At 35.1% G+C, this 72,089-nt stretch overlaps 3 protein-coding genes and 1 long non-coding RNA gene across 5 annotated transcripts; 2 read left to right on the top strand and 2 right to left on the bottom strand.

The window, feature by feature from the left end:
• The first annotated feature begins 10,077 nt into the window (after window positions 1-10,077).
• Window positions 10,078-11,981, top strand: LOC114278336 (uncharacterized). The gene is made up of 4 exons (XM_082908837.1): window positions 10,078-10,886; window positions 10,984-11,076; window positions 11,170-11,277; window positions 11,371-11,981. The coding sequence occupies exons 1-4, from the start codon at window positions 10,869-10,871 to the stop codon at window positions 11,713-11,715; spliced, it is 564 nt and encodes a 187-aa protein (XP_082764963.1). The 5' UTR covers window positions 10,078-10,868; the 3' UTR covers window positions 11,716-11,981.
• Window positions 11,982-19,032: 7,051 nt separating this feature from the next.
• LOC114288507 (ATP-dependent Clp protease ATP-binding subunit ClpA homolog CD4B, chloroplastic) lies at window positions 19,033-29,953 on the top strand. Its single transcript, XM_028232027.2, has 10 exons — window positions 19,033-19,370; window positions 21,012-21,590; window positions 21,828-21,943; window positions 22,045-22,167; window positions 22,260-22,445; window positions 23,884-24,099; window positions 24,934-25,151; window positions 27,999-28,074; window positions 28,156-28,245; window positions 28,513-29,953. Exons 2-10 carry the CDS (start codon window positions 21,029-21,031, stop codon window positions 29,692-29,694), a joined length of 2,769 nt encoding a protein of 922 aa, XP_028087828.2. The 5' UTR covers window positions 19,033-19,370; window positions 21,012-21,028; the 3' UTR covers window positions 29,695-29,953.
• Window positions 23,904-27,303, bottom strand: LOC145812719 (uncharacterized). Its single transcript, XR_014356212.1, has 2 exons — window positions 26,758-27,303; window positions 23,904-25,721 (listed from the first exon to the last, which is right to left on the bottom strand). It is a non-coding gene; the product is annotated as an uncharacterized LOC145812719 (long non-coding RNA).
• A 398-nt stretch (window positions 29,954-30,351) lies between the features above and the next one.
• Window positions 30,352-43,658, bottom strand: LOC114288506 (dual specificity protein phosphatase PHS1). Of its 2 annotated transcripts, XM_028232025.2 has the most exons (11): window positions 43,331-43,658; window positions 43,148-43,225; window positions 42,258-42,412; window positions 39,157-39,361; window positions 37,889-38,065; window positions 37,635-37,795; window positions 34,256-35,351; window positions 33,412-33,558; window positions 33,047-33,274; window positions 31,629-31,786; window positions 30,352-30,964 (listed from the first exon to the last, which is right to left on the bottom strand). In XM_028232025.2, the coding sequence occupies exons 1-11, from the start codon at window positions 43,379-43,381 to the stop codon at window positions 30,634-30,636; spliced, it is 2,787 nt and encodes a 928-aa protein (XP_028087826.2). In that variant the 5' UTR covers window positions 43,382-43,658; the 3' UTR covers window positions 30,352-30,633. The 2 variants fall into 2 exon arrangements, with proteins under 2 accessions (XP_028087826.2, XP_082763905.1); XM_082907779.1 differs by lacking the exons at window positions 43,148-43,225; window positions 43,331-43,658 and having other exon boundaries at window positions 39,157-39,356; window positions 42,258-42,388.
• Window positions 43,659-72,089: the final 28,431 nt, after the last annotated feature.

Consider the following 72,089-nt stretch of genomic DNA (forward strand, 5'->3'; position numbering starts at 1 on the left):
GGCTGGAAGGCTGTGTGAAGCTCGTTTCGAGTTAGTGGAAAATCCCTGGGTTGGGGTAATGTATTGTGGATTCTTCGTTTTGCGAGTACATTATGCCTTGTGTGGGTGATGATTTATGGCAATGATTATGATGAAATGGAATTGCAAAATTAGGAATTTTCTTGTACTTTATTGTGTTGTTAGCACAATTGTTATTTTTATTAATTGTTATTATAGAAATGTTGCGTAAGTGGTTGTGTGGCATCACTATAAGAGTGATGGGTGTTGTTAGGTGACGGTACAGGTTCACCGGTTGTTATGTTAAAAAGGAATTGAAAAATGAATTTTTCCTGGTATTATGGCCTTGAATGGCTTTATCAAACGAGAATGTTATGGATTTAATTTAAATGGTAATGAGGAATTTCAATGAGTCATTCTTTGCAACGAAATTGTGGATGATTATATGTTATTAGTAGCACCTTGTTTTCGGAAAATGTTTACAAATTTTTTTAGCTTTGCATGAAAAGAAGAAAATGTATTTTGTTGTGGATGGTGTGAGTTTGGACACTTTTGAGAAATGTTTTAAATATAACGAAATGACTTTCAAAGAATTAAGAAAAATAGAAAATTTTCTTTTAACAAGAATCATGTTGTTAATTGTTTTACTTGGAATGGATGGGTTGTGTAACAACTTTGTTTAAACCGTTGGTCATGGTTTTGAGGCGTATTTTGGCGTTGTTGAGACTTATTATGCCAGGGTGTTGTCTTTTGACCGTGTTTTGTTATAAGTTCTTTCCTTCTATGCGAGTTGACCGAGAATTTTATTATGAGGCTTCCATATTCGAGTATTGAACTCTCGGCCCAACGAGTAGTGTGGGTCAATGAGACATCCATGATCTTTTCCTAGAGTTTTGTCGATCGGGTGTATAGCAATCCTGGTTTTGCCCCGATCTTCATTGTGCTCCGGACTCGGGTTCCGTAGTTGAATATTGTATCCATGTCTTGTTTTTCCCCTTTAACCCTTTGTATTTGAGTTTTAAAACTTGTTGGGCAAGTTTGGAGCGGGTTGGTTATTAGTTGGGTTAGATTGTTGTTGCCCAGATTTTTGCCTCTTCACTTGAGCGAGGCTTCTTGCGCTCAAGTGAGCTTTTTGTAATTTGCTCCTTCGCTCGAGAGAGGTTTCTTGAGCTCGAGCGAGAATTAGGAGTTCTCAGGTTTTCTTCCAAATGCAGCTTTTCTGGGAAAGATGAAGTTCTTCGCTCGAGCGAGGCTTCTTGCACTCAAGCGAGCGTGTGCGTCTATGGCAGACCTAAAGCTTTGCATTTTGCGCTCGAGCGGCAATTCTTGCGCTCAAGTGAGGTCACTTGTTGTGTCCAGTCGCTCAAGTAACAACTCCCCGCGTATATCAGTTCGCAGCAGAGATATTTTACTTCACTTTTTGATTTCTTTTCATCTCAAAACCCTAATTCGTCTCCTTCTCTCTCTAAAAGTCTACTTCTCTCTACAAATCTCCTAGAATCTAAGGGTTTCTACTCTACTCCCTTTGAGAAAAAGGTGGAGCGATTTGTGAGCTTCCATTTGATCCAAGAAAGTTTGAGTTTTGGGCATCTTCAAAGTTTCTCCTTCTTCCTCTTTGAGCTCTACATTTGAGGTAGGGATATTCTACACCTTAGTATGATTTTTAACCTAGGTATTTGTCATTTTGTATAAATGGTGGAATTTGGAGGCATTTGGGTGAAACTAGGGTTTGAGCTTAAGATTTGAAAGAGGATTTTTCTATTGTGGTCATGAAAATATATGTAGGGTATTGAAGATGGGATTATATAAAAATGATGAAATTTAGACTTGTAATTGATATTTGGGAAAAAGGAAAAAATTGCCCTAATTTGTGTTAAATAATTATTTTGTATAAATAATGAAATTGATATGGGAATTATGAAATTAGGGGAATGTGTAAATGAATAGTGTTGTTGGATTTGATAAATCATTCACCTATGGAAAATTGGACAAATTATTTGTTTGATAAATTTGTTTACCTATTTAGAAATATCTATTTTGGGCTATCGGTGGAGGATAGCTATAATTGTTGTAGACACTGCATGAGGATTAGGTAAATTGAAACTAATCATATGAATTATGTCATTGAATATGACAGTTTGATTAAATTGTTGAACGTGTGAATTTTGGTAGTCATTGTATATGGCACGCTTTTAAATACATTGTATATGTATCATTGTTTGGGAAGAGATAGGGAATGTACTCCATTGCTTGGAAGGAGATAGGGGATGGACTCCATTGAAAATTAAGTTGGCCGGAGTGTCCAGGGTGAAAGTCCCGAAATCTTATATATATATATATATATATGGGTGACGATTCCCTCCTATGAGAATTCCGTAAAATGCAAGAAAATTGAAGTGTTTGAATAATGGTTGCTATTGAAGTATTGAGAAATGAGTTGTAGCCTCGTTTGAGACTGTTTAGATAACAAGGGATTATATCTATGAGTTGATTTGAATAAATGAATGAAAATGGTTTGAGACATTGATGTCGTTATTATTTGGTCATGGAAAGAAGATGTCAGTTGGTTTTAAGTGTTGAACTTTTATCTAATGCTTATATCTTAGTTAAATCTCATCCATTGTGTTAGTATATCTCTACTGGGCTTTGGCTCACCATACTTGGGAAATCATTTTCAAGTACAGGTGACATGCCACCTCCAAGGGTATAGCTTGGGAGGACGAGGCTGAAGGCTCTATTTTTTTTGTTATCTTTATGTTTATATGTTTTCTTCTTAAGCCGAGGGCTTTAATTGTAAAGAGCTTATGACTCTCTTTTGTTGTAACCAAGTCATCTCTTGGAAAGATGTAAGCCCGTAGGGCATTTATTTTGTTGTTGTTAACTAGTGTTACATGCCATAGTTTCAGAATGAACATTTATGAAATGTATTGCATGTAATATCCTTTGTAATGTAGACTCTGATGAATGAAAACATAACATTTCTACTATGTTCGTAGATCTTATGAATGGTTGATTTATATCTTATTTTGAGGGCATTACAGGGTGTCTTTGGGGCCCCGAAGCGTTGAATCGGGATCCGGGAATTTATCCCAAGTATGGATCTAGTCTTGATTTGGGGGTTGTACTTCCAATCCAGTACTTTTATAGGTTTAAACTTTTGGGAGTTTGTATTCTGCGCTTGAGCAAAAGTTTCATCGCTCGAGCGGTCTTATGTCTCTGACACTCGAGTGCACTCGAGCGCAAGTTTCATCACTCGAGTGATCTGTTCAGGATCAGCACTTTAAAAAGTCACTTTTTCGTCAAATCTAGACCATTTCTCTCTCTCTCTCTCTCTTTCTCTTTCTCTCTCTCCTTCCTCCGTTTTCGAAAGTCCCAAGCTTTCAAGCTTGGATTTCATCTCCTTCTACTTAAAATCTCACCCTTGTTCCATAAACCAAAATGTAGAGCATGATGAGAGCTTTTAAGTAATCTGAGTGGATCGTGTTTTCGTCGAAGTTGGATTTTTGGGCTTTCTCCTCTTCTTGCTAGAGGTACGATTTTTGGGCTTTCTCCTCTTATTTTGGGCTTTCTCCTCTTCAATACTTCATCTATAGATAGATATGTAGTAGATTTTATTGCATAAAAATCATATTTATTATGGATTTTTCTAAAATCATGAAAGGGGATTTAGGGTTTAATATTTGCGGGTTGTAATTGTTAAATTGGTTGCTGTTTGGTTAATTGAAGAGTAGTTTATCATGTTTATGTTGAAAGGAGGGGGAAAAGCCCTAATTTAATGTTATTGGCTTAATAAATTGAAAAGGGGTAAAGTTGAATAATTATTATGTTTTGTTTAATATGGATTGTGTAAATGTGTTAATTGCTAAAAAAGAGTGTTAACCATGATATTGGGATTATTTTGGACTAATTATGTTGAGTTGAGTTGAGTTAGATTATGGTTTTAATATCCATGGATTTGGTTTTGTAAAATGAAGGGAATGGATTTTTGGATAAAGATTGGAGTATTGTAACTTGGAAATTAAGGAAATTGATTTTGGAAAGAAAATGTAATATAACTCTTTGTAAATTAAGAATGAACATGAGAATTGGATTATTGTATTACGTGTATTAAATACATATGTTTAGAGGTTTGTCTTTGGTCATCAGTGGAGGATGACACTGTTGTATTGAATAGATTATGTGTATGTATTACACTTGGGTTATATATGCTTTTTTTACATGTTGTGATGGTTGGTAATGTATATTGTGCTGAGAATGAAAGGTACCATTACCTTCCAGTTAGCGCCTGGAGAATTGGTTGCGCTTAGAATAAGAGGTACCAGTACCTTCCAACTAACACCTAGAGAACTTGGCAGAGGTACCATTACCAGTACCTTCCAACTAATGCCTAGAGAACTTGGCAGGGGTACCATTACCTTCCAACCAGTGTCTGGTAAATTGGTAGAGGTACCATTACCTTCCTGCTTGTGTCTAGTAAATTGGTGTTTCCTTGTGGAAAATGTGTATCCTTGGCTTACCGTACTTGAGGCAGGTACAACATGGGTTGGGGTTACAATATTGAACCAGTTTATTTGTGTATATTATATGTGGTAATGATTTGGTTAATAAGGTTGGGTTGTCTTATATGATATTGTAGTAGTCTTGGCACGTCAGTTATTTTATTTTCATGTTAAAGGTATTTTATATACATTTGTGTGCCGAACGACTTGCAGAAATGTTTCATTAACCTTTGGCCTAGGGCTTGGAAATGTGATTCATGTATTAATAATGGGTGTATGTGATGGGTTGGGAGTGTAAGGAATGATAGGTAATTGATTTTTGTGAACACGTTATCAAAACTACGTTGTTAATATATATTTTTTATGAAATGGATAACGTAAGAGAAGGAAGAGAGAGCATTATGTATTGTTGAGTAAATTGGACGGTTTTTGGAAAAAGTTTATATATATGTATACTTTGATTATAAACCGTCACATTATTTATATTGTATGATATGAAATATTCATGATCATAGCTATCTGTGTGTTTTTATTGTTTAGGATCATGTTGGGATTCTTACTGAGCTTTATGTTCATCCCATGTTGTTAATCCTTTACAAGTGATGTCGAGAAGTGGTTCAAGATCGAAGATTTTCTTTATGTGTTGGCCATGGAGCGTTTTACTTGTTGGCAAAATGTCGTTGTTGAAAAAGGGTTACTATAGCGACTTTGGTCTAGACCCGACCCGTTGATGTTTTGAATTTGGGTTTCATTGTCTTATATAGTTGTTTATGTCTTGTTTCTCCCTATTTCCCATTGAGTTTGGTTGTCGGTATGTCTTGATTGCATTTGGAACAAGTTGGTATCTTGTTTTTCAAAACTGTTGTTGCCCAGATTTTGGCTTCTACACTCCAGCAAAGCTTCTTGCGCTCAAGCGTCCCTTGCGAACTCTCAGTACTTTTGCAAGCCCGCAAAACTATTAGGAGTGTACATTCTTCGCTCGAGCAGTGTTTCTTGTGCTCGAGCGGTGGTCTGTTGTCTATAAAACTATTGGGACTTAGTATTCTTCGCTCGAGCGTTACTTCCTACGCTCAAGAGGTCACATTTTTTTGTGTCTGGACGCTCAAACGACACTTCCTGCGCTCGAGCGGTCTATACGTATATCAGTTTGTAAAGTCACTTTTCTGAATCACTTTTTCACCTCTCTCTCTCTCTAAACAAATCAAAACCCAATTTTCTCCCACTCTCTCTAAAACCCACCTATTTCACTCAAATACACCTAGATCCGCCGATCTTTTCACCCGTGTCCCTTTGTTAAAAAGGTAAAGCTCGACGGGGGTTTTGTTCTAATCGGAGCAAAGTTGATTTTTGACATCTTTGAGTTTTCTCCACTCTTTCTCTCGTCTTCTGAGCTCAAGGTAGGGATTCTCTACACTTTCTTATGATTCTTAACTTAGATATTTGCTATGTCTAAAACAGCCTTGTGATTTGGGGATTTTTGGACAAAACTAGGATTTTTGTTTAAAAATCAAAAGAGAGGTTTTCAAATGGATTCTTGAAAATGGTTGTGGGATTTGAAATAAAGTTGAATTGTGATGAAATTGTTGGTTTTGATACATGGAATTGATTTTGGAAGAAAATGGATTTTGCCCTAATTATCATAAATGTTGATTTTGTATAAAATATGGAATTGGGGTTTGAAATGTGAAGTTGGATAGATATTGATGAAGTTGGTGGAGTTGGGTATGTATTACCACTCACATCCTGGAAATCTAAAAAGTTTATTATGATCGAAAATTGTTTATCTATTTAGAAATATCTATTTTGGGCTATCAGTAGAGGATAGTCATAGTTGTTGTAGAAATTACATGAGGATTAGGTGAATTAAAACCAATTTCTCATTCATTTGCATTGAGCATTGAAATTGCATTGTTTTGAGAAAAATGGGTGAATCTGGGAAGTAAATGATTTTGTTGAAATAAGTTGGCCTGAGTGTCCATGGTGAAAGTCTTAAAAACCGCACGTATATATGGATGCCGATCCGACGAACGAAATTTTCGTGAAATGGCAATAGTAGTGCTTGTATAACCTACGTTACATGGGTTCCGGTTTACGGTTTCCTACGAACGAAATTTCCGGAAAAGGTTGTATTGTTTTGAAATTCTCTAAATATGATTCATTGCCCTGTTTTCTAATGTAATGGAAATGGTTACGGATTTGGTATAAACCTGGCATAGCATGATTTTGGAAAAGAGATATAAAATGTTTTGGATACGAGCATTGCATATGCATTCATCTTATATCTCTGTTAAACTTCATATACTGTGTTGGATTAGCTCATCCTATATGGGAAACCACTTTCAAGTGTTGATGATATGCTTCCATCAAGGTAATAGCTTGGGAGGACTTAGAGCAAAAGCTTCGTTATTTTGTTAAATTGTTGTATTTGTTGTAAACAAGCCTAGGGCTTAATTTGTATTGAGTTAAACTCATTTTGTTGTAACCAAGCATTGCCTTTGAAAGATGTAAGCCTTTGGGGCATTTTCTTATTTGTTTATCTTCCATTTCATATATTTCACTTGTATCACATACTATAGATTCAGGATTAGGACTTGTGAATGTATAATTGTATGTGTTACCCCTTTTGTACTACAAGATCATATGAAATGAATGGAAGTTATAATTCAAATTGCTATGTCATTTACTTAATGATCACAAATGGGTTACTGGTATTTAATTCGGGGCGTTACAGTTACACCCTTTCTCTTATATGTAATGATATAAGTCTGCAGGCGATTTATTTAATGGTGACTCATGTAGCATTCATTATGTATCCGAATGAGATAATCTTTATTTATTTACTCTTGTTAATGTACAGAATTTTCGCATGGTGTCTCTGAAATTGAATTATAATAAATGATTTGATAATGATATCCGAGTGATTAAAAGTGAGGCATTATATTATTTTATATAAAAATACTTTATTAATTTTTTCACATCCCGTGCATAGCGCGATTTTCACTAGTATCATCTCAAATACGAAATCCTTTTAATAGATTGCATATTTTGATATTTTGAATCATTTGATATAGGATTTTTGGACTACAAAGCTTACAAAAGCAAAGAAAATAAGCATAGACCAACTCCAACCTTACTCTTTATTTTTTACTCAATAAGACTAAGGAGTCTCTCCAATTCATCCAAAAATTTATCAACTGCCTTTAAGGGGAAAATAGTGTTCTAATTAATTAAGTTACCAATTTGTTATTACTATATAGAAACAAGTACAGAAAATAGGTATGCATTTTTATTTTATTTTTTTTGTCAAATGATACACAAAACTAAAAAATAAAATAAAATAAAGAGTTTAGTGGAGTGAAATATGATAATACTAACTATAATAGCTAATAAACCTCATTTAAAAAGTTCCTTGGAGATGCTCTATTTTGTCAAATTGTTATCTTTAGTATACTTCTCAGTTTTCCTTCACATTGAATTGAAGATTCAAAAAGAAAACTAAAAACGAAAAAAATTAATTAAAAATGTAACTTTCAAACTATAAAAAATAAATATCCACTACAAGAAATTAAGGTTTTAAAGACAAATTTTTAGGGACAAAAATAATTTGTCTGTAAAAATTATACTTTTAAGGACAAAATGAAAGAATTTAAAAAAAATATATATTTAATCATATTGTTACATTTTCTAGACAAATTTACTTGGTTGTAGAAAGATCAATCACTATTCCCTACAATTTTAATTGGTTGCTAATAAACCCAAATCATATATTATTGTATTTTATATATTAATTTTTGAACTTAATAATCGGGACTATCAAAAAACAAAAACAAAAAAGCCAGGTTCATCACTCACTCTCTCCCTCTCTCTCTCTCAAATCCCTAAATTCTTTTCATATATCAAGTTTCAAATCCCTAATTTCTTTTCATCACTCACTGTCTACGGATTCGATATTCTGATCTGTGGTTCATCATTGTCTCATAGCATCTCTCTCCGTTGCCGCCTCATCTCTCTCGATTCTCCGATTTCCCGGCGACTCTCCGGTAGCGATTCCGATCAGGTACCATTATATATGTATATACATACATGTATGTATCCGTATAATCGATTTGATATCTCAATTTTAGCCATGTATAGATTCATGTGTTTGTTCAATCAAATTTACCAAATTGAAATATGCAGATCTAAGTAATGATTTTCCATACTTCATCTTCTGGTAGGTAAGAATACCAGAAAGTAAGCGAGCAAAGAGGTTTACATTATTGTGGACTCAAAACTAAATCTACCTAAAAACATTTTCGTGTTTGATCTTTAACAGTAGCGTGCAGGACTAGTCTCAAGTTAAATTAGTTCTGTATTGGTGTTGAATAGATAACTCAGAGCTCCTTGTGTTCAGTGATTTGTAATCAAGTGTATTGGTTCAATGAATTGTGACATAATAAAGTGGAATATAGAAACTACCTGATTTTGCCGGATGAAATCATTTCATTCATTCTTGAAATCCTCTGAATTTGCTGGATGAAATCTTTTTGCACCCCCTCTGTCCTTTAAATTTGCTATATGATTTCATGTCATTGGTTTGGTTACCACAGATTTAAGCAAATTTTGAGGAAGGTTGAAACACAAATTTGTTACTAAGAAGAGTAGAGAATGAAAATTTCAGGAACTATATTCATTGTGTGGGTTGGGAAATCTCACATGTTTCCCCTTGATACACAGCTCTACACACCTAGTAATCCGCTAAAACTACATCTTTTAGGTGTAAGTCAGTTTCTGTTAACAGAGCAAGGGTACATATATAGGACTTGAGAGCATCATTAATGTGGGATCAAATATACTAGAGACTTGTTTAATATTACTTTTGTAAGCAACCTAAGTTTGATTCATAGTGTTTAGTCACATCTCTACCCACATCTAATTGATTTACTTTAGTGTTTGTTAAAGCTTTACAAAAACTGTATTGTTGACCAAATAATTTTGATTATGGAAAACAACAAAATTTTATCTATGAAGGAACACTATGTGTGTACTATAGTTCTATTATCTATACCCTAACACATGTTTTGATAAGTAATGATATAATTTCATTTACAAGAAGGCCGAAAACAAATTATACATCAAAACCTGATCCGATGTCTCCAAAAGCCAAAACTTTTAATTCTCTAAATAGGCTCTTCCTACAAATGAATGTTCTCTTATTCTGAGCGCCCCAGATTTTCCACGTCAAATCTGAGGCGGCAATACCAAACTCATTGTCATCTCTATAAATATATGTAGTTGGTTTGGTTATATAACCTGTGGATTCAATATTAATAATAATAATATAATTTTTTGCCTGATGGGTTAGAGTTGGGATACCATTTTCCCAAGAAAGAACTTAGTAAAATCATCAGTTAGTTATTTTGTTAAAAAAACAAAGTAAAGAGTTATTGAATAAATTATGCTTTATGTAAAAGTTGCATCTGTCACACTATTATTTTTTACGTTTCTTATACTATTATTATAGAAGTACATTTCGTGCCACAAGCATTTCAATTGATTTTTATAAGAATCATCGTTAGAAAAATATGCATATTTTTGAAAGACTACTTTACGCATTAAGAAAAATATGCATATTTTATTTTTGTGACTATATGATTTATTATGATTGGCATGCAAAAGTTTGATTGTTGATTTTTAACTTGTGAGAGAGAGAATTAGATTTTTGTATTTTTACTTATGTTGTACAACAAACCAAACTAGCTTCACTCATTAAACTTCAAGGCTCTATAAACTCAAAAAAAAAAAAAAAAAAAAAAAAAAAAAGTGCATACTTTGAGCATAGGTCCAAATATACAACTTGACTTTCTGTGCAGAGCTGAACTGAGTCTCAACCGACCAAAGTTCCCAACTACTAAGTTGCTAACCTGATGCATTATCTATTGAGGTCCATGTTTCACAAATCCAACTTTACATCTTACTTTTCCTCTTGCTTGATTTACACTAGATCTGTTTCAATCTACAGCAGACCTTTCCAGTGTTGGAATAACATGGCAGGATTTAAACTTGACATTTTCAACCTTTTCTTTAGCTGGAATTCTCAAACGTTAAATGGGTTTCTGAAATTTGTAACTAGACTAGTTGTTGAATGGAAAGGGAATGCAGTGTAAAAAAATTGTTGTTCCAATTGATATTGTGTGCTGTTGTTGATGGTGTGAGCATACCATAGGCCTACTGGGAATTATGCTGGGCACAAAGATGGCATAGGATCACCAAGGTTGGAGAGTAAGAGACCTAAGGCAACCATACTGGAGAGAGAGAGAGAGAGAGAGAGAGAGAGAGAGAGAGAGAGTAGCAGTGAGGGTAAAGCCTCGCATAGGGAGAATGACCTCTTAAATGAGATACACCAAACTGGTATGTGGTATATCTCCAATTCTATATTTCTTGTAGATGAGAAATGTTTAATAATAAAAGAAACACTTTGTACTCTGACTTATGCATTTAATAATAGGTGAGATGTGGCAAGAATAAGTTGAATCGGGAGAAGTTGAAAGTCCTCCACACTGCTGGCTCAAAGGCCTTCAGAAAAGTGCAATATGATGAGGTATTAATTATAGAATCTATAATTTATGTTTTGTAATTGTAATTGAGCAACATAATCTATATTGAGGTTTAATGTGTGCTATAAATGGCACAGCGAGACCGTGCCACTGGAGAGGAACTTGGACTTGTTGAGTTGTACAAAAAGACGCATTTCAGTGAGAAAAAAGAGGCATGGGTGCATGCTGATGCTGAGATTAGACATGTAAGACATCAATCTTTATGTACTTTCATTCCTTATATCCTTAATAAAATGTGGATGGATACTTAATTTTATCTCAACTAATGAATATTGTAGTACAAGCTTGAAAAGCGGCAAGAGAAAGCTATTGAAGAAGGATCTTGCCCGATATCTGATGAGCAACTTTCTATTGAGATATTTGGACAAAAAGTTGGCTACATACGCGGCTTAGGGCGTGGTCGAAAACCAAGTACAACATTATCTGGAAAACTTACCCGTGCCCAACTCGAGAGGGATAATGAGGCTGCTACAAGGGAGGCTGAAGAGCAACGAAGAATCAATGAGGAGCTGGTGGGAAGAATTCAAATCTTGGAGTCAGATCGCACGGAATACAATGCCAAAGTCGACTTCTTGATGCAGCAGATCAGTCAAAGAGTACCCTCTACTGATTCTTCTTCTTAGTAAGTCATCTTTTCAGAATGTTTGAGTAATTGATATTTGTTTCATTCAATAATATGATGAATCTTAGGATATTAATATGATTGGATTGCATGTATATGCTAGTACAGGTTATACATCACTGTGCTTTTAGTATCTTCTGAATTGTTTTCTTCAAGGCAGCAGCACCTGATCTGGGTCCCTTTTGATTGTTTGTGTTAAATCTTAGGATATTAATATGATTGGATTGTTTGTGTTAAATTTGGTTTTTAAGTTTTTGATGAGGTCAATGGAAATTATGCTGGAAATTAAGGTTTAGAAACTCTCTCTAAGCTGACTACATGGCAACAAGAAAAGCACTGATCAGATACTTTTCCTCTTATCACCTCCAGATCTAGGAACTAAAGAGGAAGTGGAGAACACACTTGAACAGTTTATAAAAACAATTGTCTACTTCTCGTTTTACTGTGCCCAACAGACACAGATAAGAGGAAAGGACTATACATTCACTTTTCTAGAAATTGAGAGTATTAACTTTCTAGAGTGATTTTATAAGATAAGATTACATTAATTTATGAGCAAGGGGGAGGACTAGTTTTGAGCTCTTTCTCTCTGAAGGAAATGGATTACATAATAATGAGTGGGCGAAGACAATTTCTGAGGATTAGTTTTGAACTCATCACAACTTGCTGCATGTATACCAGCTGTGGACCTGATTTATACCACCTTAGGGGTAAATTTAGGGACTATTTTTTAGAGGTCTCTTGCATTACTCTTTAGAATTTTTATAAGTAGACAGAATTTTTTTGAAGAACGTATCACATGAGAGACAAACAGTGGGGTGCATTTGTGTGAGGCCCACATGTATCTCATGTGGGAGTGTGGCAGGCGATTTAGAAAAATATTCTCCTTTTTGTCTATATATATATTTGCATAATTACACTTTTCATAGGAGTTATTCCTTTTACTTACTGTTCTACAAGGAATTGTTTTCACTGGAGTAATGTTTGTAATTGAACTTCAGATACTACAATCGGCACATTAAATTGCAATTTATTAAATTAATCTATTATTGGATAATTTTTAATTGGTAATCTATTTGAGAGTTTGGCCTATTCTATGCAGGTCCTGCAAGCTTGCGTTGATTTAAAGCTTGGGAGCTCTCTGCTAGATTTTGAATGTCATTTTAACGAAACCATTGAGAAGAAGATGCGATGAGTTGAGTTGAGTTGTTTTGTTATGTAGGTAGATATAATTCTAATAACAATCTGTTCATTGAACAGTTGAATGCTATAAACAATGCTTATAACACTAGCCTTATAAATTGGAAATGATACTTTTGAAATCTCTGTCATATATACAATCAAGATATTACGTACTAATGAATTAGAGCATGGTATTTGTTTGTTATTGAATGCGATGAGCATTTTTTTTTTTTTTTTTTTGTGTAGTTGAATTTTAATTTGGAGATGAGTGGATGGTTTGGTGATATATATTTTCTGTTTGGTTGTTGAGAAATCAAGAAAGGAATATAAGTTGATGTTCAAATTAGTATTTTTAGAATAATTGTTACAAAATCAAAAAAAAAAAAAAAATTTATCAAACTTTTAGAGACCAATTTTAGTTGTCTCAAAAAATATTTAATAAGCTTTTAGCCGCTACTTTTATTTGTCCCAAAAATTAAAACTTTTAACCACCATTTCCCTTTGTCTTAAAAAACTAAAACTTTTACGGACCACTACCATTTGTTCCAAAAAATTAAAATTTTTAGACACCAATTTGTGTTGTCGCAAAAATTAGTTTCTTTGTCTCCATAACTACAACCGTTGCCTTGGACTATAAATAGACTTTTAGAGACAAATTTTGGTTGTCTCAAAATCAAAACTTTTTGCAACCACCTATTTTTGTCTCTAAAAGTCTATTTATAGTGACAAATGCAAAATTTTGTCTCTAAAAGTCATTTTTTGACTTTTCCGGACGGGCCATTTGGGACAAACTTCGTGACGGAGGAAATTTGTTGGCTAAAGTTTTTTCCAACAAATATTACACTTTTAGGAACGAAATAAATTTGTCCCTAAAAAGCTGATTTCTTGTAGTGATCCTAACAAAATATTCTAGAGCCGCCATTGCATATAGAAGTTGCAAGCAATCTTGTAGAAGTGCTTGGCCCCCCCGTGAATCGTCGTTTATTGTAAAATTTGAAGACGAAATCCAACATTCACATTTTTGTAATTTTCACTCAACACTATATGTAATTCAGTTTTGAAAGCCCATAACTCAACCATGTTACTTAGGTTTTGCTAGTATTAGGTTGGTCTCTTATATGAAGCTATATCTAGAAGTATATATATTTGGGAAAATATATGTGAAAAGATATGTTGGCCATATGAACAAAACTAAGATTTCATTATTAGAGGAGTTAAAAGGCAAATAAATTTTTGGGAGCCTTACGTTTAGATCGTAATATGTGTACTTATTTTTTAATAAATTTTATGATAATTAATGATATTTTTTACTAAACACTATTAAAAAAACGTCACTAATTGTTAATTTTCAGTGGCAGTTTGAAAATTGTTACAAAAAATGTCACTAATTATAAGTTTTAACTACAGTTTTAGCTACAATTTGAAAAAATCGTCATAGAAAAGCGTCATTAATTGTAAGTTTAGCAACAATTTATAAAAATCGTAACAAAAAAGTCATTAATTGTTTATTTTTAGCGACATGCAAAAAATATCACAAAAAATTATTTTTGGCGATCATTTTATTAGGATTTATTTTCAATAGGACTTGATGAGAATTCAGTCCAATTAGTAGGATTTATTGATTGTTTATCCTAAATTTTTTTCACTATGTACACAAAACACATAAGTATATATAATATACTGTATATGCACATAAAAATAAATAAATAAAACACCATGAAAGTAATCTCTAATAGGATAAAGATTTTTTTTAAAATGTAAAATAAAAAGAGAATGCAAGATGAGAGAAGAATGAGATATATTTTTTTTATATTGGGGTCATTTTATGTATATATATTTTAAAGTATTATGATAAACAATATCTTTTACCGAAGAAGGGAGCCATAACTTCTTATAGTTTTCTCCTAATTTCATTCATAATTGACAATATTAGCACCAAAGTATAATTAATCTAAGGAATGGGCTCCTCTCCAGGTTGTTATTGGACTAGACAACATTTTCGGTCATTGTGGGCCCTGATTCAGGCCCATCTTAATGATCCAAACTATTTAATTTATAGAGTTCGTCGAGTACATCATCCCTATAAAAAATCATATTAATCGGATATCGATAGACATTTCACTAAATCTCATTTTCGCCAACGGCATGTATTATTTTTAAATAAATTGTGACAGAAATGTGATCTGATCAAGTGGTTATCGATATTCAATTGCTGTAATTTTTTGTAGAGATAATATATTCGACAGATTTTACATATTCAACGATTTAGATTATTGAGATGGACCCAAATTAAGATCCAAAATGAGCTAATAGTACCTTACAGGCCAATAAAAGACTAGAGAAGAGCTAATCCTTCGTATAAAACACAACGGTCATATTTGTTTGGACGAACTGGATTAGGCTGGAGTAGTATTCCCATGATTAATAGTCCTAGGACTACAAATCTCTTTAGATTGTGTATCTAATCCTATGTTTGGATTGAGTTAAGATAATAAGGAGGGACTAATAGTCTAGACTTTAGCTTAATCTTCCAATTTATATCTCACTCCCTCTGTGGGATTGAATAGTCCATCATATGTGGGATACCATATCCGGATGGATTGTTAGTCCGTACTTCAATTATTTAACCAAATATCATATTAATAATTTTATTGGACTATTAGTCCAATCCCAAGCTCATGTCCACTCAAACAAACATAGTCAAATAGTGTTGTCAAAGGAAACTTGAGTAGGGCTTCTACGTACAAATGGCATTATCCAAAACTATCTAGGTCATTGGGTAGCAGATTTTTGCAAAAAAAAAAAAAACAAAAAATAAAGAACAAATTACACTAACAGTCTCCATAATTTGAGACTTGTGTCACTTTGATCCTTGATTTTTTAATTGTAACACATTTGATCCTGAATTGTGAATCTTGTTCTAAATAAGGACAATTAAAAATATCATTACTCAATTTCAAGGGAAAAGTCGTCAATTTGATAAAATATAAACTAATTTGACAAAAACATGTCAAAAAATATTTTTAAATTTTTAAAAATAATTTCTACACACCAAAAATAAAATTATATAAAATTGATAAATCTTTTAGACATTTATTTATTTATTTATTTATTTGTTTTATCAAATTAATTTTTATTATGTATTTAGATGATGATCATGTAATGGGTGGTTGTTAAGCTTTTAATGTGTAATCAATATATTTAATATATGAAATGTTTTTAGTTTTGGATTTTTTGATTTAATAGATTGGTTTAATAATAATATCAAAATTGTCGTCATATTTGACTTTTGTAAAAATAGAAACTAATTTAATGAAAATAAAAATAAGTACCAATTACATGATCATTATCTAAACATATAATAAAAATTAATTTTGTAAAAAAAAATAAATGTCTAAAAAATTTATGAATTTTACATAATTTTATTTTTAGTGAGTAGAAATAATTTTTAAAAATTTAAAAATATTTTTTTTGACATTTCTTTTTATCAAATTAATTTATATTTTATTAAATTGATTATGTTGCCCTTGAAATTGAGCAATGATATCTTCAATTATCCTTATTTAGAACAAGATTTAAAATTTATGGTCAAATATGTCACAATTAAAAAATTAAGAATCAAAATGACACAAGATCCAAACTATAAGGACCATTACTTTAATTTTTCCAAAAATAAATAAATAAAAAATAGAACAACTAGTTGTGTATTGTGATGGGATTGTCGTAGGCTTTTAAGGGTGGTCTTAAATTGTCATCGAATATAACCCATATGGAAGAACCAAATGGATGTCATCCAAATTAAATCAAATTAGCCTTCGTTTTATAAGCGGTGATTTTAATTAAAAAGTTAAAAAGTTATTAAAAAAATTAAAAATTCAATAATTTAAATTAAAAAGTCAAAGATTCTATTTTTTTTTATTTTTTATACATCTTTTCATAAAAAATTAAAATATCACCCTAAACATACTAATTTTTTTAACTTCATATTTTAGTTAAAAAGTCAAAAAATTATTAAAATAGTCTGTTCCTAAACGAGACCTAAATTAAATTAAATCTTAAGTTCTATAAAATGGGATCAGTTGCATGTCATTATTTTGACAAAATAAATAAATAAATAAAGAATAGTGGATGTGATTAACTTAATAATTTGATTTTTTATTGCAGATATCTCATGGACCGATTAAGAGTGATGAATATTGAAAAATCTTAAAAACTCAAAAATTGATTTGTAATTATGTTTCAATTTTAAATAACGAATGACAATCCCAATCAAACAATCAAAGACAAATCGACACAACGATTTAATGTGAAAAAATCACAATTGGAGTGCCTCTAGTTGTGATAAAAAAATTATGAGTCAAAGTCACAAAACAATTCACTAAGAAGAAGATAAAAAAGAATTACACAAGTGTACTCTCAATTACCTAAAGAATCTACGTCCGAATTGAACTGATTCTAATGTGTCTCTTCCAACATCGTTTTCACCTCGGAATTGTCTTGTCCAACATTGATTCCACAATGCTAGTGTCGAATCTGCGATGATAAGTCACTTCGAAATCTACCAAGGCTTCAGGCTCCAATTCCTTAGAATCCATCGAAGAACAACTCTCTCTTTTGTGAATAAAGGAAAACAAACAAACTCTTGATGATGTTGATATGAAGTTCACGGATCTATTGATCACTCTTAAATCATTAAGGAAACACTCATAAAGCTCCCTCCAATATAAAACAGTTTGTGTCTTATTTCTCTCTCAAAATCTAGACGACTCAAAACCTAGAAGTAGAAAACTGTGCACTTTATAGTAAATTGAATCGCGAAGACTGCTCGAGCGCACATTTCACCGCTTGAGCGATGTGAGCAAAGACGGTGCAAAACATATAGGCTGACCGCTTAAGCGCAACTTTTACCGCTCGAGCAGTAAAATTTTCTTCTTAGAAATTCAAGCGCTTTACAAAAATACTAGATAATCTGTTTCTTTGCTCGAGTGCACGAATGACTACTCAAGCGATCAAATAACTTCAACAGCTCGATCCTCGTACATAGTCAGTGAAGTGACAAACAAAAAAGGGTTAAGATCACACACTCCTCTGCGAGGCACAATTCGGATTAAATTCGCATCTAAATACTTATAACCTCACTAAAATAAAAAATCGAATAAAATTACAACTGAAAAAAATTTTGTCAAACGAAATTACCAATAACAAAAACTTCATGCTATTCTGAAATAGGTCAAGCAGTAATGTATGCTAGATACGCTAAGTTAAAGGAACCGAGTTTGGTTCTACTCTTCAGACCTAGCCGAACAAAGGGACGACCTTGGGCTGAGCACGGATAAATGAACAAGTAAGCTTGGTACACTAGAGAAGCCACATCGTCTTAGTTCTATAAGAATGACATGGAGCACACCTTATAGACCTATACGCCTAGCAGACTCATTGTCCTTTTCCCTTACTTGGTGGATTGGACTGTTTTTTAAAAAAATGGACTATTTCAAAATTATGCTGTTTGTTGTTATTTTGGAAAATTTATCAGATTGTGTTTGGCAAGACTTTTCAATTAAAAAAAACACAAAAGACAAAATAGACTAAATAACTTAATAAAATAAAATATCACATTCAAATCATAATTATTTCACTTTTTTTCATGCAAAATTCAAAAAAATCAAACTAAATAAATTTTTAATTTCAAGTGAAAACAGTTAAAAAGGCAAAAAAAACCAACTAAAAAATCTAGCCAAAAGCTGGTATCGTTTACGGCTTTCGTTACAGTGACGTTTTCACATTCCGAGCTCTAACTGCTAGCATTTCTTCTTGGCCAATAAATAAATAAACAGCAATAATTCATATTACTAATTTTGATATTTTAATAGAACATTAAATAAATAAATAATAAACAGTAATAATTCATATTATTAATTTTGATATTTTAATGAAATATTAATAACATGATAAATATAAAAAAAAATCTGATCAGAATAGATAGGATCCACCGCCAACTGCTGAGTTTAAAACTTAAGAATTAGATTTTTCATAAATAAACTTCTAGCATTTCTTCATTCCAGCCAATCACAACCCACTGCTTAGGGTCAAAATAGGTACACAAAGTATCAAGCCAGCGATCAAGATCACCTACATCATGGCCAATTTTATCACACTAATGTATTGCAGATGATGCGGTTACAACTTAAAACTGCTTCTGAGCGGTTTGACTATTAAGGTTGTATGCAAATCTAACGTCAAGGTAGCGTCCGTGACGTTAAATAAAGAAAGGGCAGTAACGTTAGCTTGCAGTGAGATAATTTGGGTACCTGATATCGAGATAGTATTGGAACCGCCTATTATCGTCCACATCTACATCCTCTTCTCCATCAAAGCCGACCCATATAAGGTCTCTCTCACCCAAAGAAAGACCTTAGCTTCTCTCTCTCTCTCTCTCTCTTCTTGAATCAATCAAGCTCTGCTTGAGTTACTCAGGTACAGTATTTCAATCTAATCAATGTTCATATATGTGTTGATTACTCCTTTCTGTGTGGTATTGAACTTGGGTTTTGATTTAATTTGGGTTTGGAGTTATGTTTCAATCTAATTTTCAACTTTTCAATTTAGGGTTTTTGTTGATTGGTTTTCTCGAATTTCATCAATTTCTTGTGTTCTGATGATTTCCTGAGTAATTCTTCCTTTGTTGCTTATTGGAGAGGCTAAAAGTTGGAATTTTTTTTGTTGGTGGTGTTGGTTTTTGAGTGTATAGATGTAGGTGGAAATTTATGTTAATTTCAGTGATCTAATTATCTGTTTTGCAAATTAGTTTATGGGGATTTGTTGCAAATTGTGTGTTGTTTTGTGTAAATTGCCTTTTCTTGTTTTGCTGTTGACTCGAAGTATATTCTTTGCTTTTTGTAAATGCTTCAGTGGATAATGATTGTTCCTTTCCATTTTCATGTGCTTATCTGAGAATATGATTAAGGTCAACTACGTTTTAAAGTATGAAATATTCTTTCTGCCTTGTGGCTTGGGTTTTCTTCTGGAATTTGATTATGCTATTATCTGATTGATTAAATTGCCTTTTGTGAATGCAAGTTTTAGGGAGTTCATTAGTTAGAAGGTCTGTTTTTTTTTTTTTTTAGCCAAACATTCTGTTTCATATGTAGTTTTGATTAGCATATTAAATTTATCATCTTCACTAAGGAGTTTTTACATGTTTATGTCATATCATAGCCAACCCTTGTCAAGGTGTCAATTCACTTTTTCTAGGCAGTAAACTAGCAAGAGAAGTTCTTATGCATTTCAATTGAATTTGAATAAAAACTTTTAAATGCTTATTACATTATTTGGCTTGGACCCAAATGTGTTTCATTTCATTGTCTGACAAAATGAGCCAATATAGTAGTAGTTTTCATTAGTCTGGAAGCTGCAAGTTGACTTATTTTTATCACTTTTATTGTTCTTGTTATTGATTTTTAGATGTTATCCATTCTTTATCCATTGTTTGGGGTTATATGTTGTTAGGGTTACATATGTTGACATTCTTCCAGACGCACCCATGTATTTGAATACTGAAAGTCTGAAAACTACTTTGTTTCTGTGGATATAAGATTAGGTGTATCATCCAAAGACAAGTATTATAGGATCCATTGATTACGTGCTTTTGTATCCAGATAACCTTTTATAGATTCATCCCCTGATGTAATTTCTAATCTGTATTGGAAGGCGAGATAATAATGGCAATTTCTATCTACTGATGTCAGAGGTTGGCCTGCCTTAATAACATTGATGAATCAGACCTGTTTTGAAAATATGAAAGTATTCTCCGTTTGTGGAAGCATCTGCTGTGCATTTATCAGCCTGAATGCAAGCTTCTCATGTTACTAGTGAGAACCTGGAAGAGATTATACTTATTTGTACTTTTTCTTGATAATAAGTTGGTATTAATTATGTCCGTCTTTGTTGGTCCTTTTTAACTTTTGTACCATTAATGTGAACTTATAATTTCTGTTTTCCTGGTATATGAAAGGTTGATGCTTAGCTTTCATTCATGGAAATTAATGAGATATGTTTTTTGCACATTCTTCATGCTCATGATGTTGCTGTTTATTTCTTTACCATTACTGAATGCAGACGAGTTGGTGGAAATCATGGCTGGAGCTCTGGTTCAGTCGACTAATTTCCCTTCTTCAGTTGCTGGTGAAAGACACAGACAGCACAAGGGGTCTGGGAAAACGAAAAGGACTGTAAAAATGATGTGTAGTTCACAAGCACCTCCACTTAGGTTGAGAGGTTTTTCAGGACTGCGAGGATCTAATGCTCTAGATATGGTAAGATCAGGCCATGATTTCCATTCTAAGGTAGCAGCTGCAACCTCTGTCCGACGAGGAAGGGTTAGTCGAATGGTCCCAAAGGCTATGTTTGAACGTTTCACAGAAAAAGCTATAAAAGTCATTATGCTTGCGCAAGAGGAGGCAAGGCGGCTTGGTCACAATTTTGTTGGGACAGAGCAGATTTTGTTGGGTCTTATTGGTGAGGGCACCGGCATTGCTGCTAAGGTTCTGAAGTCTATGGGAATCAATTTGAAAGATGCCCGGGTAGAAGTGGAGAAGATCATTGGAAGGGGAAGTGGATTTGTTGCTGTGGAGATTCCATTTACTCCTCGTGCAAAGCGTGTTTTGGAACTCTCTCTAGAGGAAGCCCGCCAGCTTGGTAACCTGCTTCTTCTATTCTTGGTTTAGAAATTTAGAACCAAAAATGGGTCAACTTTAAAACTTCCACACAAAAAGCTTTAATTTTTTAAAATAAAAATTACAAGGAAGATCTTTCTTGCATTTGTGTTTGAATTATATTCTATGTGGTTTTGTGATAAACATTTGACTTGATAATATATTTTCTAAGAAATAATGAGAAGTGAAAATTGATTAATTGTATTCTTTAATATTTTAGGTCATAATTATATTGGGTCCGAGCATTTGTTGCTGGGATTGCTTCGCGAGGGTGAAGGTGTGGCAGCCCGTGTTCTTGAAAATTTAGGTGCTGATCCAGGTAACATCCGCACACAGGTATGTTTGCTCATAAAAGCCAATTATTTGTCTTTGAAAGTACATTGATTTGATTCCTAAATTCATATTAACTAAAGTAAAATCTTTGTTGGGGCAAGTAGGTCATCCGAATGGTTGGAGAAAGTACAGAAGCTGTTGGTGCTGGTGTTGGAGGGGGATCTAGTGGCAATAAGATGCCAACACTGGAGGAGTATGGCACTAATTTGACAAAAATGGCGGAAGAGGTAGTTTGAGATTAAATTTATATGTTATTCGTATGAATGAATTTGCCCTTATTCATGAGTAGCTTAGTTAGCCAATTCTCTTGCATTGTTAGGGTAAACTGGATCCAGTTGTTGGAAGGCAGCCGCAAATAGAACGTGTGACTCAAATTTTGGGTCGACGGACGAAAAATAACCCCTGCCTTATCGGAGAGCCTGGTGTGGGGAAAACTGCTATTGCAGAAGGCCTCGCACAACGAATTGCAAATGGTGATGTTCCAGAAACAATTGAGGGGAAGAAGGTGAGTGGGCGTTTATATTGATTTTAAGACAAAGAGATTGATATACTAATTTCTGTTATAAATGGTGTTACATGGGGTTCAAGTTTCATATGTGGGACATGATAGACACTATATATATAATATGTTTCATAGGCAACATTATAGACTCTATTGAAGTGATATGAAATCACTTCATTTCAGTCTGCAATGTTGGTATTTTGCTAATAGAAAGTCCCTCTAGCATTAATCTTTTAGGATAGCATTGATGTAGAAGCCCAACATATTCAACATAGATAATGTCCTCTTTTTTAATAAGTTCAGATTGATGTAAAGCATGGTGCATTGTTGCAGGCGTGTAGAACTTGGGAAATGTGATATGTATAATATTAAATCATCAATCATAACAGAATTTCTGAGGATATGGAAGGAGAAAATATGATTCATTTACTTCTGTTCATGCTTGGAGAGGGGATAGGATATAGGAGAAAATATGGAATCACGCATTTATTTTCATTTCAGTTTCATACTGTTTGGCATCCATCCATCTGTAAGGTTTTATGAATTCATTCTAACTAAATAATTTATTTGAAGATTGGAGCTAATCAGATTGTGTGCTAAATAGGCAACTATGCATTCTGCTGAACAATTCATATTCATGTATCTTCTTACATGCTTGCTTAGATTGCTCACTGATTGTGTCCATCTTGCTAATTACTTCATGTTCTCCATTGGCTTGTTGGTGATGCTTTTTTGAATTCTTTTTATGCAAAATATGAAACAAATAATAATAATTCTTAAATTCACTGAAACTGGATGCTTTCGTGTATCTTAAGTGTATTATTTTCCTTATGAATATGAAGGCTGAGATTCATTGCAGTGGATGAAAGTGAGAGGTGTTGAGAATGTGATCCCATCAGGGAATTCCTACCTGAGCTGCCAAATGTGATTAACCAGCCACACTTCTTGTTGCAATCTTATGTATAGACCCTTGTATATGCTCTATGTGTTTAAAATAACTCGCCTATTTTCCGAATATTTGAAAAAGTATGTAATGATGTGCCTGCAGTTTGTTGACCTGTCTTACATTATATATACAAAGATGTCCTTTGACTGTCCTTAGTCTTTACCCCTTGCAAATTGCTTTTTCCTTGGAGGCTCCAACCTCCGTTTGGTAATTTTTGCAGTGAGAAGTTGCTTGATGGTTGTGACATGTGTTTTTGTCTCAAATCATAGAATTCATTTTATTGCCTTTCCAGTGCCCTAAAATATGCTAGTATTTAATTGATTAATATCCGGGTATTTAGGACATTCTCTTCTAATATAGAATAATCACCCCTGCCTGCTACTAGGAAAGAAAAAAATGACATGCTCCCAGTGTTGTCAATTGGGTTGAACATTATTGTTCACTCTTCTCTTCCCCAATGCTGGAAGATAATTATGTGCTATCTGGTTAATTCAGGTTATAACTCTGGATATGGGTCTTCTTGTTGCTGGCACAAAATACCGTGGAGAGTTTGAGGAAAGACTAAAGAAGCTGATGGAGGAAATTAAACAAAGTGATGAAATAATATTATTTATTGACGAGGTGCACACATTAATTGGAGCTGGAGCAGCAGAGGGGGCAATTGATGCTGCGAACATCTTGAAACCAGCTCTTGCAAGAGGTGAATTGCAGGTAAAACCAACGCATGCATTACCATAAAGCTACAGCCTGTACTTGTTTTAAGTTATGGTTACGTAGCATCAATATGGATTTGATACAGAAAGTGCAGGTAACATAGAACTCAAACATGCAAAATGAACATTGATCATGTGGATTTTTACTTTCATTTTAAGCTCTGGATATTTAGCTTTTCTATCTAAGTGAACTTAGGCAGGTATATGGGTACACAATTACTTGAACTCATTCTCTTCCCCTTGTTTGAACTCAATTTTTTAATTTTATTTTTGTCTTTTATGAGAAACTGCTTTAGGTCTATGTATCAAAAGGAGAAAATTTAAGCAGTTTATAATTTTGGGATGAGTAATGCATATTTTTTCTTTAATAATTCTGCACTGCATTTTTTTTCTTTAATACTTTACTTGAAAAGAGTTGCATCCCATTATGTCCTGAAGTGGTTGAGAAGTATTGACCACTTGTCCAAAATTTGAGATTTGTCGAATTTATGGACCCATGCAGGAAAATTGAGATTTGAAAGTCACAATACTGGTACTGTGTTCAGTCATGGTAGTGAAGTTTTATTAGAATTTTTATTTATGACTGAACTTGTCTTGGGAGTGGATGGTTTATAATTCTAGTGTTCTTGGTTTTGCGTTGATGTTGTTAACTTATATTACTATCAGATTTCTAAGTTTATCTGCTTGTGGAATTGATTATTTGCTGTACAGAAAAATTAATGTGATATTCTCCATTGCAAGTGTGTTTTGGTGTTCATAAATATTCTGTTGAAGGTAATTTGTATTCTAATTTACGTCAAAATAATTACACCCTTATTCCAACCAAATACAGTGTATTGGAGCCACCACACTCGATGAATACAGAAAGCACATTGAGAAAGACCCGGCCTTGGAGAGACGATTCCAGCCTGTTAAGGTGCCTGAACCTACTGTTGATGAAACTATTCAGATTTTGAAAGGGCTTCGAGAACGATATGAGATTCACCACAAGCTCCGTTACACAGATGAGGCATTAGTGTCTGCAGCACAACTGTCATACCAGTACATTAGGTATGTGGTTTCACTAATAATTTTCTTATCAGTTTGTCTTTATTTTCCTTTTCCATAGTTTTGCAGAGAGTCACGGACTCTGGTACATACATGGAACTCTGTCTAGGAAAATGTAAATGAACCTAGTATTGTATATCAGGAGATGCATTTATAGCAATGCAGTTTTTCTTCTTATTCTTCTTTTTACTTTTTTCTTTTTGGGTTGAGAAACGAAAGTTGAGAATTAGAATGGTGGACAATGAATAGTTTATAATAATAGTATTAGGATAGGAAATTTTGGAAATAGCACTCCTTATTGACTATATAGTGCACAGCAAAACTGGTACATATAGGCTTCGTAATAGACGAATTGCACATTCCATATTATTCCAAGCAGCCTCTAGTAGACTATTAAAAAATGTATACTTTTTTATCTGAGGGGTGTCACTTCCTGGTACAATCTGTTCCAAAGAAAATAAAAACAAAAGCAATTGCACTGGGAGTAATGTCCGTCTTGGGTCAATTGGACTGCAACTGAAGTTAGGATGCAGGATCTCTTATAGCTAGCATTTGCTAACTGGAGAATGAAACCTAGGAATGGCAACGGGGCGGGGCGGGGCGGGGCGGGGCTGGGGATCACCCTTCCCGTCCCTAATCCCCGATAGCCAAAACTTTCCCGTCTCCGGCCCCGATCCCCGACGGGGAACCAATCACAGTCCCCATCCCCGTCCCCAATGGGGATCGGGTTTCCCCGATCCCGAAATTCCCTGGTCCTCATCAACAGATCAAAAAACATCACCACCACCACCAGATCAAAAAATCAATAACAGATAAAAAAAAAAAAATAACAGATTTGTTTTGTTATGGTATTTCATACAAACCCTCTACACAAAAAAAATTCGTTCAAAAAAAATAAAAAGATTCACTTACAGATCTGTTACAAAGATCTGTATTCGTTCAAAAAAAAAAAAAATTGCATACACAACCAGATCTGTATTCGTTCAAAAAAAATTTAAAAAAAAAAAATTGTATACATACATACACATACAAACCCTATACACATATGTTAATGGTATTTCCAAACCCTCTACACAAAACCAAACCCTAGGGCATGAGGCTGAGGTTTGGTTTGGTTAATGGTATTTCATACAAACCCTCTACACAAAATCTGTTTCAAAACAAGATCTGTGTCGGTGGAGGACGATCGGGGGAGGAGGACGACGGATGAGGACGATCGGCGTCGGAGGAGGACGAACGGCGGAAGAGGACGACGGAGGAGGCGATCGGCGTCGTGGAGAGGTGCGAGAGTGAGAGTAGGAGAGAGAGAGAGAGGAAGATAAAAGGGAGGAGAAGAGGCTGTGGTTTGGTTCAACCAAACCCTATATATGTTATATATATATACAAGGGCAAAATAGTAATTTTATATCGGGGAAAACGGGGCGGGGGTCGGGGCGGGGCCGGGGCTGAAACATGTATCCCCGTCCCCGGCCCGTATATCATCGGGGATTTAATTTTTAATACCACCTCCGGCCCGTCGGGGGTATTTTTCGGGAAATCACCACTCAATTCAGGGTCGGGGGATCGGGTCCCCGTCGGGCCGGGTTCCGATCGCCATCTCTAATGAAACCACCTCATGCTACTTACTACTTATATGGCAACATATCAGTCTGGAAAGGCTCGTGTCATTAACTTTGAAGTAAAGTTTAGGCTAGTGGCAGTGGATTTGCTCTTCTAGTAATTTCCAGAAACCATATTAAACTTGACTCAACTCAGCTCAACTCAATTTAACAAGTCAATATCCCAAATACTTGGGGTTGGTTGCATGGATCCTCCTCCTCCGGTTGATTCTATCCGAAATCATATCTTCTCACTTTTGGGTCCCATTAGACTAGAAGACCCTAAAAATAAATAAAATACAAAAAAATTGAGAACAGTCCACAAAGGACAAATAACTTTGTCTTTATTCAAATATCTTTACTATTTAGATCCTTCTAGACTAAAAAGACGTGAACAGAAAAAAATAATGGACAAATTTTTTAAAAATTCATTAAAGACAAAAAAATGTTCAGAAAAAATGTGACTTTTTTAGCCTTTACCAAAGAAGGTTAATTTCCACAAACCTTCAAGACCCAAATAAATAAATAGAAACGAAAAACCAAAAGAGATGAAGAGCAGAGGACAAACCAGAAGTCCACAAATTTGTTTTGTCAAGTACTAAGTTTGTAGTTTGTACATTAGAACCTAACCATGGGTCTTGGTTGGGTATTTCCTGTCAAGTATGCTCCCCAGACATAGACCACATGCAGTGTAGTACTCTTGCAAAGATAATATATCACCGTGTGAATTTAACATTGTTACAAATGTAACTCCCGAGGTATCAACCTCTATTCTAATTAATTACAGTAAGCGAGAGAACTGTTATTCATTGGAACACATAAGTGCGGGGATTGTTCACCGGTGAGGAAATTGCAAAGGAATCCTGTCTTGGAGATCACCTTTTTTTTCTTCTTTTTCTTGATAGGTGTCTTGGATATCTCTCTTGAGATATGCTTGGATGCTTATCTACTGAAGTGAGGGAAATTAACCTAAAAAGGGGGAAAGAAAGGCAATATTTTAGGGATGTGTGCAATTAACAAACTTTTGAGCTTTTATATATATATGACTGATTAAGTGAACACACTTATTCAAATTAAAAGAGATTTTTCATATATCCATCATGAGAAATTTACTTCTAGCTTACTGGTCACCTTTTTAATTGTCTAGAATCTTGTTCCATATAGTTATGCTTTCACAATGTCCTACCTACTTCTTACCCAGCCGTATTCACTATTCAGTTCTGCATGTGATGGGTGTTTTTGTAAATTTTAGTGACCGCTTCCTACCTGATAAAGCAATTGACTTGGTTGATGAGGCTGGTTCTCGGGTTCGACTTCGTCATGCACAGGTATAGATATTTATTCTACTAACCCTTTTTTCCCTGTGACACTTTTTGAGTGGTCAAAGTCACGTTCTTTTCTTTTTGCAGCTCCCAGAGGAGGCCAGAGAGCTTGACAAAGAGCTGAGGCAGATTACAAAAGAGAAAAATGAAGCTGTTCGCAGCCAGGACTTTGAAAAGGTACTTAATTCTATGTTGTTTTCCCTTACCTGTTGGATTTTGGATTGCAATTTATAAGTGAGTCTTTCCAAAAAAATTTAAGGAGATTTTAAACCAAATTTGGGCTTCATAGAAGAAAATTGTGAGAAAGCTTTATCATATTTGGGCTTCCATCCCTTGTATATGTGATAAAATTTTTTTTTTTTTTTTTTTCTGTGCCCTTTAGGATGCTGAATGTATCTTTATCATCTCTAACTAGGAAGCTTATATTACTAAAATTTTGTATAGGCTGGGGAGTTGCGTGATAGAGAAATGGACCTTCGGGCTCAGATTACGGCTCTTGTAGACAAGGGCAAAGAGATGAGCAAAGCAGAGACTGAAGCAGGGGATGGAGGTCCTGTTGTGACAGAAGTGGACATCCAGCACATTGTCTCATCATGGACCGGCATTCCTGTTGAGAAAGTTTCAACTGATGAATCTGATCGCCTCCTCAAGATGGAAGAGACGCTCCACAAGCGAGTCGTTGGTCAGGATGAAGCTGTCAAAGCCATCAGCCGTGCTATTCGCCGTGCCCGTGTTGGACTCAAGAACCCGAATCGTCCTATTGCTAGTTTCATCTTCTCTGGTCCAACTGGTGTTGGTAAGTCAGAATTGGCAAAAGCATTAGCTGCCTACTACTTTGGCTCTGAAGAAGCCATGATCCGCCTCGATATGAGTGAGTTCATGGAGAGACACACGGTGTCCAAGCTCATTGGTTCTCCTCCCGGGTACGTTGGTTACACAGAAGGTGGTCAGCTAACTGAGGCTGTTCGGCGCCGTCCCTACACTGTTGTACTATTCGATGAGATTGAGAAGGCTCACCCTGATGTCTTTAACATGATGCTTCAGATTCTTGAGGATGGAAGGTTGACAGATAGCAAAGGCAGAACTGTGGATTTCAAGAATACCCTTTTGATTATGACTTCAAATGTTGGTAGTAGTGTGATTGAAAAGGGTGGTCGACGGATAGGTTTTGATCTGGATTATGATGAGAAGGATAGCAGTTACAACCGAATCAAGAGCTTGGTGACCGAGGAACTCAAACAATATTTCAGGCCAGAGTTCTTGAATAGGTTGGATGAGATGATTGTATTCCGGCAGCTCACCAAACTGGAGGTGAAGGAGATAGCTGATATAATGCTTAAAGAAGTATTTGACAGGCTCAAGACTAAGGATATAGAGCTTCAAGTCACAGAGAGATTTAGAGATAGGGTGGTTGACGAAGGATACAACCCAAGCTATGGTGCTAGGCCACTTAGAAGGGCCATAATGAGACTCTTGGAGGACAGCATGGCTGAGAAGATGCTGGCAAGAGAGATCAAAGAGGGCGATTCTGTGATTGTTGATGTTGATTCTGATGGTAATGTTACCGTTCTCAATGGTAGCAGCGGTGCACCTCCTGAATCATTACCAGAGCCAATCACTGTGTAACATCAAAGGCTTTAGTCTCTGTGTTGTTTGTAGTGCTGCTCTGCTTTCGAGCTGACTATTATTGAAAGTCTGTTTCATTGAAGGACTGATTTGCTGGTGGGTCGAAGCCATTCTATGAAACTGTGGTAGGTTTTTAAAGTTGTATCTACATATTACATTTACATTATGAAAATGCACTCATAGTTCAGTGAAACAGTAGGATGCTTTTACAGTTAGATTTGCAGAGATGTCTTATTAATGAAAGGACTTGTTAAATCAACCTAAAAGGGTTCAGTTGGTTTTACTTTTTATCTGATTAGTGAAGGATTACAATTTTAATATTGTTATTTATTTTTATTTTACTTATTTATTTTTCAGCAATATTCTGCTTGAGATGTGCAGTAAATTAATTGTAAGTGCAAGATGCTCAAGGTGTCCGGAAAACATGTCTTTTGTTTCTCCTACAACGTTGTGCCACTATTTTGGTTACCTATCCAAACCAAGTGCATCAGCTTCTTTTCCCATTTCACATGTTTGTATTTTATTTTAATTAATAATTTTACTGTATTTTCATGTCATTAAAAGTGGTGCATACCATTCTTCATAACCTAACTCAACCAAGTTTTGTACCAATTACTTGAGAATGGTTTGCAGAGACCTCTCATATTCTTCTTCCAAAACTTTATTGCAGTTCAAGGATTGAGAATCAAGATTCTTATGAATACACTGTTTGGAGACACTAGAACATACATGCCAAGGGAATAATCTATCTCACAATATCATCTTGTGTAACAATGTAAAAAGTGTACATACAGGTGTACATACAGTGGTCAACTACACAGATTTTAGTGGTCAACAAATGTACTATCTTCAGTGATGGATATTTACACGTATGATACGTATATCCAGTATATCCGATGAGTAGCTCCCTGGTTTCTAACTTCACAGACAAATGGAAGCTTACCATTGGCTTACACTTCCACCATGACTCATCTTGAGTGCAGTCAAAGCCTTCTGTATTTCCATCGTCATGGCACTGTCCACACTCCCTGGCGACAGCCTCTTGTGCTCTTTTTGCAAATGGAGCTTGAGTGAGCTACTGCTCAACCCAGCATTCTTCCCGCAGATTGGGCACACTTTCATCATTGGTTTCCTCTGTTGCCATTCCATGGAGACCTTCCCATGCTGCTTCTTATCCAGTTCCAGGAGAATCTTAGCAAACCCATCATTGGGATGCACTCGCCGGTGAACTTTTTTCAGTCTATTCCATGCTTCCAGAAGAGTCAAGTTCCTACATTATAAGGGAAAAACCATTAATTTCTTGACCAATAAACATTCATTTTGTATTTATTTCCCAAATAATAACTCCTCCTACGCATAATATATAGGGAAAATTTGTTACTTATACAGATTTCATCTTTTGATTCGTTTTAATCTCACTTTTTGTTAATATTTTGTTATGGAAAAGTGATATGTGAGCTGTACATGCCAATTTTATGATATATGCATGAGAGATATTTATATAACTTCTCATCTCATATAATGAAATGTAAGAGAAAATATATGCACATGCTAATTTTGACTGGTGAGGAAAAATAAATAATATATATACACTAGTTTTTTGTTCAGCATTTTAGTCATAAAATTGGCATGTACAACTCCCGTGTCACTTTTTCATCATCTTTTCATAACAAAATATTAACAAAAGGTTGAGAGAAACAAATCAAAAGATTAAGGAGGCAAAATGCAACAATTTTTAGTTGAGGGGAGAAAAGTGATAAACCCCCATAATTAAAGGGAGTAAAGTGTAATTTGCCCATATATATATATATATATAGGATAATGGTGTGAAAGATTCTATCAATAAGTGGGTTCCTTGCCAAATTAAAACTTCTATGAAGATAAAGTGTCGTTACAAATGCCACAAATGTACAAGGATGCAATTGTGTACTTACTTTCTGAGCATTAAGTAAGCCAGAATTACTGTTGCACTTCTACTTCTCCCTTCAAAGCAATGAACCAGAACCTTCCTGCCTGTTTGTTCAATATGATCAATAAAATCATGCGCTTCTTCAAAGATACTACTGATGTTTGCATCTTCCTCATCACATATCTGTTCATTCCAGTACGACATTACTATAAATCACTTGCAAAAAGGTCAAGTAGAAAGTTGATAACTAATACATATCTGAGATTTAGTTTATATTGAACCAACATAGTCAGGAGCTTCTTCTTCTTTTTCCCCCCCTTTTTTTTTTTTTTTTTTTTTTTGTTGGGTATGCGCAAGAAAATGAAGGTCAAGAAAAAGATAGAGAAAACAATACAGTGGGAGCATCAGGGGGAAAAAATAAAAAAAGAAAAACATTCACACGCATACACACTCTCTCTCCAAAGCTCATAGTTGTCATTATCCTCTACCAATCATGTTCGATCTGTTTAAAGTGACCTCCCTTGATGCCTTTTCTTATAAAATCTTTAGTTAATCCAAAAACAATCATGTTCAATATTTTTTGACATCATATTTAGTGAACAAATAGCATTCAGGTTCAAATCTAGGATTTCATAATCCTAAACCATGTTTGGTACTGTATTTTAGGAAACATAAATTTTGTTTCTAGTAGTTTGTATCATTTTTATCCGTCGATATCCATTTTGGTGAGCAATTAGCATTTAGGTTCGTCTCTACAATATTATAACCCTAAACCATGTTTGCTAATATTATTCTATTTCAGTTAACAAAAATTTCCTTTTATACAAACTTCTATTCATTTTTATCAATTACTCCTTCAGTGTTTAGTACTTCAAAGCTCACATCAATGCAATGCAGCTGTCAGTTGACCCACTTGGGTTGTGTAAATTATATAGGTAGATTCAAGTTAAGGTTAGCATGAGGAATGATATATGCAGTGCTGTATACTACAACAATCCAAAAAAGCAAAGACCTAGAACAAAGACCTGTTGTATACTGTACATATATTCAGTCAAAATGTTTTCTCGAAGGCTGCAAAAACATCTGTCTCAACTGTGTGAAGATCCAATTCTAGCAGCAAAAAGTTTCGTACTAAAAAGATATTCCTCAGAAAGGATTTGAAGATTGAGAATCATAAAAATTAATTGCAGAAAATTCAGGCAGAAACTGAGACACAAGAATGAAGAGAAACAAAGGGTCCCAAAGAAGAGGTTAAATATCAAGCCATTAATGAGTTTAGATTGCCTCAAAAGAAAAGCAGTCATCGCATAATATATGAAATGTACATACATACATCTATATCGAAATGTAAATTTAAGTCCAATAATAATAACAGTACAAATATTACCCTGCTGAAAAATAAACCAATTCCAGGAACAGAAAGTCAAGGAAGAAAGTACTCACAGCAAAATTTTTGTACTCAAATAAGTCAGGATACTGAGAATCTGACTGCCCAATTTCATTAGAGCACAAGCACAATATATGTGTGATTCCCAAATGCTGCAGTGTGTAAACAGATCTCGCAGCCAGGGCCCCACCAATGAAGAGGCTACATGAAATTGATGATGGTTTCTCTGTATTTGCAGCATCCGATACTAATGCTATCCTCTCAAGAGTGTGCCCAAGTCTGACCTGTAAAGGAATATGGACCAACAGATAAGTAGTCACCGCCAAGTAACAGATATTACCTTCAACTCATATGTCTGTCTAAAGGAATATGTCTGTCTAAAAAGACACAAGCCAAGAGAAAGAAAAGTAGCAGATATTACCTTCAACTCATATGCATCAACAACACTGTTATTATCACTGCCCTCAAAAAATCCAGTATTGAAATTGTTCTCCTGGCATAGTTTTAGAGCATCATTTCTAAGAATTTCATTCCATTGTTCCAATTCTTTGTTTAGTTCCACATCAACCTGAGAATGATGATGAACACCAAATTTACGATTAATACAATTATTGTTCAGAAAAAAGTTCTGCTGATTTAAGAAGCACAGAAGAATAGCTTGAGCTCTTGATACAACTATGATTTTAATACGAGTAGAGAACCCCTTCAGTGACATGCAGACAAAAAAATAAAAATCACTTCAATAGAACAAAAAAAATGCATGCCAAACTAATGTTCATTAGCAACATGCCTAAGCTCAAAGGAAATGTTATCCAAAATGAGTATCAATCAATCAATCAAATCCACCAGAAAGCAGATTTCCAAAAATTGCCAACTAAAAAGTAAAAACCACCAGACTGCACAATCAATCAGAGCCATAGGTATCAAGGTCAGTTCTTGGACTAAGCATTGATCAACTGTACACAATTCTAATCCTTATAATGAGAAGACAAAATTGACTAGCATGTGATTGATTATCCTGATATTATGGTCTATCAGCACGAAGACGCCATTCCTCTTTAAGAAAACTTTTCCAATAATTCTGGACATCATCTTCATAATGGTAACCCAAATAAACAACGATCATTGGCCTCAATTTAGAGAATCCAGATGCGAACTTGTGGGCATGAAACATCAAATCTTGTTTTAAGCAGTTATTTGTATCATGTCCAAAAATATGGTATAATTATCTAATGACATTGTAATCCTCTAAGAATATAACAAACCTTGGCAAATTTGTGGAAGTCACGGAGCTTTGATGTCATACGCAAGCTACGAAGTGGTTCCGCACTCCCTTTGTTGAACTTTCCATGCCAACCATCTCGTGAGATGGAAGAGATGGAAGAACCAGAGTCAGGGCTTTCTTTGCATCCTGAAGATGACAGCCTTGGAGCTGTCCTCAGCAACTCCGGATCATGTACATCAGAATGGTTGTCGTTAATAACCCGTTCCTTATTTGGTGGAGACGGACAATGAACACCTATCCCTGCAACATGTGGTGGTGACTCTGAAACCACTAAATCCTCTTTGTCATATTCCCCCAAGGAAGTTCTATTTACAGTATCCATAAATACTCGTAACAGGCTATCCAGTTTTTGGTGAAGTGTAAGTAGGAATATCTGAAATCCCTGCAAGTCCCTTAGAGCAGAACGGAATCCACGCCGAAATTCATGAACAACTGAAGTCATGTCAGTCAAATGCAAATCTGTCATTACATCAGCATCATCTGGTGGTGATCCTAATTTCCCTCTGGTTATCTCATATAACAGATTTGAGGAGTAGTCAGAACTGTTGATGAGGAGCTCAACCAGCTTAGGGTAATTTTCTTGGTCATTTACACGCTTGCCAGCAGGCGGTCGACGTGGAACACCAGAGTCAATGGCCACAACATTACAATCAGCCAATGTTGAAGCATTCGAAGATTGACTTTTTAGGCTTATATTGCTAGATTTTGGCGATTCTGCGACATCTGAAAGATCAGAGCTCTGAGATACCAATCCAGAGTTAAGATTCAATCTGCTATCAAATGAAGTCGATCTTCGTTCTTTCTGAAGAGCCTGAATTACTCTTGGTCTATATCTCTTGATTGCCGAATCAAAGCTTTCCTCCAATATATTCATATTTGTTGATGCCATTTTGTCAGCTAACAATAAATTTGCAGAATTTCCACGCCATCTGAGCTGATGACAAGGAAGCCTATCTTCATTTCTGATGATTAGATCCAATGTCAAGATCCTGCCAAGGGCTGCCGCTGTCTTCTCTGCAGCTTCTTGTGAATCAAATGCATTGGAGCTATCCAATAGAGGAGATCCATGTATGTAACTGCAGAAACAAAAACTTTTGGTCAGGAGAAACAAATCAAAATCTAATGATCACCTTAGTTTTTTCATGCTTCCTCCTCTGATTGCTGTCTATATTGCTAACTATGTTGATCAGTCCATTTTTGTGACCATGAAGGAGAGATCGGTCATGGACCAACTGGTCCAACCAGGGAAGTCACCTGCTCATTGCCCAACTTCATTATATTTACAATCCAAAGACTGTCTAGTAATGCTTTAAAAAGCTTGCTCCAATAGGTGCCAAGGCTACACACACAACCAATTGACCATTGTTTCTGTTAAGTCACCAATATTCCCAAAAGCTTAAACTAAAATGTATATCACGCTATTTAACCAATTACTCACATACAACCCCGTCTCGCATATGGAGATACAAACATCCATACATAAAAGAAGAAATAATGCAAGAACGCAAACAGGGCTGTTTGAGTGAGGGCATTTCAACCCAAGACCTCTCATAACTTGAGCTCTGATACCATATTAAGTCACCAATATTCCCATAACTTAAATTATTAGGAAATGAGCACAACAATGTATATCAAGCTATTCAACAGTTTCAACAAAAAATATTTGATGCCAAATTGCTTGGCCTGGTGTCACGGGCTGCCTTGCAAGGCTAACTCCGTGACGTTTCGCTCGCGGTGGTGTGGCCATTTGAGTGCTCAAGAGTGGCCGTTGGAAGTGCCTCAACGTGGCTTAACATTGGCCCCAAGTAGCCCAAGGCATGTAGGCCACTAATAGCCAGCAAACGGCAAAGCCGCAGCCCATGCTAATAGCCAAGCAGCGCTGCCAGCAGCAGCAGCCAGCAATGGCAGCCAACAGTGCAGAATTTTGGCGCATTGTTTGGGCATTCAAACGAAGGAGTTTCGGGTTGAAATTTTTACTGGAAAGAGGTCTTAGGGGAAGTGTTTTCCTGACCAAGTTTCGTGATTTTCTCAATTTGTGAAATTTATGAAAAATCATTATGACTCCTCGGACATATATGATGTTTCCTCCTGCCAGAGGGAAAATTGCTTAACAAGCATATATAAGGGGGCAAGGTGTGTGCTACTTACCTACCTCCCCGCCCAAACTGGGCTTCAAGTGAGCAACCTTGGGGCAACTCAAGGGCGGGCTTTAGGCATCCAGAGGGGTGTCTAGAGTCTCCACGTGGATTTGGGAGCCCCGTGGACGGTGCAATAATGTAAGCACTGCGCGTGTCCTCCCGAGGGGGAGGTTCACTACGTTGTTTCCATTATGCCACGCAATATGGCATCTTTGGGACTCGTTTTGGACCTAATGGGCTATCGAGGCACCACCGAAGGCCTCGTGTGCCAACTCAAGTGCTTGGTTTGGGCTCAACCTTGCATGAGGGGATCCCGTGGCTTAAGCTAAGCGGTTGGAAGGCAACACCGCATATGTGGGCTATCGAATGAAGGCATCAAGCTATGCATTGACTAAGTCCATTAAGGGACTACATTATGCTACAAGCAAGCTATGGATTGAGATGTTGCCTTACTCATGCTACACGTTGGTGCAACGCTAAGGTGCGCAATGGCCTTAGGCGGAATCTAACACACGTGTTGGCACAAGGACTACGCCGTGGGCAAGAGATTGACCCTCGGTGGCTTGTGGGCTTCGCATGACCAAGTGGCCATCCAATATGCATCTATTGAGGCATGCTTGACCCTACGACACTTCGGGATGCTTTTAAAGACCCAACATGCAATATTGGCTTGTCGGCTAAGTCGAGGGCCTTCGCTAACACATTGTTGTGTGGCTAGGCACCTTGGTGACATAAACCTAAGTTGGGCGAGCACCTTGCTTGGGGTAAGCTTGGCGCTATGAAGCGACTTATGCCGTGCTTGGTGCACTAGAGGCGTTAGGCCTACTTGTGGCATCCGGGTGAAGACGGAGCTTCCTTGTGAATTTGTTTTGCTTGACAAAGCATTGGGCCCTAATGTTCAAACGGGTGAGACCATCAACACTCGATTTGTCAATGAGCTATGGCGGGTTTAAACTTGGTGGAGTTTGAGCGCCACACGGGCGAAAATTGATCCGCTGCGCCTCTAAAGAAGTCGGCCCGTGACACCTAGCCAGACTGCCCTAACATCCTAGACAAGTGAGAATTTTAGCAACCTACTATGTAAACGAGATAAACTGATTGGCTTCTTTATGCCACTTAGGGCATATAATAAGTAGACAGCAAGCAAAAAAGGAAGCAAGGGTATTCCATGGTGCTCCATTATAACGCCTCATTTACAATACAATCATGTTCTGTTCGCACTTCATCAGAAAAAGACATCGGCTAAGCTCAAGAGCTTCCAAAAGTTCTGAACATGTCAATTCACCAATTTCATCTCCTTCTAGAGTTGCAGCAACTCTTGCTTTCTCTGCTGCTTCCTTGATCCGCAACCATTCCGGACTACAATTGTGAACAACTCTGGCCTGCAATATTTAAACACAATATATTTGCGGAAAGTCAGACTTACGGCCCAAGATGTTAGAAATCAAGTAAAAGCTGAAGTAAGAAGATATAACTTGTGGAGTTCGGACTCCTAGCCACTTTGCAAATTCATATCCGAGGCGTTCTGACTGTGTGGCCATCCTTGAAGATGATATTTTGATAACAGCAGCTGCTTCCTTGGGGGAAGATTCATCAAACACAGGATGGTTGAATAGAGCAAAAAAAACAACACCCCCAGAATTTATGGTGACCTGTATCCACATTAATGAAACAAGACAATGGGTAAAAGTATAAACAATAATGTTCAGTCGTATATTTTGGTTAATAAAAATGAGAAAAGAAGTAAGAAAAACGAAAATAGTACAAAGAAAGACACAAGGTATTTAAAAACACACACACAACTATTGTGCTAAATCCTTATTGTATTTGTGACCAGATAAGAGAGAAGCATGGACACGGACATGGGTAAAGACACGGACACGGACACGGACACGGACACGGACACGGACATGGGTTAAGACATAGATGCCATGGGGATACAACAAAAGAATATATTTTTATTTACTATGTATATGAATATAAATTTATGATACATAGATATGAGAGACATCGAGGTATACGTGAGTGTATTTTTATTTTTTCAACTTATTCTTTCTTTATTTTCATATAGTTTACTTTGACCCCAAGTCAACTTTATAAATTATTCTTAAAAAAAAATAAAAAATACTACCAAGGTGTCCTGAGGCATGTCCTACAGAAAAAATAATAATTAAAATTTTGACACCCAATGTGCTTGTTGGACAATGGACATGCATGTCCCTGATGTGTTGGTGTCCTCACCATGTCGGACACAGACACAACACCCATCTTGGAGTTTCAGTGTTTCTTAGAATAAGAGCCAGTAGCGAGATGGTATAACTTGCGCACAAGGCTGTTGCATAACAAACTAACATATATTGTAGGACATGGATATTTGAACTGCAAACTCCTGTAGTTTGACTTGTTCTTGTCTATGAACCTCCTAAGTTCTCACTTAATGAACCAGAGAACAATTTCTCAGTATCAAACTGATGTAGACATGCTGAGAGACCAAGAAACAGTATTTGGCTTTGAAATTTAACCAAGTTATGGTGTTTCTGGCAGGAATTAAAATAGACAAATAAATTATATCCAACAATGTAATGGTGCAGTATGAGTAATGATTCCTTCTAAAACTGTAATTGGACTGTGTCAGAAATTCTTTCTTAGACGGCAAATTTCTTCTTCAAATTTTAAAGTCCTCAGACTCATTTGGAGGAGACTCAAGGCTCTCCATAAATCGACACTTAGATGTATCCCATACCTCCAAGGCTTTATTCATTTCATCCTCAGAATGTTCAGTGCCACTACTATGTTCAGTGTGGTGAAGTGAAGAAAGCATGTCCCAAGAAAAGGAATTTGACTCAATGTCCAACATAGCAGCTTTACCAAGTCTCTCCCACAAACTGATTTCTGGAGCTTGCTCAGAATGCAGAGAACTTTCTGAATCAGAAATCAAATCTCCTGTACTGAATCACAAATGATAATGATAACTGTGTCATAATGATATCAAACTAAAAACGTTATGCAACTCAGGCCCATTTTTGGCACACATGACACAACATAAGAAATTATCGTAGTTTAAAATATTTGATGGTAGCAACAAGTGACTAGAAACAAGCGCATAATAGGTCCCCATTGTACAAGGCATACTGCTTAACTAAAACTGATTACAAATTACAATAAGTAAAAAGATATGAATGAAATGTCATGAGCAAAAAAAATAAAAAAAAAACAAACCAAAACAAAATAAATTGGACACTAGTTCATTTGTATTCTTTAGACAGAAACCAACTATCTTGGAAGTGAAAAAACAAAATGGCAAAAATCTCTTTCGTTTGAAACAAGATAAATATTTTCCATTGGTATGGGCCTCATAAAAATATTAAAAAGATTTGGTGGATTCAGAAATCCTTGACATGGTCTTAAATTCACCTATTTCCAAATTCTTTCCTGTTTAAGCTAGAATCCCAACACTTTTGGGCAAAGTTCTTTATTTCCTATCAACTATCAAGTAATTTATATAAAATCCATCACTTTTTTTCTTTTCTTTTCTTTTCTTTTTTCAGATTGGAATAAAATCCATCACTTTCAAACCATATTTTTACTTTGCAAAAAAAAAAAAAAAAAAAAAAGAGGGTAGAAATATATTATCAACAGAAATTATACTGAATTCACCGCCATTATTTTTTGAATATGGTGGGTCTATGTAGGAAGTTTGTTGCGTGAATTCATGAAGGAATTAAAAAAACAAAATCCAATAAAACAGGTGGTATATAGCTGGCTAGCAGCCATCTTATCAATAAAGTTTCACAGGTCACATAAAATATAGGGCATATTTCATTTACACCTTGTGGTTTGGAAAAAACAACATAACCCCCTCATGGTTTGCGGACTAAAACATGTGTTAAGCATTAAGGGGGTTGGTTGCACAATAGGATTACTTATATACTAAGAAACACGGACAAAGACATGGATGCGGACATGGTGATTTAAAAAAAATGGAGACACATCCACAAACAATCAAAATTACAAAAACTAACACTAATTTGATATTTGAAAGAAAAAGGGACACAACAAAAAAAAAAAAATCACTTTTAAGGCAACACTTATTGGTTATATCTTTTTATGGATGATCTATTAAGTGTTTAAATCTAAGTAAAAAGTAATAAACATCCAATGTCTATCAAAAACACTAAAGAAAAAGGGAGAAAAAAAACTAGTTGACGTGTCCCTAAAGTGTCCATGGCGTGTCCCCTAAAAACAAAGGTAAATTACACTGATCTCTCCCAAGATTTGAAAAAAATACAGTAAGTCCACAGGTTTGGCAAAATTACAATGAGTTCCCCTCAGTGTTTTAAAAAGCGCGCCTTGGCGCAAGGGCCGCGCTCAAAGTAGGTGAGGCGAGGCGAGGCGAGGCGAGGCGAGTTGCGAGAAGCACAGGTAAGGCGCTGAGGCGCGCGCCTTTCGATTAGGCTCAAGGCGCACGCCTTGTGCGCTTCGCCATCGACTGAACAGTTTTGTGTTTATGTACTAGCCATCGACTGATCTGAGCTTCGACATCAAGTGAACTCGTCTTCTTCAGGTTCGTCTCTGCTTCTTCTCTCTGTTTCTTTTCTTCTCTCTCTCTCTCTCTCTCTCTCACTTCTGTCTCTCTTTATCTTCTTGATTCATACATATATATATATAATATTATATAATACCTATTTTATAATATATAATATACTTATAGATAATATATAAAATATAATATATACTTATACATAGTAATAAAAAAAATAAACACATGTATGTAAAATAAATGAAAATTTAATTGAAACACATTATTTAAAAAATATAATGAATAAATAAAATAATACATATTAAAAAAATTAATTATTATTTTTTTCTTCTCCTCTTCTCTTCTTATTAAAAAAATTAATAATATACATATTAAATATTTGCTTATATTGAAAATTGTGATGTATTAATATTTTGCTTAACTCTATAACTTGCGTCTCGCTTTGGTGAGGCGCGTGCCTCACCTCGCTCCTCGGCGTTTAGGCTCCAGGTGCCCTTGGAGCCTTTATGCACCTAGAGCTTTTTAAAACACTGGCTCCCCTAAGGTTTTAATTCATTTAACACCTGACATCCTTTCATAATAAATTTATTAGTCAAATGAATGAAAAAATGATGTTATCAATTCTTTTACATTGAAATATATATTTTACCTTATGTATCTTTGTGTCTTTATACCATCTACATTAATTTTGATCTTTTTAATCTTATTAAAAGGTATGTTACTTTAATTATGTCAAAACTGTAGAGCTTGTTGTATTTTCTCCAAACCTCAACGTGGTTGGCATAATTTACCCCAAAAATAATTAATTAAATGAAGGGGCACACCACTTGACATGTTCCATATATGTCCCTGCCATGTCCCATGTCTGACACCCCTATGGCACTTATTTTGAAATGTCGGTGCTTCATTACTTATATACAAGGGTATTTTAACTTTTTCACTTTAAGTCATTAATTGGTCTAACAATGCACTTTAGGTTACAAACAACATAATAGTTATGTACTTATTTCCAAATCATAAGAGATTATGTGCACATAGGCCAAACCACATGAATTTTTATAAAAATCAAGAACGATGTACTGATATTATTTTTGTAAACAAAAGCTATAAATGGGTATTTTATTTTAAAATGAAAGGTAACATCCTACACATAAATTCAGTATAAAATTTCTATTTGTATTAGTGCTCAACCATTCCTTAATTTAGCACAAACTTGTTGATTTGCATTAATCCAACTAATTAAAAACCCAGCTACTGAATTTAAAACTGAGTGAAAAACAACAATCTGAATAAAGGAAAATAACCTTGAGGTCAAGGAGGGCATAGAATCGAGTCCGTGCTGAGCACGGTAGGGGAAGCCAGAGGAGCGGTATCTCCCACTGCGTCTACGAACCACTTCCAACCATTTTGTGAACCTATACGCGGGACCTGCTGCAATGTCCCCCAACATATACAACACCTGCATTCCACCACCACCACCACCACCACCACCACCACCATATTCATGTTCATTATACATACATTTAAAAAAAAAAAAAAATTACTCCTAAGTGACACTATCAGAAAATTATTACAGAATCATGGAAAAGTTCACGATTTTAATTATTAATATTATGTTTGGATTGAGTGATTTGGAGAGAAAAAGAAAAAAGAAATTAAGAGATATGTATTTTTCTTACTTGTTTGAATAACTTTAAGTGGAGAGATATGAAGAGAAACTGAGATAAACTCATTTTTTTTATAACCCTCGTTTCAATATTCCCAAAAAGTGAAGGGATTGGAAGAGTAAAGAAATTAACAAATTCTTATATTTTTAAAATACCAATTTTGTCCCTCTAAAAATAAAAGAAATAAAATGATTGACAAAATATAAAAAGTTTATTTTGGAAATATAATATAAAACATTCTTTTTATTTTTATTTTTATTTTATAAAAACTAACCAAACAAGAAGGTGAAAAATTTATTTCTTATTTATCCAAACAAAAAAGAGAGAAATAACAATCTATTTCATTTCATTTCTCTTCTTTTCTTTTCTCTTATAAATTAAGTAATCATTTCTTTTTTTTTTTCTCTCCTAAATTCCCAAACATAAGTTTACCATTTATCTGTAATTTTTTTGAAAAAATTTACACTGGATTGAAATTAATCCCAAAAAAATGAATTTCTCTGTCTCTGTCTCTGTGAAGAAGTTACCTTTGAAGTGACGGCGAGGGGCAATGGGAGTTCAGGTTCGTCGGGTCCAAGATCAAAGTCCTTGTCTTCCTCTTCTCTCTGCATTTAGAGATTCAACGTGTAAAAAATTACAAACAGTTAAAACCCAGATGTGCATATCAATAGAATAGTAGAGAGACAAAGGGGAGAGATGAGAAAGAGTACCTGGAAAGCGTTGTTGATTACAGGGCCTTCCTCTTGTTGCTCTTTGGCCATTGTTTTTTACTTTTTGGGTATCAATTTATTTGTTTTTTTTTTTTTTTTTTTTTTTTTGGGTTCAAGATGGAAATATAAATACTAGTAGTAGTAGTAGAAGAAGTAGAGTAGGGGAGCAGTTGCCTTTTTTTGTGGGTTTGGAAAACTGTAGGTTCCCTTCCCGCTTTTTCTGGTTCCTTGGTGGAATTTTTTGTTCCTGATTTTGACGAATATATATATCACAGAGAGAGAGAGAGAGTAGCGTTGTTCACTTGACTATACTGCGCAAGTTAGCGATAACCCATTCTTGATTAGAGATAATATTAATATATTTTAATTTTTAGTATTTTTTAAATATAAGTTTTGTATAAAAGTTGTTTAAAAATTCAGTGATCCTCTCACTTAATTTCTAATCTCAATCTCACTATGGAATTGACAGCATAGCCTTGCTAATAGAAGGATTAATAATCAAGGAATAGTTAATCTTGCTACCCATCTACTCATGATCTCAACTAAACATTTTATAACTTGGTCTTACAGACTATTAGTCGGATCTCTGTCTCTAAATAGCCAAACACAAACACGGCCTTTGTGATGGAATGAATGATGATGAAAACCGCCTGTGTATGTGTGTGCAGTTGAAGAGGTCGGTTATGGTGGGGGTTTATCCGGAGCGATGGAGACTTCTGTACTTTGGGGAAGTGTTTATTGGTTTGCCGGTGACAATAATGTATTGATAAACAACTTTCCACTTCTTCTGCACTCAATCATTTTGGGGGCTTATTTTAATCATTACAATAACATATTAGGTCGGGCTTTTTTCAGTTTCAGATCGGATCGGAAGATACTGTTAGATTTGTAGGGGTTCATTACGAATTTCGTTTTGATAATTTAAATTGTTCAATGTATAAAAATATTCGAGTACTATACGTTTGTAAAAAATCACGTTGATCAGATATTGATAATTATTTCATCGGATCAGATTTCTGTCAACCGTTTGGTTTTCACCATTTATTTTTTTTATATAAAACTAATTTGATCACGTAATTGTCGATATTCGATCAATGTAATTTTTTACAAGTATATAGTACTCGATGAATTCTACTCACTGAACGTTTCAAATTATCGAAATGGGACTCGTGATAGGTCTTATGAGCCCAACAATACCTTCTAATCTGATTTGGGACTGAAAGGAGCCAGACTCATTCAGATATATCTATCTAGTGGCAATCAGTGTGTTTGGTTTGAGTTTTCTGGATTAAGTTTTTTGAAAACTGAATTTTTTGTTTTTCGTGTTTTTTTGTTTTTAGTGAATATATTTAAAATTTTAAATATTTTTTTTAGTTTTTTAGATGCACCTTACTTAGATGTATCTAAAAAATAAAAAATTTGTGAAAAAATATTTTAAAAAATTAATAAATACATAAAAATATAAAAAAAAATACTGAATTCTCATATTTTTGGTATTTAGTGAATTTTTAAAAGGTTTTTTTCACAATTTTTTTACTTTTTGGGTATATTTATGTTAGGTATATCTAAAAATTTAAAAATTGTTTAAAATATTAAAAAAATTCATTAAAAACAAAAAAATACGAAAAATAAAAAAGTAGAATTTTCTGAAAACTGTTTTCAGAAAAATGAAACCAAACAAAATATTTTTTGTTTTTCAATTACAAAATAAAAAAAACGTGGGGTTTGAATTTTATAATAAAATAAAATTTTAATTTTATTAATTTAAATTTTAATATTTAAATTTGTTTTTTATTTAAATTATTTATCTTTTTTTATTAAATGAAATCTACAGAAAATAATATTTTAGTTATTAAGCTAAATATAACATAAAATGTCTAAAATATCATTTTTTATTGAATTTAATGATTAAAATTTCATTTTTTTCGATAATTTAACTTAACAAAAATAGACAAATTATTTAAATTGAAATATGATTAGAAATTTAGAATTTAAATTGATAAAATTAAAAACTCAAGATTTAATTTGTTAAAAAGGTCAAGTCCTAAGTTTTTTCTTTTTCTTTTTTTTAAAAAAAAAAATTCTCATAAAAAAAAATTACACAAAGAGGTAAGTAAAGCTTAAACCTATGATATGACTATGAGTTGAAGGTGGAGGATTTATGCCACTTTAAGTACATGTTATAATATTAATTTTTTGGGTTTGGTTATGGTGTGCAACTTACACCTTACACCTTATACCTTACACTTACACCTTACACTTACACCTTTTGTAAAAAATTAAACCTTACACTTACACTTTTTTTGAGGTTGCACACCATGTGCAACCCACTTACACCTTACACCTTACACTTACACCTTATACTTATACTTACACCTTACACTTACACTTTTTGTGTAAGTGGCACATGGTGTGCACTTGCACACTTAAGAAAACCCCTAATTTTTTTTCTACTCTCAATTATTTGAATTATATATACATCATGTGTATCAACCATTTGTGTTTAAATATGGGCTCCGTTTGAAAAGTTAGGTTGATAGTTTTTTTTGTTTGAGGTAGCCAATAAAGATAAAATAAGTTAAAGGGCAAATTACACAAACAGCTCTTAATAAAATAATTTTTTTTTTTAGACCCGTGTCATTTTAGTCATTGACTTTTCAATTATAACACATTTGACCCTGCATTTTGAATCTTATTCCAAATAAGGACAATTGAAGATACTAATGCTTAATTTCAAGAGCAAAATCGTCAATTTAATAAAATATAAACTAATTTGAGAAAAATAAATGTCAAAAAAATATTTTTAAATTTTTAAAAATTATTTCTAAACACTAAAGATAAAATTATGTAAAATTGATAAATTTTTTAGACATTTATTTATTTATTTTACCAAATTAATTTATATTATGTATTTGAATGATGATCATGTAATAAATGATTGTTAAGATTTTAATGTGTAATCGATATATTTAATATATAAAATGTTTTTAATTTTGAATTTTTTAATTTAATGGATTGGTTTAATAATGATATCAAAATTATCGCCACATTTGTCTTTTGGAAAAATAGAAATTAATTTAATGAAAATAAAAATAACCACCTATTACATAATCATCATCCAAACAAATCATAAAAATTAATTTGATAAAAATAAATAAATAAATAAATATCTAAAAGATTTATCAATTTTACATAATTTTATCTTTAGTGGGTAGAAATAATTTTTAAAACTTCAAAAATATTTTTTGACATTTATTTTTGTCAAATTAGTTTATATTTTGTCAAATTGACGATTTTGCCATTGAAATTAAACAATGATATCTTCAATTGTCCTTATTTGGAACAAAATTCAAAATTCAGGATCAAATGTATTACAATTGAAAAGTCAGGGACCAAAGTGACACAAGTCCCAAACTATAGGGACCGTCAGTGTAATTTACCCTAAGCTAAAATAATTAATAAGACAAAATGTCATATTTAAATCATAATCATTTTACTTTTTCTCTCACAACCATCAAATTAACTAAAAAAAAAAAAAAGTCAACTATCTTCATAAACATAACTTTTTTAATTAGACTAAAATAGTCAAAAGGCAACTAAAATAGCCAACTTCTCAAACAAACCCAACTTATTTGGTTTCGTTTGGGAAGTCAAGTTGGATTTTTGACTTTTTTGTTATTTTAACCTAAATTAAAAAATTTGTTTGGGCTGATTTTTTTGACTTTTGTAAAAGAAAAAAATAATAATTATAATTTAAATGTGATATTTTATTTTATTAATTTTTTAATTTATTTTATCTTTTTTTTAAGCCCAAAAAAAACCCCAATTGCGAAAAAGTCAAATTCTTTTTTTTTTTTTTTTTTTTTTGCCAACTGGCAACAACTCTTTCACATGTACCAAATGCTAACTACTGCCCTGATTGCTTGTAATTAATACTTTATTTTATATTAAAAATACTAATCAATGAATCACATTAATCTCACGTGTGCTTGAAGAAAATACATTACATCCAATCCAATTCTCTTAAAATTTTGAATTTTATTTGTTTCGACAATAAGTATTTTTTATAAAAAAAACAATTTCAAAAAATATTTTTTCAGAGAAAACGTCATCGGGTGATAGTTGTAGTCCATTTCCTAAATAAAAAGTAATTCATTTTTAAATTTATACTTGTTATATTTATTTTTTAAGACAATTAGGGTGTGTTTGGTAACGTTTACGTTTTCAGTTTATATTTACAAAAATTTTATAAACTGATTTTTGTTTATTTTTTGTTTATTTTTAGAAAAACATAAACTACAAACGCGTTTGGTAATTAACAAAATGTTTAAAAAAATTTAAAAATATAAAAAAGAGTGAGAAATGGCAAGTGGTGGCAAGTGGCTGGGGAAGATGGTGGTGAAAAGTGGTGTCGGTGGGTGGTGGGTAGCTGGTGGTAGTGGCTGGTGGCTAGTGGCTAGCTGGTGGTGGCGGGTGGTGGTGGTAGGTAGGCGGCGGATGGCAGGTGGTGGCGGTGGTGGGTCGTAGGTGGGTGACGGTGGCGGGTGGTAGCGAGTGGGTGGTGGTGGTGGCAAGTGGCTGGTGGCTGGTGGTGGCAAGTGGGTGGCGGAGGCAGGTGGGTAGCGGATGGCGGGTGGTGGTGAGTTGTGGCGAGTGAGTGGTGGTAGCGAGTGGGTGGGTGGTGGTGGTGGCGGTGGCGGTGGTGGCGGTGGCGGGTGGTGGGTAGCGGATGGCGGGTGGTGGCGGGTGGTGGTGGCGGGTGGGTGACGGTGGCGGGTGGTAGATGGTAGCGAGTGGGTGGTGGTAGTGGTGGTGGTGGTGGCAGGTGGGTGGCGAATGGGTGATGGTGGTGGTGGGTGGTGGTGGTGAGTAGGTGGCAGATGGGTGGTGGTGGTGGGTGGCTGGTGGTGGCAGGCGGGTAGCGGCAAGTAGATGGCGGATAGCGGCGGTAGATGGTAGTGGCGGGTGGATGGCAGGTGGGTAGTGGGTGATAGTGGTGGCGAGGGATGAGTGGTGGTGGCGAGTGGGTGGCAGATGGGTGGTGGTAGCGGGTGGTGGTGGCAGGTGGGTGGTGAGTGGTGGTGGCAGGTGGTGGTAGAGGGTGGGTGGTGGTGGCGGAAGACGGTGGTGGAAAACGGTGGCGGGTGGTGGCTAGTGTTGAGTGGTAAAAAAAAAAAATTCAAAACTCAAAACGGAAACACTTTTTTTGTGTTTTCATTTTTTGGCCAAATTCATAAACTGAGACCACTGATTTATAAATCAAAAATTTTACCAAACAAGTTTTTATTTGAGCTTTTAAAATTTCTGTAAATATAAACAGAAAACTGAAAACGTAAGTGTTACCAAACGGCACCTTATAATTCGGTCACGTAGATGTGGTTATTCGATCAATTTAATTTCTTATATGATCGATTTACTTGTAAAATTTTTTAAGTTCACGATGGGGTTGTAGTGGGATTCACAATATAAGAAGAACGTCTTGAAATATTAATTAGATAGGCTCCTGACCCCGATTCAAATTTAGAATTAATTACTCCACCAAAACTCCCTTAACTATTACTAAATATTATTTTATCCCTTCATCTATAACTCCCTACATATTGAATCTCTCAACTATTACTGAATATCATTTTACTTTCTCATCTGTGAACCCATACTTGTTGAAACTCTCAATTATAAAACTGTACAAATTCACCTTTTTGAAAGTGGTCTGGAGAGGGCATAAGTGATATGTTTTTATAGTTGAGGGGTTATAAAACTGTACGAATTCATAGATGAAGAAGGTAGAGAGATTTATGTTTTCTTTTAGTGATTAATAAAATAAATAAAAATTAATGTTAGCAAGAAATGAAATATCAAAATGCCAATTTGTGGGTCAAAGTACAATTAATGGAATGTCTAAATTTCTATTTAGGCTTAAAATTTGATTTCATAAAGTACTAACGAAGGAAAACTAAATTAACTAAAGTGTGCATGTATTTCATGGTGTTTAATTTTTATGCTAGCACTGTCTCTTAGATATTAAAGTTAGGATTTAGGCCTCGTTTGGGATCCAGCCTATTTAGTTAAAAAGTCAAAAAGTTCAAAAAGTCAAAAAGTTAATAACTCATACCAAAAAGTCAAAGATTCTCTTTTCTCTCTACTTTTTACTCATCTTTTTGTAAAAAGTCAAAAAGTCATCCCAAATATACTAATTTTTTTAGCTCATATTTTAACCAAATAACTAAAAAATTATTAAATTGGCATGTTCCCAAACGATGCCTTAGTATAGAATTTGGAGGTTCTGGAAGAGTTAAAGGTAAAAAATGAAAAAAAAACAAACAAACATAAAGGGGACGAAGAAGAATAGCAAGTCCAGAGAAAGGAAGAGGAAAGAAATAAAATTTAGGCAATAATTTTTGGAGGCTTATCTGTAGGTAAGAATCTTCTAGCTTCATATTAAGGTCAAGTTTGGAAAGACTAAATAAGTGTACTTTTTGTCTTTTTGGACTAAAAAATTGAGGTTGAAAATATGGATGTTTGGGTTAACTTTTTGACTTTTTATTGAAAAATGTGTAATAAAAAATTGTAAAAATTGATTTGTAGGGAAAAATTTGAATTGGGAGTTGTGCAGCCGTAATTGTTGACTTTTGGTGAATAGTGTTAACTTTTTAACTTTTTGAGTAACTTTTTGGCTTTTTGACTTTTTGGAAACATCCCAAACTTGGCCTAAATTCCATTATTGAGAGTAGAATCTGTGAAGTGGGCTAATAAAATAAAATATAATTAATGATGATCTACATATTCAAACCTCCCTAATGTTTGATAGAAAATATCACATGCTGAAATTAATATTTAATTGCAAAAATTTATTTCTCAGAAGTTAAAATTACTTTTCTATATGCTGAAATTGTATTTAGAAGTTGGGTCAAGATGCCTAATTGATTAATTTGTGTTTAGAGCTATATAATTTACCATTAGCTATTAAAACTGTGAGTTAGGAACTAAATAAGTTACATAAAATTTATTGTAGAAAATTGATAGCCACTGATGTTTACTTTGACTTATTTGTTGGGAATTATATAAAATATCCTTGACCCGGCTTTTCAGCCAAAGCCAATTTTCTAATTCCAAGAGATTAGAGAAGTTCCATTACACATGGATTGATGACATTTTTAAAAAATAATGACTGATTTCATCAAAAATATTGATCAAAAGATGACTTGGGCTTACTTGGATCATAAGTGGGCAAAAGTCATGCAAAGTCGCAGCTTACTATGTAAACCCGCACCTAATATGCAAAGTTGACACTTGGACCATTGACTGTACGTGTGACTGTATTGGACAATCTTCACTGTATTTGAAAAATAAATTCAGTTGTGTACTTAACAATAAACATAATATATAAGAAATAAAGAAACGGAGAGAATTTGTTTAATTATAAAAATCAAACCAGAAAAATAAATAAAATAAATAAATAAATAACATATTTTTATTTTGTTACAAAAACAAAATCAAAATTTGATTTAAATAAATAAATAAATAAAACAGAGAATAAATTAACTTACTTGATTAATTTTTGAACAATAGTCTGATCAAGTCTAGTGTTTGACACTGTGTCCTTAAGACAAATTCGTCCTCTCCACGGTGCTTTCAAAATGTGGACGTCTATCTCCCAGAATAAAATAATCAATCAACGAATAAATGCAACACTACAATTTATTCGCACAACGAACACACAAAGTATCTACACTCTTTCTCATTAGGAAAATAATGCAGCAAAACGTATAGAGTAATTGTAGAATTATATGGACGGAAAATTGAATGAAAAACATCAAATGAGAGTTGCCTATTTATAGATGGATTTGTGACTTTTCAATTTGAATCCAATAGGTAGCAATCTGTTTTGAACAGATACGGTTCCTGTTCGGCACTGTTTGAACAGGTTTAATCTGTTCGGTTTTGAATTTTGAACAAATAACCGAATCTGTTTGCACATATTTGAATTTGTTTCGGACAGATCAATTCTGTACAGGAGAAAAACTGGACATATTTGAATTAACTTGTACAAAATTTGAAGAGGTGCAAAATAATTTGAATTCAAACAGATTTTATTTACCAAGAATAAAATTAAATTCAAATGTTTTTGGTTCAAAAAGATTAGTATTGAGCCGAACAAGCCCAACCCAACCACGCACCCGCGCCCAAGCCCAGCCCGCCTGACCGACCAGACGGACAGTGGCGGCGGCGCGCGCGTGTGTGGTTATTTTTGGATCCAATGGATCTAGCCCACTTTGCCCATAACCTCTCCCTTCTACAAACTTGGGGTGCCCCTTGGGGCCCTCCCCAAGTTATAATTCCAAGCTATATAAACCCATTCAAAATTTCTCACCAAACCAATGTGGGACAAACCAATTTCCAAATCTTAAGAAATTTTCACCAAAAGCTTCATTTCCATAGAGCACACTTTGGCTTCAATTTCCCATTCACTCGATAATGGTTTTGAGCAACCAAATATACCACGTAAATCACAACGGCATAGAACGCGTTACCACTTAGACCCGCCAAATTTGGCGTACGAGTCCCTCCTAAATAATAGACCAAAGTTAGGAAAAAATTATGTTTTCCAGAATTTTTCCCAACCATTTCTAACAATCTCCCACATGAATGGAATTTGATGACAACGAAAATGCAACAATATGCAGACTTTATCGAAAGAGTAAAAGTCGAAAATATCTTGCATGAGGATAGGTAGCTTTCGGCCTTGAACCTTCCCTAGTGATAACCTATCAAACTTACTAGCTAACCAATGGATGCGATGCCTTGAATTGTTCAACCGTTTGTGTAAGCCAAGACAATAGACTTCACACAAAATATCTTCTAACACATCGTGGTTCTCACTGTTGTGTTCATTTTGGCCTTGAACGCTCCTAATTTTTATGAGTGCTTCTAGAGAATGTAGCCTCTTCATTCTCATAGAACCGGCCCAAATTCGACACTCATATAGGTGATTCTTATTGCGAGTATCTCCTTATAATCGTCTTGATTTTTATGTCTAAATCAAGATAAAAGTAATCATTAAAAGTTAAGTTTATCCTTAGACCCCTGCAAACAACATATGTTGCTGATATCACTCTCACCATAGGAATGGGTTGGGAATCATAATACCTTGGTGATTTCTGGCGAGCCACACATAACGTAGTTGTTCCTTTGAACTCAGTTCTTGAGATCTCCAGTCATAGAAGTAGGGTTACCATTATGATGACTCTTATGCAATAGGCTTTAATCACATCCCCTTCGATAAACTACACACTTGCTCTTTAGTCAAACCTTTTGTTAACGGATCCGCAATATTTTCTTTAGATATTATATAATCTATTGAGATTATTCCATTTGAGAGCAATTGCCTTACGGTATTATGTCGACGACGAATGTGTCGTGACTTACCATTATACATATGATTCTATGCCCTGCTTATTGTAGATTGACTATCACAATGAATGCAAATAGTTGGCACAGGTTTAGGCCACATTGGAATGTCTTCTAAGAAGTGACGAAGCCATTCTGCTTCTTCTCCTGCTTTGTCTAAAGCAATGAACTCGGATTCCATTGTGGATCGCGCAATGCATGTTTGTTTCGTGGATTTCCAAGAAACAACAGCTCCTCCCAGAGTAAAGACATATCCACCAGTGGATTTTGAATCTTTAGTATCTGATATCCAATTTGCAGCACAATAACCTTCGAGTACTGCTGGATATCGAGTAAAGCTCAAACCATGATCACAAGTAAATCTTAGATATCTAAAAACCCGAATGATCACCTTCCAATGGTCTTCTCCGGGGTTACTAGTGTACCTACTCAATTTACAGACTGCATAAGCTATGTCAGGACAAGTACAATTCGTTAGGTACATTAGGCTTCCAATGATTTTAGAGTATTTTAACTGAGACACCACATCACCTTTATTTTTCGATAAATAATGACTGATGTCTACAGGTGTTCTAGCTAAATTCATATCATCCTTGATAAATTTACCCAGAATTTTCTTAATATAATGTGATTGAGATAATGCATATCCGTTAGATGTTTTAGTAATTTTCATTCCTAATATAACATCTGCGACCCCCATATCTTTCATATCAAATCTTTTGTTAAACATTTGCTTAGTTGATTTGATCATGTTTTGACTGCTTCCAATGATAAGCATTTCATCTATATAAAGACAAACTATGATATATCCTTGGTCAGTGTTTTTAACATAAATGCATTTGTCACATTCGTTTATCTTAAACCCATTAGTAAGCATTGCATGATCAAATTTTTCATGCCATTGCTTATGTGCTTGTTTTAATCCATAAAGAGATTTTACAAGCCGACAAACTTTCTTTTCTTGTCCCGGTACTACAAATCCTTCAGGTTACTCCATATAGATCTTTTCATTTAGATCACCGTTTAAGAAAGCTGTCTTAACATCCATTTGATGTATTTCTAAATTAAACAACGTTGCTATAGCAATAAACATGCGAATGGATGTTATTCTTGTCACAGGAGAATATGTGTCAAAATAGTCCAGACCTTCCTTTTGTCTGTAACCTTTTACTACAAGTCTTGCTTTATACTTGTCTATTGAACCATCTGCTTTCTTTTTTCTCTTGAATATCCACTTATATCCAAGAGGTTTAGAACCAGGTGGAAGATCCACCAATTCCCTAGTATGATTTTGCATAATGGATTTAATTTCATTATTAACAACCTCTTTCTACAAAGGTGCTTCAGGACCTGTCATTGCTTCCTTAAAGCTTTGAGGTTCATTTTCTAACAGGTATGTCAGAAAATCTAGACCAAAGGATTTTGATGTTCTTGCTCTCTTACTTCGTCTTGGTTCATCATTAGTTAAATCTCGTTGGTCGAGACCATTACTAGTCTCTTGTGTTTAATTGTCATTAGTCTCTTGACTTTGTGTACAATCATAAGTTCTTTTCTGTGAACTTAATTCCTGTCCTTTCTTGTAAGGAAAGATATGTTCAAAAAACACAGCATTCCTTGACTCTATAATAGTGTTCATATGTATATCAGGTATTTCTGATTTATAAGTCAGAAACCGATATGCAATACTATTCTGAGCATAACCAATAAACACACAATCTACTATTTTTGGTCCAATCTTAGTCTTTTTAGGTACAGGAACTTCAACTTTTGCCAAATATCCCCACACTTTTAAGTGTTTGTAGAAAGGTGGTCGACCTTTCCACAATTCATAAGGAGTGCTGTTGGTTTTCTTGTGGGGTATTCTGTTAAGAACATAATTAGCAAACAATATTGCTTCCCCCCACAAGTTCTATGGTAAGTCTGAACTTAGTAACATGGCATTCATCATTTCTTTAAAGGTTCTATTCTTCCTTTCAGCAATTCCATTTTGCTGAGGAGAATAGGGTGCCGTAGTCTGGTGAATAATGCCATGTTGTGCACAAAATTCATTTAATGGTGCATCATATTCACCACCCTATCACTTCTAACCATTTTAATGGTATTACTAAGTTGATTTTCAACTTCTGTTTTGTAGAGTTTAAATATTTCTAAGGCTTCATCTTTACTTCTAAGTAAATAAACATAACAATATCTTGTGTAATCATTGATAAATGTTATGAAATACTTTTTGCCTCCTCTAATTTGAACAAATTTAAGAACACATACATCTGTATGAATTAATTCTAGAGGTTCGGTTTTCCTTTCAACCGATTTAAATGAAGCCTTAGTTAGTTTTGCTTCTACACAAATTTCACATTTATGATTAGGATCAATTTCAAACTTTGGTATATAATCCAAACCAATTAACCTACGCAAAGCATCAAAATTCACATGTCCTAATCTACCATGCCATAAATTCGACTCAAGAATATAAGCAAAAGATGTGTTATTCTTATTCATAGCAACTTTTGGTATAACTGTCATTACATTTAATTTGAAAAGACCATCACTCGTGTATCCCTTACCAACATACATACCACTGTAGACACCCCATTTTTGACCAACCTTTAGACTCAGACGTCACCAGTTGAGCGCTCGGTGATATTGCATTTTGTGCTCGTTCTGAGGTTTCAGAGTCTCGGCTGTGAGCCTTGCCTCCGGACTTCGGGGCTCTTTTGTGCCTTGCCTCGATTTGTGAACCGGGTCCTGTTTTCTCTGCTTTCTCTTCCCGAAGAGAGGGAGAGGTCTCGTAGACCATCTCTCAGTGGCCGTAGGCTACGTTTCGTGGTCGTAGGCTATTTTTCCCGTTTGGAGCCCAGTTTTCGGTTTTAGGAGCCGTCGGCCGTGTGCCTCGGTTCGAGACCGCTTAACTACCTACGTTTACTCCGATTTTTGGCACACATCTTATTTCCTTCTTTTAGAGAAACATTGTGGCCCTAGAGACCACCTTCGTGGTCATACGCCACTTCCGGTGCCTAACAGCCAATTTTCGGGGGCCCGAACCTTCGTTTTGCATCCGTTTTGGTTCATTTTTGGTAGAGACCCTATTTTCATTGTTAGGGAGGTGGTAGGATGGTGGCCGGCCACCTATTTCCCTAAAAAGCCAGTTTTCTCATTTTCTCTCTTCAAAAGCCGATTTTTCTGACAAAAAACTGGTTTTTCTCATTTTTGAGTTACATTTTCTGGCTTTTCATACCACCATTGTGTTGTGCTCATCTGGGAGGCCACCAATATGGATAGGCCAGCTATAAATTCATCTTGATCCTTTTGAACCTTGCTTAAAAGCTAGCTTTTCTCTCTCTTGGGTCACTTTTTCTGATTTTTCTCCACACAGCTGTATTCTACTCATCTAGGAGGCCACCTTTCTGGGTAGGCCGACCAGCAATTGTTGTTGACCCTTTTGACCCCTGGTCGGCCGACCAGGGGGGGTGGCCGGCTGGCCACTTGAACTGGCCGGCCTGCTTCTTGGTTTTTGCTTTTTTTGAGTGTAATCCAGCTGTGCCAGCTGGAATCCATTTGGTGCATCCTCCATATGCTTAGGCCCTTTTTGGATATTTTGGAGCCTCTCCTCTATAAAGGAGAGGCTTGGCTTCATATCAGCTGGTTGAACAAAATTGCTTAAGGCTTATCACCTCCCTCCTCCATTGTCACTATTCAAAGCTCTAAAACCCTAACTTTCTTGGTCCATTTGCACTACAACCCTTAGCACCACACCCCCATCATCCATTCCAGCACCTTGGAAGTCATTTGCAGAGGTTGAAAGCTCACCAACTTGGTCCAAAAGCTGCTGGAGGTCGGCTCTTCAAGGGTAAGTGTCAATTTCCCTTAAATTTGTATTTTTTTGCATGGTTGGTTAACCTTATTTACAAGCATTTCTGGGATTTGACCCAAACTAGAAAGTTTCATATTTTGATCTCCTCTTCAACTTTGTTTAAGGGCACTTTGCTGTTTGAGGTCATTTACTTCCCCTTATCCTCTATCTCTCTTTTAAGGCTATTTTTGCATCCTATTTTAGACTTACTTGTGAGCATTTTCGAGATTTTCTATAAACTGGAAAAATTCTTGTTTTGACATCCTCTTCAAGTTTTGTTAAGGTCCCATTTCTGTTTGGGGTCATCTTCCCCCTATACATGCTTCATCCCTTCATGATTAAGGCTATGCATTAGAGCACTTGCATTGGCCATGGTTTGGCCTCTTAGCCACTGAAATCCAATGGATTTTTAGTGGCTTAGATGCATTTTTGAGGGCCAAAATTAGAGAGGGGTGACCCTCTCTCTCTTTGTCTTGTTTGGGGGTCTTTTGGGTCTTCAAAGGGACCCTATTTTTCATGCATCGAAGTTTTGTTTCAGGCCTCATTCTGAGGGTTTTAAGGTCTTCCTTGGCTCTGTCCAAGGCCCTTTTGGCCATATTTTATACCTACAATGCATGTGTAGAACAATTCCATTCAAGGCCTTTTGAGGGGGCCTTTCTTTACATGTTCCCTAGACTGATTTCAGGGCCTATTTTGTGAGTTTTAGGGCTGTCATAACTCATTTCAAGAGTTGGTTTGGTCATGCTAAGTGTCTATCTTATATGTGCTTAACAACCCCTTGAATGGCCTTCCAAAGAAGCCCCTTATTTTTGCATGCATTGGCTGCATTTCAGTGATTATTTGGGCATATTTTGGCATGTTTTATTCACTGTTTTTAGTTGGTTTGATGAGTTCTCATGTGCTTCATATACATGCCATGTAAATCATGCTTACTAGCCAATGTTGCATGCTATTTTAGTCCATCATGTTAGCATATTTTGGCCATTCTCTAAACTAGAAATGTTCATGTTTTGGGACTGCCTTGGCTCTGTCTTTAGACTTCATGATCAAATAATGCTTGCTTCGTATACTTGTGGTTCAATGCATTGGACTAGTTTTGAGTTTCGGGGCTTATTCCATGCATCGGGTGCCATATTTTCATGTTTCGGGACCATTTAGCATTATGTTTTAGTACTAAAAATTACATGTTTGAATGCCATGCTTCATCCTTGCCATGATTTGGTAGAGTGGCATTCAATGCCTTAGGTTCGGTCCTCGGTCTGCGTGCATGTGTGTACGCATTTCGGTCATCTCATTTTCATCTTATGGCCACTGATGTGAGTGTGGCTGAGGTCCACTCATGTTGGTGTAAGTCCATTATGCATTGTGTATGCCTTTTCAATTCATAGCATTGCGTATGTTAGGTCGCATGTTAGAGCATTGTGTATGCCATTTCATAGCATTGCGTATGCTAGGTTGTATGTTAGTCGCATTGTGTATGCCATCTCATTTGCATTGTGTTTGGGATAGGAGTTAGCCCGAGCACAGAAAACGAGGGACGTTTCGTACTCCGAGTGACGGAACGTGTCTCAATTCCCTGTCCCCGACACTCCGGATTACCCATGATGGAGTTTAGGTCTTGTTGTGTTTTCATGTGCATTCATCCCATATCGAGTCGTGCAATTCGACTCCTCGGCCATCATGCATCGATATGCGTGATTGGTGGCACGAGGATCAAGGACTACACTTCCCGAAGAGTAATCATGCATACATATGTGAAAATACTTTGCTATGCCCCTTTGTTGCTCTCTGTTACAGCAAACCAGAAATCAGCCTTCCAGAGCCTTGCACAGCATTCCGGGATTAATTGCAAACAGAGGCGAATCGGGGCATCGCAATGGATTTCCGCGCCAGGAAATTCAAGCATGCATCATTCCACCATTTGGAACAGAGCTGAGGCAGTCCATAGGCTTACATGCTAGTTTATCGCTTTCCTAGTTAATTTGTTAATTAATTAGGGTTTTGTAATATTTAATTATTCATTTCGGACTGTATTATTTATTCGGACCCTCCGAGCGAGGGCAATGTTGTAATAAGTGTGCGTGTGTGTGATGTATGTCTTCCAACCCCACGCCTTTCTCCCTTTTATTTACCAGCTTATGATGGTTAGATTAGGGCATGTTTCAATTAGCATACAGTATGATAGCATGTTTGCATTCATTCATCTGTCTTACATGCACCGGGCTCGGCGCACCATACTAACTGCATTTGTATTTCAATTCCAAGTTGAATACTTGTTAGTTGTAGCATTTCATATGCCATCTTTAGAATAGCCGAGCCTATCTTAGTTGCATGTTGCATGTGTTGCATTAGACATTTCTGTAGATTTAGGATCATGCATGGATTTCTAACATAGCTTCTGTTTTGGCTTGGAGTACTAGGTAAGCTTTTATGCTTTAGCATCCTTACATGCGTGTGAGTGACTGCCATGATAGCATGCTTACCATGAGGCTATTTGCTTATATGATATACCTGCCTGAATGCCTATGGGTAAAAGTTGGGTTATTTGGATTGGAACAATTCATTAAATGTGAGTTTTAAGCCCACTTGAGAGTGGCAAAACCATCTTTCCTAAGCCCACCTGAGGGTGGCAAATCCACATTCAAGCCTACTTGCGAGTAGCAAACCGCTTTCAAAAACCAAAATAAAATGTTTTGTTCCAATTCAGGCGATCCGGTCTATACTTGTATGCTGTGCACATCACGTAGTAAATCTAGGCTAATAACCGGAATAAGAATGCATAATGTTTTCAAAACCCGATATCATGGTTAGTAGAGGCCGATTTTTGATCGGGCGAGCGGGGGTGCTCACGAAGTGACCTTCCCCAATCGTACCCAAGTTCTCGAGCCGAGGCAACTTTGGTGATGACGGACACGTGGCCTTAGGCAACGAGTCAGGGTTTCCTAAATTTTCCAAAATAAAATATTTAGGTGGCTGCTCTGTATCTGGCAAAGCAGTCCATGTTTGGCACTTCTTTCAAAAAATCTGTTTTCAAAAACGATTTGTCGGATTTGGACTCTTTGATGATTTCATCGGTCTTGCATTGCACTCTACGAAATTAGATACAGGACCGTGACATTGAGTCCTGAACTGTAGTGAGCCCAATGAACAAAACCGGGGGGGGGGGTTTTGCCCGGGACGTTCGGGGACGTCTACAACCACTCTTTGATAATACAAATTTATCAAACTCAAATATAAGCCTAAAACCATTTTTACTTAACAAAGAGCCAGAAACCAAATTCTTTCGAATGTCAGGTACATGCAGTACATTGTTGAGGATAAGTTTTTTCCCTGATGTCATCTTCAAGATCACCTTTCCTTGTCAATCCACTATAAAAGTAGAAGAATTTCTCATGAAAAGTTGTTCACCATCTGCAGCCTCATTGTAGGTAGTGAACATCTTCTTATCCGCACATATGTGACGAGCTGCTCCAGTGTCAACCTATCACTCTTTGGAATTTCCAACCAAATTAGCCTCAAACACCACAGTAGAGAGGTTGATGTCATTCACCCCGTCAAAGATGTAATCAAGTTCAGTTACATTGGCCTGATTGGTAGTCTTCTGGCTTGTACTTCCGCGATCCTTCTTAAGGCTGCGGCAGTCAGAAGCTCGATGTCCAGTCTTGCCACAGTTATAGCATTTTCCTTTGAACTTCTTGTTGCCATTGTTGTCGCCTTGTTTAAGACCATCTCTAGTAAACTTCCTTTTATTGTTATGTGGTTTGTGAACCTCTTCAACCACATTAACCTTGGACTCAATAGGATTTTTCTCATTCCTCTTTCCAGCCTTTCGATTATCTTCCTCAATTCTCAATCTTACAATCAATTCATCCATGGTCATCTCCTTGCATTTATGTTTTAAATAATTTTTGAAATCTTTCCAAGCCGGTGGTAACTTTTCTACTAGAGCAGTGACTTGGAAAGACTCACTAAGAGACATACCTTCTGAATGAATATCATGCAAAATTATTTGAAAATTTTGAACTTGAGAAATTACCATTTGGGAGTCTACCATAACAAAGTCCAGAAATTTATCAGCAACAAATTTCTTCGTGCTGGCATCCTCTGTCTTGTATTTCTTCTCCAAAGAATCCCATAATTCTTTTGCTGACTTCAGAGGGTTGTAAACATTATACAACATGTTGTCCAGGCCATTGGGAATGTAGTTTTTGCATAAGAAATCTGAATGTTTCCAAGCATCTACAGCGGCAACAACTTGCCAATCACTTTCACTCTCTTTAAGTGCTGGAGCCTCTTCATGGAGAAACCGGGCCAAATGTAGAGTTGTAAGATAGAACAACATCTTCTGCTGCCATCTCTTAAACTCAGTACCGTTAAATTTTTTTGATTTTTCTCCATGATTTATTGGTCCTTGAACATGGTTTTGGATAGGGACCGGTGTTGGTGTAACAATTGGAGTACCACTTCCAGTTGCAGTTTCAATTGCAGTAGCCATAATATCTGATTATAAAAATCAGAAAAACAAACCACAAATTAATTTTCTAATTACTAAAATCAGAAAATAAATTATAATACAAAATAATTTTATTTTCCTTGTTACTAAAACCAGAAAAATAAAATACCACAATAATTTTCTGTAACACCAAATAATATTCTGCAATTGTTAATGACACCAGTATATTACTACTAGTTGTCAAAGAAAATAGACAGTATATTACTACTATCTGTCAAATAGTTTATAATTACTATTTGTATTTTCCAACCAGAATATCACTTTGTGAAAACACAAAAAATTAAATACAATAAAGATTCAAAAAACGAGTCTGTTTAAAGATTGTTGGACAATTTTCACTGTATTTGAAAAATAAATTCTGTTGTGTACTTAACAACAAACATAATATATAAGAAATAAAGAAACGGAGAGAATTTGTTTGATTACAAAAATCAAACCAGAAAAAAAATAAATAAATAAATAACAGATTTTTATTTTGTTACAAAAACATAATCATTACAATAACATATTAGGTCGGGCTTTTTTCAGTCTCAGATCGGATTGAAAGATACTGTTAGATTTGTCGGGGTTCATCACGGATTTCGTTTTGATAATTTAAACCGTTCAATGTATAAAAATATTCGAGTACTATACGTTTGTAAAAAATCACGTTGATAAGATATTGATAGCTATTTCACAGGATCAGATTTCTATCAACCGTTTGTTTTTCACCATTTATTTTTTTTATATAAAACTAATTTGATCACGTAATTGTCGATATTCGATCAATGTAATTTTTTACAAGTATATAGTACTCAATGAATTCTACTCACCGAACGTTTCAAATTATCGAAATGGGACTCGTGATAAGCCCTATGAGCCCAACAATACCTTCTAATCTGATTTGGGACTGAAATGAGCCAGACTCATTCAGATATATCTATCTAGTGGCAATCAGTGTGTTTGGTTTGAGTTTTCTGGATTAAGTTTTTTGAAAATTGAATTTTTTATTTTTCGTGCTTTTTTGTTTTTAGTGAATATTTTGAAAATTTTAAATATTTTTTTTTAGTTTTTTAGATGCACCTTACTTAGATGTATCTAAAAAGTAAAAAATTTGTGAAAAAATATTTTAAAAAATTAATAAATATATAAAAATATAAAAAATGTACTGAATTCTCGTTTTTTTTTTTTTTGTATTTTTGGTATTTAGTGAATTTTTAAAAGATTTTTTTACAAATTTTTTACTTTTTTGAGTATATTTATGATAGGTATATCTAAAAATTAAAAAAAAATTGTTTAAAATATTAAAAAAAATCATTAAAAACAAAAAAAAAAATAGGAAAAATAAGAAAGTAGAATTTTCTGAAAACTATTTTTAGAAAAATGAAACCAAACAAAATATTTTTTGTTTTTCAATTACAAAATAAAAAAAACGTCGGGTTTGAATTTTATAATAAAATAAATTTTTAATTTTATTAATTTAAATTTTAATATTTAAATTTATTTTTTATTTAAATTATTTATCTTTTTTTATTAAATAAAATCTACAGAAAAGAGTATTTTAGTTATTAAACTAAATATAACATAAAACGTCTAAAATATCATTTTTTATTGAATTTAATGATTAAAATTTCAATTTTTTCGATAATTTAACTTAACAAAAATAGACAAATTATTTAAATTGAAATATGATTAGAAATTTAAAATTTAAATTGATAAAAGTAAAAACTCAAGATTTAATTTGTTAAAAAGGTCAAGTCCTAAGCTTTTTCTTTTTCTTTTTGTTTTTTAAAAACAATTTCTCATAAAAAAAAATTACACAAAGAGATAAGTAAAGCTTAAACCTATGATATGACTATGAGTTTAAGGTGGAAGACTTATACCACTTAAATTAAGTACATATTACAATATTATTTTTTTTTCTACTCTTAATTATTTGAATTATATATACATCATGTGTATTAACCGTTTAAATATGGGCTCCGTTTGGAAAGTTAGGTCGATAGTTTTTTTGTCTGAAATAGCCAATAAAGATAAAATAAGTGAAAGGGCAAATTTCACAAATAGCCTCTAATAAAATAATTTTTTTTTGAGACCCGTGTCATTTTGGTCCTTCACTTTTCAATTGTAACACATTTGACCCTGCATTTTGAATTTGATTTCAAATAAGAACAATTGAAGATACTAATATTTAATTTCAAGGGCAAAATCGTCAATTTAATAAAATATAAACTAATTTGAGAAAAATAAATGTCAAAAAAATATTTTTAAATTTTTAAAAATTATTTCTAAACACCAAAGATAAAATTATGTAAAATTGATAAATCTTTTAGACATTTATTTATTTATTTTACCAAATTAATTTTTATTATGTATTTGGATAATGATCATGTAATAAATGATTGTTAAGATTTTAATGTGTAATCGATATATTTTAATATATAAAATGTTTTTAGTTTTGGATTTTTTAATTTAATGGATTGGTTTAATAATGATATCAAAATTATTGCCACATTTGTCTTTTGAAAAAATAGAAATTAATTTAGGCCAAGTTTGGCATATTGCAAAAAAGTCAAAAAGTCAAAAAGTTATTCAAAAAGTTAAAATGTTAACACTATTCACCAAAAGTCAACAATTACAGCTGCACAACTCTCAATCCTAATTTTTCCCTACAAATCAATTTTTATAATTTTTTATTACACATTTTTCCATAAAAAGTCAAAAAGTTAATCCAAACATCCATATTTTCTTTCTCAATTTTTTAGTTCAAAAAGACAAAAAGTGCACTTATTTAAGACACCCCAAACAACCCCTTAATGAAAATAAAAATAACCATCAAATTAACTACAAAAAAAAAAGTCAACTATCTTCATAAACATAACTTTTTTAGTTAGATTAAAATAATCAAAAGTTAACTAAAATAGCCAACTTGTCAAACAAACCCAACTTATTTGGTTTCGTTTGGGAAGTCAAGTTGGATTTTTGACTTTTTTGTTATTTTAATAACCTAAGTTAAAAAATTTGTTTGGGTTGATTTTTTTGACTTTTATAAAAGAAAAAAATAATAATTATAATTTAAATGTGATATTTTATTTTATTGATTTTTTAATTTATTTTATTTTTTTTAAGCCAAAAAAAAAACCCCAATTGCGAAAAAGTCAAATGTTTACTTTGTTTTTTGTTTTTTTTTGTTTTTTGCCAACTGGCAACAACTCTTTCACATGTACCAAATGCTAACTATTGCCCTGATTGCTTGTAATTAATACTTTATTTTCTATTAAAAATACTAATCAATGAATCACATTAATCTCATGTGTGCTTGAAGAAAATACATTACATCCAATCCAACTCTCTTAAAATTTTGAATTTTATTTGTTTCGACAATAAGTATTTTTTTATAAAAAAAACAATTTCAAAAAATATTTTTTCAGAAAAAATGTCATCGGATGATAGTTGTAGTCCATTTCCTAAATAAAAAGTAATTCATTTTTAAATTTATAATTGTTATATTTTATTTTTTAAGACAATTATAATTCGATCACGTAGATGTGGTTATTCGATCAATTTAATTTCTTATATGATCGATTTACTTGTAAAACTTTTTAAGTTCACGATGGGGTTGTAGTGGGATTCACAATATAAGAAGAACGTCTTGAAATATTAAGTAGATAGGCTCCTGACCTCGATTCAAATTTAGAATTAATTACTCTACCAAAACTCCCTTAACTATTACTAAATATTGTTTTATCCCTTCATCTATAACTCCCTACATATTGAATCCCTCAACTATTACTGAATATCATTTTACTCCCTCATCTCTAAACCCATTCTTGCTGAAACTCTCAATTATAAAAACTGTACAAATTCACCTTTTTGAAGGTGGTCTGGAGAGGGCATAAGTGATATGTTTTTATAGTTGAGGGGTTATAAAACTATACGAATTTATAGATGAAGAAGGTAAAGAGCTTTATGTTTTATTTTAGTGAATAATAAAATAAATAAAAATTAATGTTAGCAAGAAATGAAATATCAAAATGCCAATTTGTGGGTCAAAGTATAATTAATGGAATATCTAAATTTCCATTTAGGCTTACAATTTGATTTCATAAAGTACTAACGAAGGAAAACTAAATTAACTAAAGTGTGCATGTATTTCCTGGTGTTTAATTTTTATGCTAGCACTGTCTCTTAGATATTAAAGTTAGGATTAAGGCATCGTTTGAGAACAGGTTAATTTAGTAATTTTTTGGCTATTTGGCTAAAATATGAGTTAAAAAAACTAGTATGTTTGGGATGATTTTTTGACTTTTTACGAAAAGATGGGCAAAAAGTAGAGAGAAAAGAGAATCTTTAACTTTTTGGTATGAATTGTTGGCTTTTTGACCTTTTTAATAATTTTTTGACTTTTTAACTAAATGAATTGGTTCAGAATTTGGAGGTTCTGGAAGTGTTAAAGGTAAAAAATGAAAAAAAACAAACAAACATATAGGGGACGAAGAGGAATAGCAAGTCCAGAGAAAGGAAGAGGCAAGAAGTAAAATTTAGGCAATAATTTTTGGAGGCTTATCTGTAGGTAAGAATCTTCTAGCTTCATATTAAATTCCATTATTGAGTGTAGAATCTGTGACGTGGGTTAATAAAATAAAATATAATTAGTGATGATCTACATATTCAAACCTCCCTAATGTTTGATAGAAAATATCACATGCTGAAATTAATATTTAATTGCAAAAATTTATTTCTCAGAAGTTAAAATTACTTTTCTATATGCTGGAATTGTATTTAGAGGTTGGGTCAAGATGCCTAATTGATTAATTTGTGTTTAAAGCTATATAATTACCATTAGCTATTAAAACTGTGAGTTAGGAACTAAATAAGATACATAAAATTTATTGTAGAAAATTGATAGCCATTGATGTTTACTTGGACTTATTTGTTGCGAATTATATAAAGAATAAAGCTTGAGAACCCCCAGTGGGGGTGCTGGGGTCCTCTCTAATTGGCCAAAAAAAGGATCTTTTTTTTTTTTTTTTTTTTTAAAGTTTTTGGCCATTGGCAGCGCCCCACGTAGAGGTGGGGGTGCTGGGGTCGCCCCCCACTGGGGGTCCCTAGCATTGTCATTATATAAAATATCCTTGACCCTGTTTTTCAGCCAAAACCAATTTTCTAATTCTAAGAGATAGGAGAAGTTCGATTACACTTAGATTGATGACATTTTTAAAAAATAATGACCGATTTCATCAAAAATATTGATCAAAAGACGACTTGAGCTTACTTGGATCATAAGTGGGCAAAAGCCATGCAAAGTCGCACCTTACTATGTAAACCCGCACCTAATATGCAAAGTTGACGCTTTGACCATTGACCGCACGTGTGCCTGTGTTGGACAATTTTCACTATATTTGAAAAATAAATTCTGTTATGTACTTAACAACAAACATAATATAAAAGAAATAAAGGAAGAGAGAGAATTTGTTTGATTACAAAAATCAAACTACAAAAATAAATAAAATAAATAAATAACAGATTTTTATTTTGTTACAAAAATAAAATCAAAATCTGATTTAAATAAATAAATAAAACAGAGAATAAATTAACTTACTTGATTAATTTTTGAACAATATTCTGATCAAGTCCAGTGTTTGACACTGTGTCCTTAAGACAAATTCGTCCTCTCCACGGTGCTTTCAAAATGTGGACGTCTATCTCCCAGGATAAAATAATCAATCAACGAATAAATGCATCACTACAATTTATTCGCACAATGAACACACAAAGTATATATACTCTTTCTCACTAGGAAAATAATGCAGCAAAATGTAGAGAGTAATTGTAGAATTATATGGACGAAAAATTGAATGAAAAACATCAAATGAGGGTTGCCTATTTATAGATGAATTGGTGGCTTTTCAATTTGAATCCAACAGGTAGCAATCTGTTTTGAACAGATAAAGTACCTGGTCGGCACTGTTTGAACAGGTTCAATCTGTTCGGTTTTGAATTTTGAACAAATAACCGAATCTGTTTTCACATATTTGAATTTGTTTTGGACAAATCAATTCTGTACAGGAGAAAAACTGGACAAATTTGAATTAACCTGTACAAAATTTAAAGAGGTGCAAAATAATAATTTGAATTCAAACAGATTTTATTTACCAAGAATAAAATTAAATTCAAATATTTTTTGTCCAAAAAATTAGTATTGGGTCGGACAAGCCCAACCCAACCACGCACCCGCGCCCAAGCCCAGCCCGCCCGACCGACCGAACGGACGGACGGCCGCGGCGCGCGCACGTAGTTATTTTTGGGTCCAATGGGTTCAGCCCACTTTGCCCACAACCTCTCCCTTCTACAAACTTGGGGTGCCCCTTGGGGCCCTCCCCAAGTTATAATTCCAAGCTATATAAATCCATTCAAAACTTCCTACCAAACCAATGTGGGACAAGCCAATTTCTAAACCTTAAGAAATTTTCACCAAAAACTCCATTTTCATGGAGTACACTTTGGCTTCAATTTCCTATTCACTCGATAATGGTTTTAAGCAACCAAATATACCACGTGAATCACAATGCAGCATAGAACGCGTTACCACTTAGACCCGCCAAATTTGGCGTACGGGTCCCTCCTAAATAATAGATCAAAGTTAGGAAAAAATTCTATTTTCTAGAATTTTTGCCAACCATTTCTAACAATCCCTCACATGAATGGAATTTGATGACAACGAAAATGCAACAATATGCAGACTTGGCCAAAAGAGTAAAAGTTGAAAATATCTTGCATGAAGATAGGTAGCTTTCGGCCTTGAACCTTCTCTACTGATAACTGAGAGGGTAATTTGTAAACAAATTGGGCCGAGCTAGGAAGGGTCCTCTTTGGGAGTTGGACCGCGTAATGAGCCGAGATAAGGGCTGGTGTAGCTCGGTCTTAGGCCAAGAAGACATCTCATATTTTGGGTTTGGGCCGAACTATGAACCGAGGTATCGGTAGAAAGAGGACCGAGCTAAACGATAGCTCTACAAGGCGTCATCTCGAAGTCAAGACTGATAGTAGTGCTTAAAGTATCACAGAACCGAAGTAACTTGGCTGACCGCAATGTTAGCCGAGGTAAAGATGTCAGCCGAAATAAGTGGGCCTGGTGGTTAGTCGAGGTATTGGTGAGAAAGGATGTCGGGCTTGGTATAGCTCGGTCGCCGGTCTTGGTATAACTCGGCCGGGCGCCATCTACATCATTACTTAAGCGTGTGACCGAGGTAACTTAGCTCGGTGTGGTTGCAGCAGCTTATTAAAAGGAGGTAGCATCAATGGCGAGGGCCGAGCTGTGTATAGCTCGGCAGGGTGGCATCCGTTAGATCGGCTTTCGATCACACGGTCCGAAGGGCAGGGGACCAAGATAAATCAGTTCGGGCAGGAATGTATAACCGAGGTAAAAAGTTCAGCCATCTCACTTGGCTTGCAGTGATAAGACTCCTAGTAGGACTCTGCTAAGGAGAGTTAGAGTCCTACTGGGATTGTGTAAACCATGTCACTTGGTTGGTAGTGAGTAGGAGTATGACTCCTAGGAGGACTCTGTTAAGGAGAGTATAGTCCTACTAGGATTGTGCAAAACCATCTCACTTGGTTGGTAGTGAGTAGGGTGTGTGATTCCTAGGAGGACTCTCATAGGGAGAGTTGGAATCCTACTAGGATTGTGCCAAAGTAAAGTATATAAAAGCTCATGACCAGACCTTTGTAGAGGTATCCCAATTCTTACTCTAGAATACACAGAGCTTATTGTCTATTGTCTAGTTGTTGACTTAGGCATCGGAGGGGTTTCCGGCACACACCCGCCGGTTAGCTCACGTTTGTATTTTTAGGTGGCAAAGCAACATTGTTTGGAGAAGCGAAAACTTGATCAATAGGATCATACGAGAAGAATTATTTCTTTCCCGTACAATTGGCGTCGTCTGTGGGAAATTCACAAAGAGCAAAACCTCTTGATCAAGTTTTCCTCTCTAGTTGAAAGCAATGGCGCACAATGAAGACTTGCCGCAATCTGCTACAGATGGGCAAACTCCGGAAGGGGGTGGGAGGCATGAAGGTTTACCTTCTATCCCACCCATGGCGGAATTAGATCCCCAGCGAAGGAATCCATGGAGAGAAGCAAGAAGAAGACAGGGCTCAAGTCCACACCGCTCTCGGAGCCCTGATAGACAGGGGCGGAAGATGGATCATCAGGTTCTCGAAGATCGCGTAAGGGAGCAAGACAAAGTAATAAGAAGAATAGCGACTAACATAGAGTTTATGAAGAGCGAGATAAAAAGCAAAGGGATGGCAACAAAAGAGAGAAGCAGAGGCAACACACACTCTCGCCACTCAGAAGATCATGACAGACAAGTCACACTATCACAAACTGAAAGTAGAAGCCTCAGGTCGGGTGATACACAATCAAAGACTTCCAGGACACGCTACTCCAGACTTGAGAGAAAGAAGACTGAAAGGGCTCGAAGGAGAGAAGACACTCAGGCTCGTGACCCCCGTAGAGTCTCCGCACTACAACGATTGGCTCCTAGAACACATAGGAGTGTCGAGGTTGGAATTCCAGAACCACGTCTCGCCTATGAACCAGCAGACAAAGCATTAGCAAGGTTGCAGAGCTCACTGTTCATCCTGACAATTGAGGACGCACTATTACCCTTAGGCTTCCATCAGCCTAAATCCATAACTTATGAGGGGGAGTCAGACCCCTACATACACTTAAGCCACTTTCGCTAGGTTATGGCCGTGTATCGACGAAACGAGCCCTTAATGTGTATCATGTTTCCGTCCAGCCTTGGCGACATGGGTTTAGCATGGTTTGAAAGGTTACCAGAAGGTAGTATAGCCTCATGGACGCAACTAACGGAGGCATTTGTAACCAGATTCAGAACAAACACCAAGACGCCAGTGGAGATTGACCAGCTTCTCTCCATCAGCATGGGCAAGAAGGAAACATTGAAGTCTTACGACAATCGGTATTGGGAGACCTTCAACCAAGTAACAGATTGTCCTACAAACCTAGCTATTGCACAGTACAAGTAAGGTCTGTTAGTGGGTTATAAATTGAGAGATTCAATAACAATGACGCCACCTTTTTCTATGGAAGCCCTGATGGAGCGAGTGCACCAACACATCTTGGTAGAGGAAGATGGGATGCACACCAAGGTAGAGTTCGATACAAACAGTGATATCGGACAGAACACCTTCGGCAAAAGTTAGCACGGTTGGAAAGAAGGACTAACCAAGCGCAACAAGTCTTTGCCCGACTTGGGGGGGCAATCAAGAAGTTTGGCAGGAATAACCAAACGCTTAGCTCTATGTTGACCGGAATAACCAACATTTAGTTCTCCTAAGCCCAGGATAAGGATCCAGGCTGCAGGACGTTTGGTCGGAATAACCAAACACTTTACTCTAGGTTGGCCGGAATAACCAACTTAGAGGTTGGCTGGAAAAACCAACACCCCTCCTAAGCCTAGGATAAGGATCCAGGCTGCAGGACGTTTGGTCGGAATAACCAAACACTTTACTCTAGGTTGGCCGGAATAACCAACTTAGATTTTGGCTAGAAAAACTAACACCCCTCCTAAGCCCAGGATAAGGATCCAGGCTGCAGGACGTTTGGTCGGAATAACCAAACACTTTACTCTAGGTTGGCTGGAAAAACCAACTTAGAGGTTGGCTGGAAAAACCAACACCCCTCCTAAGCCCAGGATAAGGATCTGTAACAAGCCCGCGGGGGGCCTCGCTACAGCTCGGACTCGATTTGTAGTCACGGTTCTAAGTCTAAACCAAAGAGTCCAAATCCGGAAAATCGTTTTGAGAAAAACAGATTTTTGAAAGAAGTGCCAAACATGGACTGCTTTGCCAGATACAGAGTCGCCACCTAAATATTTTATTTTGGGAAATTTAGGAAACCCTGACTCGTTGCCAAAGGCCACGTGTCCATCATCACCAAAGTTGCCTCGGCTCGGGAACTTGGGTACGATTGGGGAAGGTCACTTCGTGAGCACCCCCGCTCGCCCGGTCATAGACCGGCCTCTACTAACCATGATATCTATTTTTGAAAACATTGTATGTTCTTATTCCGGTTATTAGCCTAGGTTACTATGTGATGCACACAGCATATAAGTATAGACTGAGTCGCCTCAATTGGAACAAAACATTTCATGTTTGTTTGTTTGAAAATGGTTTGATGGTGCTACCCGCAGGTAGGCTTAAAATGTAGATTTTGCCACCCGCATGTGGGCTTAGAAAAGATGGTTTTGCCACTATCTAGTGGGCTTAAAACAAACATTTGATGAATTATTCCAATTCAAATAACCCAACCTTCACCCACAGGCATTCAGGCAGTTATATCATATAAGCATATTGCCTCATGGTAAGCATGCTATTCGTGGCAGTCACTCACACGCATGCAAGGATGCTAAAGCATAAAGCTCACCGAGTACTCCAAGCCAAAACAGAAACTCATTAGAAATCATGCATGAATCCTAAGTATACAGAAATGCCTAATGCAACACATGCAAAAATGCAACTATAGCAGGCTCGGCTATTCTAAACATGGCATATGGAATGCTACAGCTAACACGTATTCAACTTTGAAATTGAAATACGATGCAGTTAGTATGATGTGCCGAGCCCGGTGCATGCAAAACAGATGAATGAATGCAAACATGCTATCATACTGTATGCTAATTGAAACATGCCCTAATCTAACCATCGTAAGCTGGTAAATAAAAGGGAAGAAAGACGTGGGGTTGGAAGACATACATCACACTCACGCACACTTATTACAATTATGCCCTCGCGCAGAGGGTCCAAATAAATATACAGTCCCAAATAAAAGAATATTACAGTCCAAATATTACAGTCCAAATAATATACAAATTCCTAATTAATTAACAAATTAACTAAGAAAATAAATAAAACTAGCATGCAAGCCAGGGACTGCCTTGCTTCTGATGGATGATGCATGTCCGGGTTGTCTTGCGCGG

This window comes from Camellia sinensis, chromosome 15 (genome assembly GCF_055761805.1).
Source record: "Camellia sinensis isolate YWXY chromosome 15, ASM5576180v1, whole genome shotgun sequence".
Lineage (NCBI taxonomy): Eukaryota > Viridiplantae > Streptophyta > Magnoliopsida > Ericales > Theaceae > Camellia > Camellia sinensis.

Bases quoted from the DNA above. Each gene is read 5' to 3' on its own strand.
- LOC114278336 (XM_082908837.1), top strand. The intron at 11,077-11,169 runs GTATTAATTATA...TAAATGGCACAG, and splicing joins GAAAAGTGCAATATGATGAG to CGAGACCGTGCCACTGGAGA. The intron at 11,278-11,370 runs GTAAGACATCAA...TGAATATTGTAG, and splicing joins CTGATGCTGAGATTAGACAT to TACAAGCTTGAAAAGCGGCA.
- LOC114288507 (XM_028232027.2), top strand. From the start codon at position 21,029: ATGGCTGGAGCTCTGGTTCAGTCGACTAATTTCCCTTCTTCAGTTGCT. The intron at 22,168-22,259 runs GTAGTTTGAGAT...TTGCATTGTTAG, and splicing joins TGACAAAAATGGCGGAAGAG to GGTAAACTGGATCCAGTTGT. The intron at 28,246-28,512 runs GTACTTAATTCT...AATTTTGTATAG, and splicing joins GCAGCCAGGACTTTGAAAAG to GCTGGGGAGTTGCGTGATAG.
- LOC114288506 (XM_028232025.2), bottom strand. From the start codon at position 43,381: ATGGCCAAAGAGCAACAAGAGGAAGGCCCTGTAATCAACAACGCTTTC. The intron at 39,362-42,257 runs GTTATTTTCCTT...TTTGTGATTCAG, and splicing joins ATGCCCTCCTTGACCTCAAG to TACAGGAGATTTGATTTCTG. The intron at 35,352-37,634 runs GTGCGAACAGAA...TTGTTTCTGCAG, and splicing joins CGATGTCTTTTTCTGATGAA to TTACATACATGGATCTCCTC.